The sequence below is a fragment of the Leptosomus discolor genome, unplaced genomic scaffold (genome assembly GCF_034619465.1).
Source record: "Leptosomus discolor isolate bLepDis1 unplaced genomic scaffold, bLepDis1.hap2 HAP2_SCAFFOLD_106, whole genome shotgun sequence".
NCBI classification, from domain to species: Eukaryota; Metazoa; Chordata; class Aves; order Leptosomiformes; family Leptosomidae; genus Leptosomus; species Leptosomus discolor.
The window spans coordinates 34,812-104,621 of record NW_028237947.1 but is presented as its reverse complement, the minus strand read 5'-3'; the positions used below and the strand labels follow the sequence as shown (position 1 = coordinate 104,621).

Below are 69,810 nucleotides of genomic sequence, written 5' to 3'. Positions count from 1 at the left end.
GAGAACAGTTACTAAGCTAAAAGGTATGGGCACCAGAAAAAATGTGTACCGCCTGGCCCTGAGTGAATTTAAGCTGAAAACTACAAGAAGACTCATAATGGTTAGAAGATTTGGGTTCTGCAACGGCCTTCCAATGGGAATAAAGAAAGGAGAAAGCAACCAGCCAACCCCTTCTTGCTTAATACGGAGTTCAGTAAGTCTATGATGAGCCTGGAGGCCTCTTCCAATCTCTCCTTCCTCCGAAAGAACTGCCTCTTCAGGCATTGTCTTTCAAGACACGTGTTCCCTTTTCACTTTTTCATTGCTCGGATGTCCCTTGTTTGAAGGACTGAACTGTTTGCTGATCAAGTATTTTGATGGCAAAAAGTGCTCTGCTGACAGGATCACTTCACTTGTGGATCGTGCTTCGGGACTTGCTGAGCCTTCCCATTTTCTGTCTCTATTTCTTCCATCACTGCTTGTTACTAGATCCTACTCTTCTGACAGTGCCTTGTCTCTTTGTAGACACGTAATACCTTTTGTTCCCTTTTTTATTTAAAAGTAAAAGGTTTAAAAAACCTAAACCAAACCAACAAAAACCTGTACACCTTCTACCTGTTCATCACAGCAGCGGTTTGAAGCCAGATGCTCTTTAGGGTGTGTTCTTAAGAGGATGAGCCGCTCTTCTGTCCTTGAGACAACGGATGAGCTTGGGTTACTTACATGGCCTTCCTCTGCTGCTGTTCACCGCTGCTCTAAGAGGGTATGGAAGAACCTACCCGGTGTCTGTGAGCGTGAGGTGCTGTCTGAGGGAGCCCTTTTGGCAGCATCTCTGGTATTGAATTAAACAGCACCAGCGAGTGCTCCCGTGAACTGGACCTTGATCATCTGCAGTGCTAAATCATTTGGAGGTTAACAGTTACGGGTTTGGCCAATGTCATTTAAAAAGCTCAACAAATTCCCTGGCACCACTGACGAGTGGGAAGGGGCCTGGGGATTTCCCAGGGGGCATTTTCAACGCAGCTACTCTGCACCCAAATTTTGCACAACAAAATGCCACCAAAAGGACAAGAGTAACACCTTCAGGAATGTCAGGCATCACGAGTTGCAGTACTGAAGGGGTACACAAGTTCCTTCTGAGCCCACATTGTCTGGGTGCCTTTTCTAAAGATGAGAAAAAATGTTCTGCCTTCCTCCCAGGAAAAAGAAGCTCAGGAAAAGGCAAATCCTCAAATCGTGAAGAAAAGTGGCCTTTTCCACGAAGTGGACCGAGTGGGAACAAAAACCAGGAAAAGCCATTCGGATTCAGTCGAGTTGCGGATTAACACTGTCCGAAGCTTTAGTTAGGTCAGTGTGGTAACTGAAGCGTGAGCTCTCTTCATTGCAGCTGAGGGAACTGCATCCAACACTCAAATAATCACAGTTAGTCAGAATTCCTGAAAATTACCGACCCCACTGGGCTGAGCCATGTTCTGGGTACCTGCTGCTTGTGTACCAAAGTAGTTCCTTTGAGAACTTTCCTGGGTTACACTACCATAAACAGATTTAAATGACATTATTTACTCCCTTTAAAAAAAGGTGCAATATTTACCCACTCAAGAGGTGGTGAAGAGGGTTACTTATATTTTGAGAGCACTTTGGAAGCAGCATTTAACGTTCTGTGTAGATGTTCAGTCATCCTAAACAGAATTAGACTAGAAAGAATGATCTCTCTGCCTGCTTGGAGAGATTGCATATGGAGGAAGAGTAAACAATTTTCTAATATTGACAAATAATTGTGATAAATATCTAATTTTTCCATTGTAGAGACAAGATGTTTAAACTGTTCATATGCACTGTGAAGAAATTAAATGTATTGGAAGAATAATTAATGATTACAAATGCATTAAAACTTAGCAAGGCTCCACAGAATTACTTTTCCATTATCTAACTTCTCCGGGATGTTGGGTGAATAAAAGCAGAGACATGTTTTTGTTTGTTGGTTTTGGGGTGTTGTTCCCCGCCCTCCCCCCCACTAGGGCTGTATGCTTTAGTGTGATATATTTTGGAGTAAATGGTGCCAGAACAAATACAAAGCTAATTCCCACCCCAAAAGCGTCAGGTTTTAGAATATCCCCAGAAGATTGAATCATTTGACATTTTTCTTCTCGTTTGAATTGTTGTTGTTTTCTTTCTGGTGTAAGGACTTGTGTGTGAGGTTTATTTACTGGGTTTATTGTCCTTTTTTGTTTGTTTCCCTCGCAGAACAGACACATTTCCTGTATGAATCTGTGCAGCGAACAGAGCTGAAGTCACCAGTCTGACATTGATTTTTTTCCCTAATTTTAATATCTGCAGCTGATGTAATCCATGTGTACTGACTGAGGAAGGCAGAGGCTGCAGTGTACGTTCTCATCACAAACCTGGATTAACGTATACTAGTTTGGTGCTTACAGTGTGTTTGCGCTGCTTCTTTCACAGATTCATCCCAGAAGGGTTCGGGCTGGAAGGGGCCTCCAAGGCCACCCAGTGCCACCCGCTGCCCTGGGCAGGGACACCTCCCACCAGCCCAGTCGCTCCCAGCCCCGTCCAGCCTGGCCTGGAGCCCTGCCAGGCAGGGGCAGCCCCAGCCGCTCCGGGCAGCCTGTGCCAGCGCCTCGCCGCCCTCCCGGGAAGAGTTTCCTCCCCGTATCTCACGGGAGGGAAGCGCCCCGCAGCCCCCGGCCCCGCCGCTGTCCCGCAGGGCAAACGCCCCCGCAGCGGCCCCGGCCCCGCGCCCGGCGCCCCGCTCCGGTCGGAGCCGTTTCTGCCCGCGCTGCCGGTGCCGCCGGGAGCGCGGCCGCGCGGTTCCCTCGGCTCGGGGCCGGCGCCGTCGGGCCCCGGGGGGCCGCGGGAAGGGGCTGCCAGGCCGGGCGGCGGTGCCGCCGCGGGGGAACCCCCAGAGCGCCCGGCCCGCCCGTGCCTTGGCCGAGCTGGGCTCTGCCCACGGGGCGGGGGGAGAGAGCCCGGGAAGGGGCAGTGTCCTCCTTCCCTCTCACGCCGCTTTCGCCGCTCCTGCTCCTTCCCCCGGCCCCTCCTTGCCCTCCTCCGGGGGGGCCAGAGCGGCAGGACCCGGGCGACAGGGCCAGAGCCCCTTCCCGGAGGGGCCCGGATAGCGGGCACAGCGGAGCGGAGCGGGGAGGTCGGAGCGAGGGGGCGGGGAGCCGCGGGGCCGCCGGCTGCGGCGCGGGGGAGAGGGAAGAGAGGAGAGGGGGCCGACTGCTCCCCCCTCCCGCGGGGAAACTAGTGCCGGGGACACGAGGGGAGGAGGGGAGCGCCGCTCTCCCGGGCTCCGCGGCGGCAGTGGCCCCCGCGAAAATCAAGTCCCGGAGCTGTCTCGGGATCGGGTGCGCAGCAGCCCACCCACCTCCCGCGGCCCGACCCGGCCCCCGGCCGTTGCCCCTCCAGGCGTTTCTCGAGCCGGCCCGGGATAATCGACGGCGGGGCCGGGAAGAGGGGACGAGCGGGCGGGGAAGCGCCGCTGCCGCTAGAGCTCGTCACAGCGGAGCGCCGGGTCGGCACGACAGCGCCGGCGAAGCGCTGCCAGCGGGAGGGAGAGCTTCGGCCGGCAAGTCGCGGCCGGACGGGATCGGGCCCCTCGCCGGTCCCGGCGAGGCCAGCGGCCGCCCGGCAGCAGTCGCCTCTCGCTCGGGGGCACCCGCGCCCGTCCCCGCCGCGCCCCCTGCAGAGCTCCGCCTTTTACGGCGGCGCCGGGGGGGGCAAAGAAAAGAGGGGGTTTGCGGGGGGTGCAGGGGCGAGAGCCCCCCCGCCCCGGGCACGGCGGGACCGGGGCGCGGCGGGAGCATCCCCGGCACCGGGCAGCCCTGGCGGCGGGTGTCCGTCCGCCCCGCAAACGCCCGGGGAGGGCAGGGTGGGCAGCAGCGGCAGCCCCGAGACCGCCCGCAGCCGTCCCGGGGCGGGCGAGCCCCGCCGGTGCTGCCCCGGGACGGGGAGGCGAGGACGGGCGGGTCCCCCCGCGGGAGCTCGGCCGCCGCCGGACCCGCCGCCCCCCTCCCTCCCCCCGAGCGGCGGGGACAGCCCGGCCGCCCGCCCAGCGCTCGGCTCTCCCGGGGGGCTCCGGGCCGCCCCTGGCAGCGGGGCTGGAGGAGCAGCGGGGCCCCGGGCGGGCTCAGGGAGAGCATCGCTCCGCTCCGCACCCGGCCCCCGGCCCGGCCCCGAGGAGCGGCGCCGAGCGCGGCTTCCCCCGCCTCGGCCGGAGGACTCGGGTCTCACCGCGCCTCGGAAGGGGCGGCGGGATCCGCCGCCGGAGCCCGCGCGCGGTGCCGGCCTTGCCCGGGACAGCGAGCCGGGAACGGCCGTGGGAGCCGGGTCCCGCCACCGGCAGCCAGAGGAGCCGCGGGGGAGAGCGGGAGGCCGGGCCGGGAGGGCGCGGGCTGCGCAGGGGGAGAGAGCGCAGCGGCTGCCGCCCGCCGGGGCTCCTGCCGGCCCGCCGGGAAAGGAGCCCCGGAGCCCGGACAGCGCGCTGGGTGTGCCTGACGTCACCCCGCCGGGCTGTTCGCCCTTTTTTCCCCTCAATCTGGCCAAGCTCAGCAGCAGCTCGTACACAGGAGTTACCCTTTTCCTCCAGCTGTCGAACAGTCGAATAATGCTTTGTTGTTACCTTTGACATTGAACTACGAATTCCCGTAGATCAACGGCCAGAAAGTCAGAAGAATTGGTGATTCGGGACTTCAGTACCCTTGGGGAAAAAGGGAAAAGGCCGGTGGTTCAGCCCGGCTCTTCCCTGTCTGATTCGTTACTATTATTCTATCTGGTGATGTGGATGGACGGAGAGACTCACTCTGAGCCCAGACGAGCCGGTTTATAAACACCACCGCCTGAAGGGCTCCGTTTATACTTTGTCAAAACGACAAAACGGTGGAGACGCGCGGGGACAGCGCGATGGCGGGAGCGCAGGAAAGGTCCTGTAAGAGCATGACCGGCTTGTTAATCGATTAATGTTTATTGAGTGTAAATATTTGGTAAAGTTTTTAGGAAAACAGGCGATTCTAAATGATTAGACCAGTCAGCAGGGCTTTTGAATAACGCATCCCATTAAATACATCTAAATATCTCTGTAGCGATTGCTTTATTCGCAGGGCATCCCCCGCATCTTTCTCTCCCGTTCATTTGTTCTTCCGCCGCCGGCAGCCGGTTTCTTCTTGGCGCGTTCGCCTGAATATCAGGATCCCCAAATACGTGTTTCTCCCTGTACTTATAAACCGAACGTTTACAGAAAATGCTCTTTCAGCCTTGACATCGGGAGCGGTAATCACTTGGAAATTTCGAGTCGGAAGCAAAACTATGAAACTAAGGGGAAACCGAACTGAGCGCGTATACATTTTGCTGGTTGGTGACTTCTGGTTTGTAGACAGCATTTAGTTTAGACAGATTTGATTAGAGACGTATTTTTCCCAATAAAAGCCTTTTCTTTCTGTTTCAAATTACAAACGCTTTTCTCCTCCCTCCCTCCCTCCCCCCCGCCCCCGCGCCCCAGTGCATGATTTTCACGTTTCCTTATTTCCACCGGAAAAAGGCGATTATTTCCCATCGCTTTCCCCCATCCATCCTCAATCTCGCTACAAAAAGAACGGATATTATTATCACTAATGACGCACCCGAAAGGCGCCTGCGGGGCGCGGGGTGCCGGGGAGCCCGCTCCGCTCCGTCCCCGGCCGCGCTCCCGCTCGGGGGGGGCCGAGGGACGGCCGAGCTCAGGGGACACGCCGAGGGGGCAGGGCCGAGGGCTCGCACCCCGAGGCGCGAATCCTTTTAACGGCAACGACTGACGTGAATCAGCGAGAGACCGGGCCTTCTCCTCGCCCGGCTCCGACCTGGCAGCTCGGCATCGCCCGCCGCCCCCAAACCCTCTCCCGGTCCCTGCGCCCGGCGGAGACCAGCCGGGAGCCGGGACCCCCGCAGCGCCCGGGGGACAGAGCCGCGTCCCAGCGCCCGCCCCGGCGGCAGCGCTCAGCCCCGGCCCCGCCGTCACCGCCGCGCCCCTCCCCCGGGACGGTGCGGCTCGGCAGTGACCGACTCCGGCCGGAGCGGCTGCCACCTCCCCCCAAACCGCGCTCGGCCCCTCACAGACACCCCGCTCTCTGCCCGCAAACCGCCCGCGCCAGCGCGCCCCGCGGAGGCGTGCGGAGAGCGGAGCGCTCACGGCAGCCGCTCCCGCCGGCCCCTCCCGCGGACGCGGGGCTCGGGGGGTCCCGCTGCCGTCCCCGCCTCCCGCCCCCGCTCCCCGCCGTTCCCGGGGCCGGTCCGCCCGCGGCAGAGCCGAGCCCGGCCGGCGGCTGAGGGCGCCGGGCGGGACGTGCCGGGCGCCGGGCGAGTCCCCGCCGGCTGCGGCTCCGCTGGGAGCGCGGGGGCGGGCGGGGCAGGGCAGGAGGGAGGAGACCGGCAGGGCGGGGGCTGGGCTGCGGGGGCTGGGCTGCGGGGGCTGGAGCGTTCCACAGCCACGACCCCCTGTCACTCCTCCCACCGTTCGGCACCCGAGGCCCGTGCTCAGCCTCCGGCCCGGCAAGGCTCCCCTCGGCGGAGCGGGGACGGTCCCGCAGCTCCACCGCGGCGGGCGGCAGAAACCAGCACCGGAGCGCCCCGGGGCAGCACAGACAGCTACCGCGGCCCTCGCTCCGCACCCTGGAACGCAACAGCTCCGCTATTTCAGTCAGAACTGCTGACAGTGACGGAGAGTTCAAATCCCTGACAGACAGAGGTGCCTCTCTCAAACGGTCCTTCGCCGGCACAGCCCGGCTCACGCACGGGCAGACCAGGCGCCAGCAGGGGCTCCCCGGGGGCCCGCTCTGTCCCGGGAACCGCGCTGCGCACCCCTCTCGCTCAGACGGACACGACCAGCGGCAGCCCCGCGGGGGCCGGGGCGTCTCTGCGCGTTCGCCGCGGGGAAAGGAGGTTCGTCAGCGCCTGGGCTCTGCCCCAGCCGATGCTGAACCAGACCCGACGGGACCTCCTGGGCTGCAGCATCTCCCCCCGCAGCGAGGAGCAGGCGAGGCGGAGCGGCTCCTGGCCGGGCTCTCACGCAGAGGGTCGCGGCGAGCGGCTGCAGCCTCCCCCTGCCCCGCGGGGAGGAACTTGCCCAACTTTCGCAGTGTCGCAGCCCGGGGCTTCTTCCAAAGCGCCCCCACCCTCCTTCTGCCCTCGCAGTCATAACCCCTTCGTTATCCTTGCCTGCACTTTGAACAGCAAAACCAACAGCCCGCGCCTCTTCCACACCTAATCCCCTGCCGGCTTTTCCTCTGGGCAGGAACAGCAGCCGTCGGCACAGTTGCCGTTTAACCGCCGCCGGGAGCTCAGCCCCACACAGCCGCTGCTCACTTCCCCCCGGTGGGACGGCGGAGAGAATCGGAGGAGTAAAAGTGAGAGAACTCGTGGGTGGAGATAAAGGCCGTTTAAGAGGCAAAGCAAAAGCTGCGCACACAGGCAAAGCGAGACAAGGACTCCAGTCACCCCTTCCCACCGGCAGGCAGGCGTGCAGCCCCCTCCAGGAGAGCCGGGCTCCACCACGCCTTACGGGTACTTGGGCAGACAAACGCCACCGCTCCCAACGTGTCCCCCTTCCTTCTTCTTCCCCCAGCTCTTTACTGCCGAGTATGACGTCACACGGTACGGCACAGTCCTCCGGTCAGCTGGGGCCCGCTGTCCCGGCTCTGTCCCCTCCCAAATTCTTCCGCACGGCCGGCCTGCTCGCTGCTGGGGCAGTGGGAGAAGCAGAAAAGACCCGGACGCTGTGCGAGCACTGCTCAGCGGGAATGAAAACTTCCCGGGATTATCGGCTCTGATGCCAGCACAAAGCCATGGTCCTTTGGTCATCAAAGAAAAAAAAAAAAAAAGAAGAAAAAGAAAAAAGCGCGGGACAAGCTGTTTTTTCCCCCACAAGGCTCCCAGGCGGGGAGAGCAGGACGGGCTGACCCAAGCTCCAGCCCGGCCATGTCGGAGCCGCCTCACTCCTCGCCACGGCCCGTCCCGACCCTGACGCGAAGCCACCGGAGCCCCAGGGCGCACCCCTGGGGGCCCTGGCTCGGGAGGGAGCGGGGCCGAGCCGGAACGGCTCCCAGACCGCCTGGCCCGCACGGACGGGGCAGCCCCGCGGAAACCTCTTCCGCGCCCTTCGCTCCACACCCGCAGCGAAACCGCTCGCCACCCGGGGGGCCCCTCCCCGCGCCCGGGCCGGGCCGGGCGGCTCCCGCACGGTCGCTGCCGCCGCCTGCTGCCCCCCCCGCCGCTACCCGAGGCCCAAAGACGCCCCTGCCCCGGTCCCGCCGCGGGCACCGCGGCCCCGCCTGCCCCGGTCCCCGGCGCTCCCGCTCGGCCGACGGCTCCTCCTGCCCCGCGGGCACCGGCACCCGCGGCCCGGCCGGCCCCGCGCGGGTCCGCGCTGCGCCTGCGCCGCCCCGCGCCCCGGGCAGCGGAGTCCGGCACCGCCCGCCCGCCGGGAGCCCCGCGACGCCGCCGGGGCCGGGGCCGCCGCTCCCCAGCAGCCCCCAGAGAGCAGCCGGTGGCTCCGCCGCTCTCCGCCGCCCAGCCCGGCCGCCAGCCCAGGCCCGGGCCGGCCCCGCTCTCCCCAGCGGCGGCCCCCGCCGCGGCAGCGCCGCCCCGCCCCCGCCGGCCCTCCTCCAGAGCCATCAGCACCGCTGGCACCGCCCGTGACGTCAGCTGTAAATTCCAGACCCGACTGCCGAGCTGCAGGCATTCCAGTCACAGCCTTGTCAGGCTCATAAGCCTTCACGGGCTGTTTCACCGCCGTCCTCGGCTCCAAGATCCCTCCCAGCACTCCCGCCAGCACACCCTTTCTTCTTGAAGGCTGCCACAAAGGGAACCAAGGAAAAAATCACGTTCAAAAGTCCAACCTAAAGAGTGAGCAGTAAAAGCAAACCCCAGAACTGTTAAGATAATCGCTGTTCAGAGGACAAATTAATGTGCAAGGTGCCTCAGGCACCAACGGTTTGGCTCTTCCCACAACTACCACGAGCAACCCCGAATGCAGGCAAAGCTCTCAAGGGCAGGGTGAACAGCTTGTTGTTCTTTGTTCTCCTCAGCCCCACTCACCCACTGGTTAGATACCCTTGTTAACTGAAACGGGACTTCAAGACTTACCTGTTCATTCTCAAAATGTTAAATGCTAAAGGAACACTGTTTAAAAATCTTGCAAATATTCTTTACTTGAAGTTTCTGGTTTACATTAAATAGGTGTATGCTGGTGACTGGCTAATTATTTGAAAGAGCTCCAGGCCATATTTATTACTTCCTTACCAAGCAGCCAGCAGACACCTCATATAAAACGAGAACAACAGAAAGCAGGTCAGGGAGTTTCATCTCCCGAACCAGGACTCTTTGTCTAGGAAAACATTCTGCTCTACAGGCAGAGGAAGAATGACGTGTTACACACAGATAATTACTGTTTGATCCCCAAACTGCACAAGTAAAACACAGTTGAATTATTGATGAAATGAGCCTTCAGTGTACATGAAAGCATAAAGTGTAAATATTTCCTGAACTGCCAGAAGTTCAGCCATCTGACAAATACCAAAAAACATGGGGAAATGGGAGACTGAACCTCCCCCCCTTCTGTCTGCTCGTAATGCAGCAAAAGAGAAACCACAAGATCAAGTTGAAGTTCAGCTGCTCGGCCAATAGGAAGGGAAAGTGCCTGTCACAGAGCCCTGATAGCGTCACCTTGACAAAAGCTCCTCCACTGGGTGACACTGCGGTATCATCTCTAATCTGGTAAAGTCAGTCAGGAAGTGCTCTGAGAGATGCACGGCCAGATTGGAATGCATCCTGTCTGATAGAGAGGAAAATGAAATATGAAGACAATTCTTTCATTTACAGCCCGAGCAAGGAAACCCACCAACTCACATTAAATGCTGGTAACACTACCAAGGATACAGTCACAATTATAATCTCAGCCATAAACAAACATACTCTCATTCAAAATTTCTTAGCAACGTACAATTACAAATAACACGTTATAATGACCCATGAGATTTCCAATCAACAGAATCGCTGTTAAGCTCCATCAGAGAGGCCACACAGAGTAACTCATTGTATCTTTCCATTTTGCATAGTTAAGACCAGAATGAACTACAACTGTTAAAAGAGAACAACAATCATTTATTAACATACAGTCGAATAATACCAGTCCAGTTTGGAAAACAGGGAGTACATTGATGTGACATTCTAACTTATTCTGAAGCAACAGGAAAAACCGGCCTCACCACAAGAATGGGACAGCTGTACACACATGGACATACAGAGCTGATTTTTTTTTTAAACAGAACAGAGTCTAATTCTATTTTTAATTAAAAATACCTATTGATGTGCATAGGTATATGTGTGTGCATGCACACACCCACAGGGTAGATTTTTATCATCTCTATTGTGTAGCAGAAAATGGTGCTATTCACACCTGCCCCTGGTTTCCAATGACACCCAAGGGTTCTCAGTACCTCTGAAAAGATGCTAAAGTCTCCAGGGAATTCAAGTTTGTGAGAAAAGATGAACCACTCACTTCCCTAAGCTTTCACCCTGTCCCAGGCAGGCTGAAAACCAGTAGCTGTGCGCTATCCCACCGGAGGGCTCTAACGGCTGGAAGGCTCACACGAGAACAGCACTGCCGCAGGAGCGGGATTCTGGCTCCGGTACTGAGGGAGCACGTTGCAGGGCTTTCCCTTGAGCTCGCTGCTGGATGCTGGGTGTCCCAGGAACACAATTCGTTGGCTTTGCAATACGCAGCACCACGGACTCCACACGATACTGCACAACAGGTTGGATATAGTCACTGTAATTTCAGAAATGCAGAGTAAACACGGCTGTATCCAACTGTGCGAGTACACACTCACATTTCCTGAATTTAAAGCACGGACAACCAGTTTTCCAAAATAAACAGCCACGCTCTCGCTTTTAAGGTACATTTTCTATCACATACAGTGGATCTTTTCCATGTGTTTCCTCATCATTTAGCCCTAATAACTGAAAATCAAGTACTTCTAATTTTTACCTATGGAAAAATAAACACCCAACAGGCTGCAACAACATGTGCGGATGGCCATGCTGCAGTCAGGGAACAAGCGTTTACTAAACTGTAGTTTTGTTGGACTTGCAGAACACTGAAGAAAACACAGTATAACATGCAGCTGGTGAGCATTTTCCCAGTCATCATTCCAGGAAAGAGGCACTGCACTATTATTTCAACATCTGGGAAAACAGAGAAATGACACGGGAGCTGTGTCAGCTGGTAATTGTGCCTCCAAGCTTTTAACCGTGAGGAGTAACTAGAACGTGCTTTGCAGCAAGAGAACTAAGGGAAGAATCCAAGTTAGCCCAGTTCAAAAGTCTGCTGCTTTGCTCTGGGTATCGGGCTTTCTGCCTGAGGATGCCACAAGTAGTACAGGAAGCATAAAACCCCAAAAGTTTAAGAACTGTCACCTTGTTCGAGACATCACAAAATGTTGCATGTGGAGGTAGCAACATGAGAAAAAGCCCTATTTATTTATTACTCAATGCTTTAGTAAGGCTTTAAAAGCACTGATAGCCAGGTATTCACTGTGTCCATTCACAATAAAAAAGAAAATAGCTGAAAATTACACACATGGGTGGCAAAGGACTGAAAATCCCAAAATATCCAAGAACAGCCCCATGTAATCCTGATTCTGTTCTTTGTAAGCAACTCAATCACGGCTCAAAAGCCCTCTGCCTGACGCACTACACATTCAAGTATTGTACTGAATGGCTTCGGTCTAATTTCTTTAACTCTGACGTTATCAATGAACTCAGAGAACCAGCAGCTTTAACCAGACCCTGCTACCTCACAAACAGGTTGGGGTTTGAAAGTGTAGCTCTGCAGCAGCATGAGCTGCTGCTGCTGCCTTGCACTAAGCTGTGTCCAGTGCTGAGCTCAGGTGTGTGATGAGGTGCTCAGGGACTGGATCTGGCAAGAGCGAGGGGTTTGGGTTGGTTTTGTTTTCTTTTTTCTAGTGTTCAGCAAGTTCTTCAGTCATCTGACTAATAATCCCTAGGTCTATGACCATCTCCCTCTTAGATTTGTTTAGTCTACTATGGAATATTCAAGATAGCTTAATAAAATAAAAGAAAAAACACCTTTAAAAAAGGTCTTGTAAAACTTTCGACACTGAGGAAGAGCTGAAAACTTGTTTTTAGTTTTGATTCCATTAATTTCTACTACGTGGAAATGACTCAGGTATTCCTTCTTGTCATTGAAGACAACAGAATGAGTTAAAAAATTTCAACAAAACAAGGAACAAAATCTGAAATACAAACTAGTTGGATAAACCTCTTTTAATGCAGGTTTATTAAATGCAATTCTTCTGTCACAGAACAGATTGACAGAACAGTCGAGGTTGGAAGGAGCTTCTGGAGACCATCCAGTCCAACCTCCCTGCTCAAAGCCTATGACCTCGTCTAGTCTTTCAGTTGGCTTTGGATTTTTTTAATTTGACTCCAGTTTCTACACAAAGGTATGTTTCACAAATTCATTTTCACAAACGTATGATTTTTGTGTATAGGAACTGACGTGTTTTGCTAACCCGTTGGAGCACGGGTGGAAGGATTCTGTAATACAGAATCCCTGCTTAATAACACTGAGTTGTCAGTGAGTTTTCTTTGAGTTCGTTACAGCACTGCTTCAGCAAATGCTTCCCAGGCTCTGGAGGTGAAGTGGCCTCACGAAAAACTCAGTTTGGGTAAACATCAAGATTTTAACTATGCAGAGGCCAATTAAGCCTCAAAACACACATTTAAAGAGATATACAGACGCACAAGTCAGCAGAGCGTGTGATTCTGTGATTTTTCTGAACACAAATGGCACTAAACACATGACTAAACTTTCTTAAAACATATACTTAAACCAAAAAATGGCCCAAGTTTCAGATGCTCAAATGCCTACAACTTCTACAGCCTAAACTTAAGAACATAATAGGTGTAGAACAAGGCTTGAATTTTCCAAATTTGCCAGAAGTAGGGAGGTACTGAGAAGCTACTATAAGCTGTCTTAAAACAAGAATTTTCACCATAGTGAAAAAAAACCCACTGAAACGCAAAATCCAAACCAGTTTGGGTTTTTGTATGGGGTTTTTTTGGTTGGTTGGTTGGTTTTGGTTGTGGTTTTTGGGTTTGGTTCATTTGTTGGCTGCATTTTTAAATGACAATCAAGTTGAGGACATCAATACCAAGTACAAAAACATCCCCGCAAACCACTCCCTCTCCCCACTCCCTCTCCCGTAAGTAGGATGAGTTGCCTCCTCTTGTTGTCCCACAAATCTAACTCTTCTGCAATCCTTTCCTCCCTATATCTAAAGTATAAAACGAGCTCGATCTTGTTTAAAAAGCAGTGACCATCAAGACAGAACACAAAGGCTTACAGCACCGTCAAGACTCAATGGTTGAAACCGTTTCCTCAGTTGCAAGTCGTGCCATCCCCTTACCACTATGTACCTCACAGAAACAGTACTTTCCCCTTCTCTCACAGAGGAAAATAAATTCTAGATTGGAAGGTAAAAAAGAACGGGGGGGCGGGGGGGGGGGTGTTTGAAGCGGGTAAGCAGAAGCTTCAGCTCTGACCACGGAGGCGAACATGAGGTTTATCACTCACGACGCTGCTCCTGGATCCCACGCTGCCACCGGGAAGGCGAACTCAGCCGGGAAAGTCGAGTTTCAGATTGATTTCTGCCCGAGGGAAGGAACCGCAGGGAGATCCTGCCTACGTCAGCTCCCCAGCCACATCCCCCACGGCGCCACACGAGCCTCCCCAGCTCGCGCGCTCCGTTTTGAGATGAAAAACAGCTAAAAAGGAGCTACAAGGCGCTGGCCCAAGGGCACCTCCTACCTGCCAGCTCTGCAGCCTCGTCAGAGGGGGGGGTCAGGCCCCAAGCCCCGGCGGTGGCCGATGACCCTGTGCCCGATCGCGGCTTTGTCTCGGAGCCGCGCGTGCCTCCCGCCCGCCGCCCCGCGAGCGCGTTCATCGCCGCAGCGGGGACCGAAGGCGGAAGCAACCGGCGGGACGCTCGCAGCCCCGGGACCGTTGTCCCGCAGGCGCCGGCACGGCGGGAGACGCGGCCCGGACGCGCCCGCCCTCCCCCGGGCAGCGGAGGGGCCGCCCCGGCCCCGACCCCCGACCCTCCCCGCCCCGGGCCGCCCTCCCCGCGCCGCGCCGGCGCCTGCGCTCTTGCGCCGCTCGCACTTGCGGTGAGAGCCCGGGGGAAGAGGCGCTGCCGGGGCCGCCTCGCCGTCCGGCGGCGGGGCCGGCGCTGCGGCTGCCGCGACACCAGCCCCGGCCCGGGCCGAGGGAGCTGCAGCCCCGCGGCCGGGAGGCCTCTCCCGGCGGGAGCGCCGCTGCGGGGCCCCGGAGGGGAGCGAGGTAACGTGGCGTCCGCCCGCGGGGCCTCCGGTCCCGCTCTCTGCGTCCCTGCCGCCGGGCCCGCTCCCCTTCCCTGGCCGCCCCGTGCCTTCGGAGAGCCGCCTGCCGGGGACGGCCGCGGCGGGGTGGAGGTGAGAGGGTTTCATCTCGGCGCTGCCGGGGGGGGAGGCAGGGAGGGAGGGAGGGAGGGAGGGAAGTGCTTGACGGCCCTTGCCGTAACTGCAGACCGTGGGGGCTGGGAGCTGAACTGGGAAGCCGCAGCTTTCGGGACTTGTCACCTTGGCCGTGACGCCGTACTCGAGGTCACCTCGCCGGGAAGCGAGGGAGGGCAGAGCTGAATCGTTGGACTCGGAGATGCGGTTGTGTTTAACTGGAGCAAAATGACAATCAATGCCCCTGGTTGTGCTTTCTTACAGCACACAGTGGGTTTTCCTTAGGAGAACCCTCGCTGTTGAAAGCTGCGGGAACGGAGCCGATGGTTTTGAATTCAGGTGGCCTCTTAAGTGGCAAATAAGTATGTTCCATGGGAAGATAATGTTCTAGCTTTTGGCTTTGTAGGTGAGGTAAAAATTTCAGCTGTTGAGCTGCAGCAGGCACAGTTCTCTGTAGCTTCAGTAATGCCAGTGTCAGTAACCCTTGCTGCTTGTCGGTGTGGGTTTTGAGGGGAGATGGTATTTTACTTGGTATGAAGGACTCGACACTGTTTTACTGTCTGCAGTCACAATTTGATGCTGTGTTGACCATTCGCAGTGTGTTCAGAAGCGTTCTTAGCCTCACCTTCCTTCAGAGAAGTCCTCTCTGATGTCTCTGGTGTACCTACTGTTCTACAGTTTCCCAAACCTCAACCCAAATCAAAAGGCAGTACCTAGGAATCGCTCCCTTTTGGGTGGAGTTTCTAAACAGTTTTGTGTGGGTGCCTCCAGCAAAGAAGATAAAAATAGCCATTTCAGTTTCTAGGTGCTTTGCCTGAAGTTTCTGCAAAGCTTTAAGCTCGCTCACATCAATCAGTGAGGCTTTAGAATTATCTCTTGTTTTATTTTGTTTTGTGGTTTTGTTTGGATTTTTTTAAACACAACTTTTCCTGTGTCCCTTGAAACAACTCTCCTGGTAGAGGTGGAGGGAGAAGGACTGGGAAGAGTCATGGCTCAGGGGTGACGTAGCCAGGCACGCTGCTGGATGCAAACTCTAACGGACTGGGGCCCGTGGACTGCAATTAGACAGCCCAAACTGCTACAGCCCCCAAAGGTGTTCCTGGTGCTTCTGAGTGTGGCTGTGCTCGAGGCAGGAGTGTTCGGCCTTCCTGTGAACCGCCAGTTGAGCCCTGTGTTTGAGGGTGCTGTAACACTGGGTAGTATGATGACTTGGGGAACTTTTCTGCCCAGTTAGAATCCCACAACTTTGCAAAGGCAGTAACTTTTGTAATTACGTCTTTTTCTACGAGGTGCTTGGTGGACGAGGAGAAGCTGAGCCTGGAAAGCTGTGGCTGAGCAACCCCGAGGCGATACTTACGGACTGGTCCCACGTGTGGGATTGGAGAGACGGGAGCAGGTCAGTTAACAAACACCTCCATCTCGGGGGGACATGAAACAAGCTTTTTTGGCAATGAAGGGGGAGGGGAATGGCTAGCTTCATCTAGCTAGAGACAGGCTGATTCCAAGTGTGAAAGTCTCCTCGAAAACAAAGAACCCTGAAGTAGTGGAGAACTTGCTGTGCTTCAGAAGGTTTGGTTAAAATTTAGGCACTCACGAATAAGAACCTCTAAATACCTGTAGCCTGTGCACGTAAATACAACGTAGGCAGAGAAGTTTCTTGGAAAAGCTTTACACCTCTGCCGTGCTTTACCAGTTCAGCAGTGTCAGCAACTGGGGATTTTAAAAGCTCTGATTCTCAGATCAGAGTTCATGGTACAGGTTTCTAGGTGTGCGCTGTGTGTTTTATTCTGGCAGAAGAACAGGCCTGTATGCTGTGACCCCTGGGGTACCTTGTGGGTGTAGCTATCAGTACACCTTCAAGGTGAAGAGTGTGTGTATGTCCAGAGAACCCAGTTATTTCCAGGCCCACCCAGTTTCCTGGAGGATGGTGAGGACTGTGCAAGGACTGAGCTGTGAACGGAAGGAGTTTGCCATCAGCTGAAGTAAAGGTCTGCGGGGTTGTTTTGTGATTAGGAAAGATAATTGGCTGCTGGTCTTCCAGTTCCTCGAGCCCCTTGCTTCTGTCAGGAAAAAGGGCAGCTGTCTGGTACAAGACCAGTTGTGCTGGTGGGTTGCTGGGGAGGTGTTCAAACCAGGGCTCGCTTGCCAAGGGCAACGTCAGGTGGTGAAGAGGGAGACCCCCGGGTCCGAGTTGCCGGGGCCAGGAGCAGCAGTCGGTCTCTGCCCAGACTTCTGGAATGCCGTGGGGACAGGTTTGCTCGTGCCAGGCTGGGGTCTGTTAGATACAGCCTGGGCTCAGCCACGGGGAGTGGAATTTCGGGGTGGGATTACTGTGCAGCACAGGGGGGCACAAATTCCTGTGTTTTCATCTCCCCCTTTAGCGTAAGACTTAAGTTTTTATACGGTGCTGACTCAGCAGCCTATTTCAGCAGCTTAGAATTAGGAAAGGTTGTTTCACAATTAAAGCCACTGAATTTTGTGCTGCTAGTCAGAAGCTGGAGATGTGAAGTAATTCGAATTCAGATGTTTCATGTGGCTGTAAATGGTTCTTGGGTTGTCACCTGGGGGGTCAGTCTGTGGGCGCGGGGGTGGAGGCGGCACAGCAGGAGGTGTGTTCCTGCGGGGCGGGTGGTGAAAGGGTGAGCGTGCGAGGGGAGACCTCTGGGCGTAGTCACAAGGGAGACTTGTGCAGGACTTGCAAAGTGGGGGTTTTATGGTGGTCCTACGCTAGCGTGGTACAAACTGCCTACAACGGCGGGCACTGGTGCTGCGCTGCAGAAGGGAACGTCCTAACCCCTGGCCCGTGTTGCCCCCGAGACTTCCTCATGTCACATCCCACTTCTTCGTTGCCCCTTCTCCATGGGCTCAGGGTTACAGTCTTCCCGTGTCTCAAGTGTGTTTCTGACCGTCAGAACAAATTTCTAACGGGTTTAATATTTAGGAAAATGAATGTAATACTTATTGTAGTTTACTCATGCATTAATTACCGAGTTGGAAAAAAAGCCGTGTTCTTTGAGGTGTGAGCCATGTTCAGTGTCCTTGTTGTGATCCATTTTATACTCACGTTGTGTAATGCTGACCTTGGGGATGAAGGTATGTCTGCGTGTTTTATTGACTTACATCTTGAAAGTGAGGTGTTGATATGTACATTAGGTGTTAGGCAAGACAAAAACATAATAAAAAAGCACAGTAATGGTATCTTTCCTCTCACCCAGTTATTATGGTAGAGCAAGTTTTTTTTTGTTGGGGCTTTTGTTGTTGGTGGTGGTGGGTTGGGTTTTTTTTGTATTTAGAATGGTCTGTCTGTTCCTGTTTAGACACAGAGGCATGTGAGGTGTTAAAGCTGTTGTGACCTGATGCATCTACAGCTCCAAATTAAGTGGATGAGTGGGTTAATTGATACAATATTGAAACAGAGGAGCCTATTTTATTGTAGTTCTGATTTTGCATACATACAAGATATGATGTAATAATATTTATGCAATGCATGAGTAACTATTCATTATTAAAAACTGTAGAGCCTGAGGTGGTCTGGCAGGTATCAGGCTTTCTGTGTGTGAGGTTAACTCCTTCAGGCTCATTTTCTTTTAAGAAAATGTTTAGGCTCTGCCATATCACGAATGCGGCATCACAAAGTAAAGAGTGAAGTAGTTTAGTTGTCCAGCTGTTAGAAACACAGTAGGAAATCCCTGGCTTCTCAAGCCATAAACTGTGATATGAGTTTGCATAATACAGGCGTTTCTAATTTGTCTTGGTTAGAGAAGACCCTTCACTATAGTCTGCAAAGGAAGTGTGATTTGGCCATTTTCTATCTGTTTCCATGTGAAACTTTTTAATGGCTTTTTTTGCTTTCTATACCTTTAGTGATGATTGCTAATAAGCTTCAAGAACTTCTTATTACATCTGTGGTTTGGTTTTTTTTTTAAAAAAAGGAGATAAATGTAATTCTGTCTCTTTTCAGGGGTGTTGGACCCACACGGTTGTTGTCAGAAGTCCTGTAGGTGACTTCAGAGGCACCTATCCAATTATTTGCTTGAGAGTTGAAATACAGAAGGAAATCAAGTGTAATCGCCTCTGTCTACACTGACATTTTCCTTGAGGAGAAAGAAATAGCAGAAACAACTTCTAACCTGCTGTACAAGAGAGCGGAGTGTCCTTCCTGTTTGGCTCGCAGGCAGCGCGATGCTTGTCTTCCCTGGAGTTGGTAGGGATCAGAACGCCCCTTTCTCACGGGGTCTGACGTGCGTGTCTTGCCTGCAGGAAGGCGCTCAGCTGCCGGGCTGCCTGCCTGCCAGCCACCCACCCTGCCTGTACAGGCTGCTGCTCCTGTGGCGTGGGGAGCTCTGCACCAGCCTCCGTCTGTGTCAGGCTGGGTGTCCAGGCTGGGCAGCTCCTGGGGAGTCAGGGTCAGCCCAGGCTCCTCGTTCCACCTGCGCAGTGAAGGGGCGGATGGGCAGGTGGAAGCGGCTGATGCGGATGTTCAGAAGCCGAACGTCCAGCAGCGCTGCAGCTCGTGGCTAGTGCCAGCTGTGGGCGCTGGCTCTGAAGCTGCCTACCGAGTCTTTCTGCCTCTTCTTCTGGAGGGGTTGTGCTCAGCGAGGTGTATGAACAAGGCCTGCCAGTGTTCTTCTCTCTGAGGGCTTTTGTGTGCTCCTGTGCTCAGCCATCGGTTTGTAAAGGTTTGCTGGTACAATCTAGGAAGTTAAAGTGGTTTGTGCTGTGGTGGTTGGGGGAAGTGAAACCCTGACTTTTAATTGAAAATGGTGAAAGGATCAGCTCCTCGAATGGACTGTGCTGGCACTAAGGTTTGACAACTTCTGTAGGTCTTCTGAAGGAGAAATCTCATTGCATTTGGCAAGACTATGGGCGTCCTCTCTTGATGTCCTGCATCTTTACGTAGTAAGAGCTTGAAAGGCAAGGCATCAAACTTTTGTTTGAACCCAAAAATCCGCCTACGATTTTCTGTTGCTCTGTAAAATACAGAGAGTAAAATTTTGACTACAGCAGCAAAGTGAAGTGAAGCACCACTAGAATTCATGTTTGAATGCATCTTAGCTGATTGAGCCGTTTTATTCCATTTTAGCCCTTCGGTGCTTGGAGCAGACTGGCTTGTCTGTTGACACAGTGTCTTGGACAAAAGTGTAATTTCAGAAATGCTGTAACGCTGCCGTGGTGGTAATACAATGAAAGCAGAGTTAAATTCATGCTTTGAGGTGTAAGGTTGTACGTATTATTTGATGCGGTAGTCTTTGTATCTCTAAAGGAGTCTCACAATGTTGCTGCTTATATATAGAAACAATAGCTTGTAATTCACTAGGCAATGCTGAAGTATGAAACAAAATTTCATTACTTTCTAAGGCAGTATTTCCTTTCAACACACAAAAAAACCTTTGAGAAATTGCAAGGCCTGTTTATTAGAGTAAAATCATAATGAAAATGGGGTTTTCTGTTTACATACGGCGTTTTGTTTAGTTGGTGATTCTTGAATTGTTCTTGTTGCTAACTTGTGGTGTATGGAGGTATCAAAGTTTTGATTTATTTCCTACCAGCTCTTGGCCATTTCAAGCTCTTGAGTCTTTCCTCAAGATTTCCGTGACTGCTTCAAAATGAGTATGTGACTGTTCAGTTGGGCGTTTCTGTCAGGTGCTTATTCAATTGCAGGAAGACAGAACCAAGTTGTAAATCCAGCCGTAAAGAAATCAGGGGGAGACTAGATGTCATGTTAGGGGAGACATTAACAAACGAGCCGACGTTGCTAAATTACTGCTTTGCTTAACAAGCCTGAGTGCAAAGCAGCTGAGGACACTGAGAGTAAACAGCATACAAGATACCTGTTGGTGTGTGGTGAGTGTTGTAAAACAGATAGGTGAAGTGTTTTTAAAAATCAGAATTCTGATTTGAGGCTGCTACGTGACAAATTTTACAGAAATAGGTACACGTTTTAAAATTGCATTTGAAGGGTGTTAGCCTGAGAAATGTGTGTTCAGTTGACAGGAGGGCCTTTGCAGAAGGCAGATTAGGAATTTACCTAAGAGAAAGCAACGTGTAATTTGAGGAATATTATAACTGCTGTCCTTAACTGCCACCTTATGTATTTGTCTCTTTTTGAAGGGTTTTGTATTTTACATTATGAAATCACTGATCCAAGAATGAATCTTACTTCAAGGCAGCACAAACACTCAGCCAAAGAGGAGGATGTTCTGAAGTCACTCTTGCGTGCTTTTGATGGCGAGTTTTTCTGAGGCTAGGTGTGATTCAGAGTAGGGGTTTGCAGTCAGCAAAATCTGAATGCATTTCAGGTAGGGGTCTAAGTTTGGTGGCTTCTCCTTGTTTTTCTGAGAGGGGAAAAAAGCAGAGGCAAGTGCTCCAGCTCTAATCCGGCTTCCTTCTAGCAGCAGTAGCTCTGGTCTGGCTCAGTGAGGGGGCCTGCTTCTCTTCTTTCCTCTGTTCTTCCCTTCCCTCCCCTGGGCTGTGTATCTGATGCCATCCAAGTGTCTGTCTCTCCTCCACTGCTGCTCACTTGAGAAGGAACGAGCTCATGGCAGGAACTCGCTGCTTTCTACACTCAGCTCGGGATTAACTTTTCGTTTCCCACAGTGCTCCTGCCCCGTAGCCTCCTTGGTTCACTGTCCCAGTGCTCACGGCCCAGCATCGTTCCAGTTGCCGTCACTTCCCGTGTTCTGTTTTTCAGAAGTGGGCACTTCTTGTCCACAGCCTTCCAGTCCCTTCTGCGGTTTCATAGGGAGGGGCTGAGGCTGCAAAGCGGATACAGGCATTGTGGTGCGGCTTATGCCTCTGCCTTCCTTTCTCACACCCTCTCCCAAACTACCCCAGCGTCCAGCTCCGGACAGGGGGTTATTCTGCGGGCTGCAGCGTGGCCTCGCAGATTGTCGGCATCGTACAGTGTAGCTCCGCTTCCAGCACACCATTTCTGCGCCTCGCACGGGCAGGCTTCTCGTGCTTCTGAAGAGCTCTTTGGAAAATAGCCTCCTGTCCTTTTGTTTCTCTTTTTTCTCCAGAGGTTTATAGCTTCTGTGAGCTGTGAATAGGGCTGGAGTAGGACTGAGGAATTGGAGACCGTGTAGTTATTCTGAGATTGTTTTCAGTGTTGGAATTTTGTCAGTGATGAGATGGGAGGTCATTAGCCTCTACCTTCCCTGGTTCTTAAAAGGATGTGTTGTCTGGTGTGTCGTGGGGGTGTTTTTTGGAGAACCTTCTCCTTTTTTGAGGCGTTTGTTCCATACTTTGTATAGATTGCCTGCTGAGTTGTTTGAGCAATGAGAGGCTGCCTGAATAGACTGCGAGATTCAGCTCTGCTGGCATGAAACTCGTTCAGTAGCAAATTTAGTACCCATCTGTGGTACCGTATATACAGCTTGCTTTAGTTCTGTTTCTTGAATAAACCTTAAAATACTGTGAGAAAATCGATGTTCTAGAATGCAGATATTGCTTTCATAACCGTTCTTCGGTTTGCTACTGTGGGTCACCTCTTGATCAAGTCACTGAATATAGTTGTGCTTTTGTAATTGAACCAAAAAACCACATGTATAACTGACACTGCATGCTTAGAACTCCATCAGCTGCAGACTTCAAAGCGTTTCACAAAGTAGCTGCATCTATACTGGGTCTAACATATAACTTGGGACTGATGTTTATGATCAGTGCCCCTGGAAGCAGGCTAACAGCTTATCTCTCTCAGCTACAACTTCCAGTTCTGTCACATACTTCTTAAGGGTGCTCTTTGGCTGCTTGTTGAAACATCTTCTTTTTCAGGGTGTAAAGTGAACCTCCTCAAAATAACATGCTGGCCTGAAAACAGTTGTCTGTCTTATGTTGTCTCTCTCTGTACAGCCTGTTTGTGTGTCCGGGTGAACACAGTTGCATCCAAATGGTGTGGAAAGGTTGCCAAGTAGCTGTCTTGAAGTTGATGACCCTGCAGCTGTAAAAGTTACTGGCAGGTTTTGGCGCTGTTAGTGAAAACTGATTTAGATTTGAAAAGCAGAAGAAAAGAAAGAGATTAACTCCAGAGCCCATGTCAGCTTGGGTTTGTTCCTCAGTGACAGGTTCTTTTCCTGAAACTTGCAGAGAAAGTAGGAGCAGACCCTGCTTATTTCCATCCCAGTTGTGCCTCTGTGCTGTTTGCTGCCTAAACCAGTGTGTGCTACAGCAAGGCTGTATGTCCTGTTTCAGGTGCAATATCAGTACGCGGTACCCAGTGGGAATGTTGAAAGGGCTGTGGGATGTTGCAGCTAATCCATAATGCTTGGCATTGCTCCTCAGGGGAGGTTTGCAATACGAGTTTTCTGAGTTGTGTATGATGAGATGTACAATGAGTCTTTCCTTTTGTGTTTGAAACTGCCGAGGTGGGTTTCTGTGTAGCACAGTTCTGGTTAAGCAGTGGGAACTGGAAACTGATTCGGGCCTCACTTCTGCGGGTCCTGCCTTCAGATCAGTAATGAACACGTTTTTATTGCTGCCACCCCTATTATATTTGTCATCCAGTGGAGGAGGTTGTTTTCTGGAGTTCTCGATACAGCAGCTTTTGTATTTCCTTTTAAAAAGCTGTATATTTAACCTAGCTAAAATGTTACAAAAGACTTTCATCACAGGTGAATCTTCCTTCATGTTCTTGTGTGGTTTTATCCATCGACCGTTAAGCAAACAGTTTTGTGGCATTCACATTTGTAAGCAGTGAAACCTGGTGTGCTGTCTGTAGGAAACTGAGAGAGATTACAGGCAGTTTCTTACATTGAGGTAAAATGAAGCTGGTTTTATAAATACTTGGTATCAAATATTTGGATTTTTGAGCTGTTTGAATTAGCTTTGTAGTACTGAGGCTTAATCATCTTTACTGTTAGGTGTAAACAGCAGCAGGAAAACTAACCCAGTTCTGCTGCGAGTATTATCTGTTCCTCTGTTTCCTACCACAGAAGTGGGTTTTTTACCCTCAGATTAATGTTCAGGTTGGAAGGGACCTCTAGAGATCATTTAGTTGGTCCAGGCGCCCTGCTCCCATCAGGGTCACCTAGACCAGCTCCAGGGATGGAAACGCCACAACCTGTCTGGGTAAGTTCCAGTGTTTGACCACCCTCACAGAAAAACAAAACAAACAGCAAGGAGCAGGGGGGAAGAAAGAAACCAAACCCACCCCAAACTTCCTTTTTAAGTTTCTTGTGTTTCCAGTTGTGCCTGTTGCCTCTTGTCCGTTCACTGGGCACCACTTGGGTGAGTCAGACCCACTCTTTTTTACTGCTTCCCATCGGGTTTTTATACGCATCGATAAGATTCTTTCCCGCCACCCCCCGTCCTTCTTGGGGCTACAAAATCCTGGCTCACACAGCCTTCCCTTGTATGTCCGATGCTCCAAGCCCTTAATCGGGCTCCAGTATGTCCGTGTTTGCCTTGTACTGGGGAGCCTAGACCTGGGCCCAGCACTCCAGATGTGTCTCACCAGTGCTGAGCAGAGGGAAAGGGTCACGTCCCCCGACCTGCTGGTGCTTTTCCTAATGCAGCCCGGGACACTGTTGGCCGCCTTTGTGGCCGAGGCGCGTTGCTGGCTGCTTCACCCAGGACCCCGGGTCCTGTTCTGCAGAGCTGCTTTCCAGACAGTCTGCCTCCAGCCCGCAGTGAGGGACGGGGTTATTCCTCCCCGGGTGAGGACTTTGCATTTCCCCTTGTAGGGCTTCAGGAGATTCCTCTCTGCCCGTTTCTCCGGCCTGCCGAGGTCCTGCTGAATGTCAGCACAACCCTCTGGTGTGTAAGGCACTCCTCCAAATGTTATCATCTGCAGACCTGCTGAGGGTACACCTGTTCGCTGTCCAGGCCGTTAATGAAGGTGTTCAGCAATACTGGCCTCAGTGTTGACCTCTGGAGCACCACTAGTGACTGGCCTCTGTGTTGCATTACCGCAAGGCTGCTTCTCCTCACTTCAGTTTCATTTCTCTCTCCGCTGCATAACAGCCAAATCTGGTTTAGAGCTCTCCAGGGTGTGTTTTGTTGTTACCTCTTCCTTTTTTTAACATGTCGTCCTCTGGGGTGAACGTGTACGCGCTGCATTTCATTTCTGATTACAGCAAGGCTTGTTTTGTAGCTTTTAGAAAACTTTTATGTAGATATCTTGGGTATGGTATGACTAAAGTAAAAGTGATAAATCCCGGGGCTGTATTTTCTGATTTTTGATGGTATGTGTTACCTGAACAGAAAACACAGGAATGATCTAAAATAACTGAATATAAGTCATCATTTGACTAAGAAGGTGTTCTGTACCAGAAATACAGTTTTAAATTGTCCCATGTTTTCTTTACTTCAGAAGAGTGGCATATGTTGTGCATAAAGTAATTTAACTTGCCATGGTAATTCAGGTCATTCTTTATTATGTTCTTTTTTAATGGATGGTTCTTAAGGAATTTGTGCATTCACATGTATGTTTGTGAACCTGCAATGCCCATGCAGAGATGGATTTAGTACCTTTACAGTCTAGATTTCTGGTTTGAGTCTGATGCCTGAAACACCCCCAAAACCCACCAACAAAACCGCCCACCATAGGATAGATGGGAAGAACAGACTAAAGCTCTGCTAAGCATTTAGAGGTTGTGCCAGCATGTCAGGTTTTGGTGAGCTTGTGTTCTTATGCCAGCAGTTGGAAACCTAATCAAGGAAATACATAGTCGTTTTTAACCACGGCTATATTAAAGATGAAAGACTTAAGAACAGAAACCAGTTGTTTTAGACAGTGTAATGGTGGATAGTCCTCACTCCAAAAGAATTCTGTTCCCTATAAAAGGAGGAGTTAAAAGGTGTAGGAAGAGTGATATGTTACGAAGACAGATGGCGTGGCAATATTGTTAGTCGTCATTTTGAAGTGGGATTTTGTAGGAGGGATTGCCCGAGTGGACAAACAGGAGGAGGGGAGGATGTGTTGAAAGGAAGGCTGGGAGCGGAAAAGGAGATGCAGAGCATGTGAGGTGAGGTGGGGAGGAGGGTGGGGGTGGCTGGAGGAAGAGAGTGCTGAGAGCCAGGGCTGCAGAAAATGCTGACGTGGGAGTTGCAACAACAGGGACCAGTGATCCAAGGCTGCTCCCTTTTGGTTTCGCTTGCTTTGGTTCACGGGGCTGACTCATCCCCTGGAATTTCTTATCTCCAGACTTGTGGCTGGAAGTAGGTGAAGTGTTAGGTGAGGTTGATTGCTCTGTGCAGTGGGAGAGAAGGAGAACAAAGTCCCCCTGGCTGAGAAGTGTCCAAGAGGTGTTGAACATAGTGAGCACTGTGCAGTTTGTGAGCATGTTTTGTGTTGCCTGCTTTCGTGAAAATTTGGGTGGTTATATTTAGGTTAAGGGATGTGAAAATGTAAATAAAATGGATTCCAAATATCTAGTGTTCATCTTCCCCGTGTATCAGCAGAAATAAACTAAACCCAGCCAGACTTCAAGCCTGACTGCAGGGTGATGCGTGCACAAGAAAATACTTTTGCTGGCGGAGAAAGCTTGGTGGAGCTGCCTAATCTAGGTGCCTATGTGGCAGACTTAAAAACCAGAACAAAACACAAACACAGTGAGAAACAGGTCACTTCTTCAACTGATCATCTCTTCTTTCGGCTCAGGGGGCTTTCTGTAGCCTGTTTGTTTGTCATGTTCTTCAGTTGCTTCCATAAATACCTTACTTGTTTTGTGGGAGCTTGAGTTGTTGAAAGAAAACCTTAGCAACATCTGATTCTTTCCAAGATAGTCTTTGGCTTTTTCAGAATGTCATTCTCTTGTGGAAACCACTAGCAATGCGATATTTTAATTTTATTAATAATCTGGTTTCTGTCAATAGTCATCTGTCTCATAGTAAACCATTTAATTTCACTGAATGTTTGAATTCTGTAGTTTCTAAAGGTTGAGCGGTTCGATTTTTTTACTTGTAGTACCCTCATGACCAGGGACTTGGTATTTTGATAGCAGAACATTGACGGCGAGAGGCCGAAGCTTATACATTTGACAATAAAATTGTGGAGATAAAATGGTGATGGAAAAGTAACAGTAGATCAGAGTGGCGTTGGCCAAAGACCCTTTAGTAAGAAGTTGGTTTAGGAGAAACCTTGGCGACTAAGATTGCAGCGTAATGCTTTTATTATCTGAAGATAGATAATTTGGTGTAGAAGGGTCAGGAGAAGCACAAGTAATGCTTCAAACTGAGTAGTACAAAACTTTGGCCGTTTTTACAGCTGCTTTGCAGCAGCCATCAGTTGAAACTGGAAGCTTGGTCATACAGTTGAATCTGCACCTTCCTCGAAGGTGGATGGCTGAGTTTTCAAATCCAGTAGCTTGCATTATTTTTCTTTTATGTTTCGTTAATAATCCTAGATGTTTCGTGGTGTGCAATAGTGAACAGGAGTTTCCTAGTGCGAGGGTTTGCAGCAGCCGTCACACGGCGTAAATGTTGCTTTCTGAAGCCGTCTGATTTCATTGGGCTTGTTTGGACAAAGGCACGGTGTGGCTATTTGTGAGTGCCTTTAGACTAGAAAGTCACTTAGAATTGTGGGGCAGGGGGAAGCAGAGGGGAAAGCCTGATGCGATTTATTTGCTGAGCTGAGGAGGGCTGGGGGGTGTTTTGGTTCGGGTTTTTTCTTCGGGAGGTCGACTCAGTCTGTTGTCCTCAAATGACTGAGTTCTTTGTTAGCACTAATGGAGGTTTGAGCTGTTCTGGAGCTGAAAGTAGTTTACTGTTTCAGAGTATTTTGTGAGCTGCCTGTGGATGCTGCGATGAGTAACTAAAGAAGGGCAGGGGATTTTCTACCAGTTATGTGTCCTGAAATGCTGCACACACTGAAGCTCTGCAGAGGAATTCTGCTGTTTCAGCTCCTCAAACCAGGGTACTGCTAGCACTAGAGGTAGTGTATTCATGTGAGGATTATGTTCTGGAGTTGTCTGTGTTAACAGAGACCTTGATCCCTGGCTATTGACCAGTAGCAGCCACAATAACAGGATGAATGTGTCCAAAATGTCACCTTTAAATATTTTTGTTAGCTTGCCGTTGTTGTAGGAAATCATGTATTAGATCTATCTTTTTGTTTTAAGACAGTTTCTTAATAGTTGAGACATGATTAAAATTTCAAGGGGCAATCCTTCCGTTGGGTGCAAGGAAGTTTGTCAGGAGATGATCTGCCTGGTCTGGCTCCATAACATCGAGAACGTGGTTTTTCAAAAGTATAGAATGATCACAATTCCTATAAAATCAGTGTATGTCTGGCTGCCTCCAGGAGTTCCACCCTTAATCCTTTTTTCCTAGAAATACGCTACAAATGTTTTTAGTTAGAAACAATAATTGGAGCCCTGCATTTTTCTAATGCATAATTGTCAAGGAGAGTTACTTATTTGTAGGAGAGAAGCAGCAGAACCCACGGTCTCATTTGTGAGTCGTGTATGGGCTTAAGTTTTTAGTTCTTCAGGATGGTAACTTTGAAGTGATTGCTGTTGTTCATGCAGTCATAACTTCAGGGTTTTGTCTCCCCCACAACTCCCCAGTTCATGTCCTGAACAGAGTTTTGTACCTCAAGACCTGAAAACCTCCTAATAGCAAGAGTAATCAAAAGGCTTGCCATGTCAAACCCCTGCCCTTTTAAGCAATATCTCTGTTGTTGGGTGCTTTTACTGGAGTTATTTGAAATTGGATTAAACTCTCGCCAGAGGATGATTCCTTCACGTTGGCCTTTCCAGACTGCGTTCAGATTGAAAGCTGAGAATTGTGTGCAGAACCTTTGCAAAGGCTCTTGATTTTTTTCTTGCTTTTAATTCTACTCCTGCAAAGAAATTGTTTTCAGTGTTTATCGCACATACAGACTGCCTGACTGCATTTGTGTCTGAGTGCCACGTATGCAGTTAGCAAATGATTTTAAAAAATTTAAAATATTTGAGCAATTCTTAATTTGGTATTTTAGATGTGGAATATAGAGCGAGGGATTGGATGACCTGTACAGGGTCGCGAGGGATTTGAAGGGGGGTTCGTCCTCCTTTTCTTGCCTTTAGGTGCCTTAATCACAAGACCATCATTTAAGATAACAGTGTGCAGCAGTGCTTCTAAGAAACCCTCACCAGATCTGTGCCTTTGTGCTGTAACGCTGTGTGCAGATTTGTACAGCTAAACTGATGGGCAATAGACTGGAAACAGGCGCTGTAGAATTGCATTGAAAAGTCGTCAAACCAAAGGTGTTATTAAAAGGTTGTATTTTGAGGGGAGCCAAAGATGTCTGTGTTCATCAATTTCAGCTTGATTTCGTTAAAGTTTATGCTTTTTTCATCAAGTGTTAAGAACAACTTTGAGTATTCTGTACTGGTAAATGATTTCCAAGACTCACAGCATAGCATTTTGGTTTTTGAAGACTAAAGTTTTGACTGTGCTGTGTCTTGTAATGGTTTTGAACCGTATTCAGATACAAGTCTGCATACGTGCTGGTGCACTTCCACTTTCTGCAAGAACTGTTGGAAGGAGAGTCCCTGACACAGCTTAGCTCACACAGTTCCTTTCTTTTTTTTAAAAAAAAAAAGCGCCAAACAAAGCCAAGCCAAACCCTGGACAGGGAAACTTGGCAGACAGTCATACTGGAAAATAATAAACAGGCCTCTGCCAGGAGTGTTTGAAGTTGTTACGTTTGTCTGGTCGGGACTCGTAGCTGCTTAGAAATCTCTGAATAGCAACAGAGGAGGCAGAGGAACAATTTTTCTACAGGCACAGGGTTGAAATGATTCTTATTTGGAAGTCTGCCTTTGTCATCAAAGAGCTAGAAATATAGTGGGTTTTTCTCTTAAAGGTTGGTTTTTGTTTTGTTTTGGGTTTTTTTTCTGAAGAAATGAATATGAAGTTTGCTGGAGCATTCATTTTAGAACAGGACAGTGCAGAAACACCCCGGTGACACTGATGAATGAGTTTCTGACCAAAGCCACGACAAAATAAATAGCCTGACCTGTGGTTTTAGATCTCAAGGTCTTCTGGTGGTTTCGATGGCAATTCTTTTCTGCTTTTCCTAGAAATAAAGGAATTCTTTGTCTCTTAAAGGGCTAGAGCCCCAGGGATTTGAATGGCCAGCTTCTCTGTAGAGTTGCACAAGCCTTAGTCTTACTTTCTGTCAATAGGAGGTTTTCAGGTGGTTGTCCCAGCCCCAGCCATCGCTATTAATACTATGCTGTGGCGGTCACCTGTGTGAGAAGTTCCCGTTGGTTTGTGCTTTGCTCTCAATGCACTTTGTGTTTATTTTACTTTTGATATACTCAAGTTAATTGGCCAGGACTTGCAATAATCAGTCAAGTGTTGGCCTTAACTATGCAAAATACTTTTAAAGCACAGATTTTTATTCCTGGTTACAGTCTGTTTATTTCAGTTGTCCCAAGTGTTGGAATGACCACTGGAAGAGTAAGTGTTGACTGAAGAGCAGTCTGATGGTTAGGGTGTGAGAGTTCAGATTTTGGTTTTTCCATCAATTTCTACTGAGGCTTTGGAAAATGCTTCTAATATCGATAAAAATGTCAAATGAAGTAAACTCCTAATTTATAATTTGGCACAGTGCTGCACTGGTAATCTGATCTAAATGATTTGAATCTACTTTATAGCATTTTCCCTTCTTGGTCTAATTACAAATGAAAAATAGATCCTTTTCTTCATCGTCCTGAACTTTGCTCTCAACACTTCCAGGTTCTTTTGTTCTGGATGCCTGAACAAGTTTGTGTGTGTCAGTTCTTTCTTAAACTCATTGTTAGTAACCTCATCGTTATTGTTCAAAGGATTGAATGAAACCTTTCTCTCAAAAGGACCGGGAGCCAGGACAGCAAAATAATAAAACTGGCTAGAACAAAAGTGATGCCATTAGTACTGGAAATAAAATGCAAATACTTCCAAATCTGAAACACGAGAACGGGAATAGTTGTGTTCTGTGATACTGGTGTTCAGAGAGTTTTCCAGTCTCAAACTAGAGCCTCTAGTTAAGTAGTACTCTGACTGCTTTACAAAACTGAGTGCGTCCTGACAACCTTTTTATTTTGAGTGAGAGACAGTTGCAACTTTATAGTTCAACAGCCCCCAAACATTTTACTAGTTAGTGATCTTTGTGGACTGTGAGTTCACTGCAGCGATAACTCTCCAACCGACCTTGGGGACAAAAAACTTGGATTTGTCAGTGTACTTCTGAACTTGTACAACTTCTTGATCTGTCTCCTGACACTGGATGATTAGCATGAAGTTGTTGCACGGCTTCAGAAAGACAGCCTGTCTTTTCAGTTCTTGGAAATGTCAGTGATAGTTTCTGAGGAAGACTTAAGTGCTCTTTTGAGGTGTGTCTTCACTAAGCAATGAGCAGTAGGGCTGTTGCAAAGTGTATCACACTGTTGACGTTAACACCCTGCGTGCTTTCGGATCTGGTCACGTCCAGTGACTTTAGGAAAAGTCATAGCTTGGCGTTCAAGTGCATTCCTTACTCAAGCTTGTCATGACAGGGCACGTAAGCTGACATAATGTGCCGGTAAAAGCTCTTAGAGCATCTCACTACAAAAAGTAGAATATACCACTAGAGGCACATGGCTGAACAAAACCAGTGTGGAAGGTGCAGAATCACTGAATGGTGTTTTACAAGGTTCACCTGGGTCTTCAGATTTGGTTGTTAATCTTTGGAGTTCTCCATAGGGTAACCAGCTGCAAGGGTATCTAAACACACGGGTATAAAGCAAAGTCTGTTTTGAAAGAGATCGAGACAATCACTTCTCTGACAATGAACAGGAAAATATATTCAGTAGCTTCTAGTCCTCTCTTTTTTTCTTTTAGGGCTAGCTTCTACTATGCCAGTAGCTGTAGCATGGGAAAACAATGGTTTGGGCAGATTACCATGTGTGTATTCTGCCATCAGCGGAAAAAAAAAGACCTAATTAATGCTTATTTCCGTAAGCCCTTGGGTAAAAAGCAATAAAACCACTACAGAAAACCAACTAGTAGGGAATAAACTGGCTTCAAATGTTTACTTTGTAATAGCTTCATCAAAAGTTATATTCATATGCATAAAATGCATAAAACTACCTCTCATGGCTAATCTATAGTGTTATCCCCAAGTTTTACCTGTTACTGTGATAAGGAGACTTTGTCCTGTTCACTTACAAAGTGTACAGTGTCCTGGGAGTTAAACGGATTGTATTTTGTTTAGTTTTATCCCCTCTCCATTGCACCTTCCTTTGGCGACTATTTAGTCCAAAAAGTCTCCAGTGTGCTTTATGGGTTTTGTTTTTTTCCAGATCTGTACTACCCCGGCTTTTGTACAGAAACCCTTAGTCCCCATGGACCTTTGAGTAACGCAGTGAGATGTCTGTGTTTTGTTTGGATGTTGTTATTTCAGGTGTCAGGTTGTACTGAGGAGCTTAAGGAAGTCCTCTGGGTATCTTAAATGTGGGAAGTCCTCTGTTCTTTATTAAAGCTCTGTTATTAAATATGGAGCCTTTAAACAGATAACAGATAAAAAGCGAGGACTTACTTTGATCTGACTAAATGATGATGATGGTGGTTATTATTTTTTTTCTCAGTGCATTGGAAATGCAAGTTCTCTTCCATTCTTTAAGCAGTCCTGTTGCTTTTGATGATCCATTCCACTCAAAGGCTTAATACAGTAAGATTTGAAATATTTGTAGTGAACTTGTGTAGCTATTTGATTCCTTTTTCTGAACATGGTGATCAGTAGCCATAAATTTTCACAACCTGAATCAATGAAGTTCTGTTGGTGGAACTTTGTGTGCAGATTTGTGTAATACATGCTGTTCCTTGCCATCTTCAATTTAAGCAGGATTTTGTGTAAAGCCAAACTTCTTAGAATAATAGCAGCAATCCCAGGGGACATAAAAGAAAGTATCTTGGGAACAGAGGTAGACCTGTGTTTTTGATTTTGTTTTCAAATGAGAACCAGTTCTGTAGTTGTAGTTGCCAGGAAACATTCAACACCAAAACCAAGTCAATCCAGTAACACACTGTCTGCTTGAGCTGTCAGAGAGCTTAAAACAATAGCTCTGAGGTATGAACTGACCCATTCTTAAAACTGTGCCAGTAGTGATCATAGAATGATGGAATCATTAGGCTGGAGTAGACCTCTAAGATCATCAAGTCCAACCGTTGACCTAACACCACCATGCGCACTAAACCGTGTCTAGAAGCACTACATCAACACGTTTTTTGAACACCTCCAAGGCTGGTGACTCCACCACTTCCCTCGGCAGCCTGTCCCAATGCTGGATAACCCTTTCGGTAAAGAAATTTATCCTGTTGTCCAGTCTAAACCTCCCTGGTGCAACATAGAAGAATCATTTTGGTTGGAAAAGACCTTTAAGATCATCAGGTCCAACCGTTATCCTAACACTACCAAGCCCACCACTAAACCAGGACCCTGAGCACCACATGGGTGCGTCTTTGAACACCTCCAGGGATGGTGACTCCACCACCTCCCTGGGCAGCCTGTTCCAATGTCTGACCACTCTTTCAGTAAAGAAAATTTTCCTCATGTCCAATCTAAACCTCCCCTGGCACAACTTGAGGACATTTCCTCTTGTCCTATGGCTTGTCACTTGGGACAAGAGACCGACCCCACCTCACTCCAGCCTCCTTTCAGGCAGTTGCAGAGAGCAGTAAGGTCTCCCCTCAGCCTCCTCTTCTCCAGACTAAACCACCCCAGCTCCCTCAGCTGCTCCCCATCAGACCTGTTCTCCAGAGCCCTCACCAGCTTCGCTGCCCTTCTCTGGACAAGCTCCAGTACCTCCGTGTCTGTCTTGTCCTGAGGGGCCCAAAACTGCACCCAGCATTCGAGGGGCGGCCTCACCAGTGCCCAGTACAGGGGCACGATCACCTCCCTGCTCCTGCTGGCCACCCCATGGCTGACACAGGCCAGGATGCTGTTGGCCGCCTTGCCCACCTGGGCACACTGCCGGCTCACGTTCAGCCGCCTGTCGACCAGCACCCCCAGGTCCCTCTCTGCCGGGCAGCTTCCCAGCCACTCCTCCCCAGCCTGTAGCGCTGCTGGGGGTTGTTGTGGCCGAAGTGCAGGACCCGGCACTTGACCTTGTTGCAACTCGTGGAACTGGCCTTGGCCCAGCGATCCAGCCTGTCCAGATCCCTCTGTAGAGCTTCCCTGCCCTCCAGCAGATCGACACTCCCACCCAACGTGGTGTCATCTGCAAGCTCCCTGCGGGAGCACTCGATCCCCTCATCCAGCTCATCCATCAAGATGTGACACCAGAGCGGTCCCAGTGCTGAGCCCTGGGGGACACCCCTTGTGACCGGCCGCCAGCTGGATTGAACTCCCTTCACCACCACTCTCTGTGCTTGGCCATCCAGCCAGTTTTTAGCCCAGCTTGGAGTGATGATCGGAAATGTCCGAGTACTTTACTGTGTCACTGTTCATTGAGATAGAAAGTAGGACCATATCTATATACATCTTGCATTCTGAAAAATGTAGAGCCCAGACAGGCTGATAGAGTCAATAAAATGAGTAAAAGAACAGGTGTAGGTGGATATTAAACTAAACAGCTGCAAAGTCTTAGATTTGGAATTGTTTTTTCTGAAGTAAGTATTGTAAAACTTTAGACTTACTGCTATAATTATTGTCAATTCAGGATGCTTCAGTTGCAGGGCGTACACATGTTAATTGGTGATGTTTAATAGTATTTATTGCCTTGAAGAAAAACTACCTTCACTTACCTTTTCTTTTGCTTCTTTGTTGTTGGGCTTAAGGTTAACTGTGATTGGATGGCTTGAACACTTGTCAGAATACCTTTGTGTAGAAACTGGAGTCAAATAAAAAAATCCAAAGCCAACTGAAAGACTAGACGAGGTCATAGGCTTTGAGCAGGGAGGTTGGACTAGATGGTCTCCAGAAGTTCCTTCCAACCTCGACTGTTCTGTCAATCTGTTCTGTGACAGAATAACTGCATTTAATAAACCTGCCTTAACATAGGTTTATCCCAGTAATTTGTATTTCAGACTTTGTTCCTTGTTTTGTTGAAATTTTTTAACTCATTCTGTTTGTGATAAGTAGAGACACGGACAATTTAAAGTGTCAAAATCCAATGCGAATTTTATTATATTAGCAAGCGAACAAGAGCAAAGGCAGCGCTGGGCGGCCGGGGAGTCTGCGCTCCGCCAACGGCTCGCGCCTTCCCGCCTCGTGTAAGCACATTATATACAGTCTCATTTCCTGCATTCGCGATGTCACAATCAGGGCGATACTCTGCGCATGTTCCTTCTGTTGCTGGGGGGTCTTTCTCTGCCTCCTGGTGATCCTAAGGATGAAGGCTGAAGGTCTTCCTCGTTGCCCTGTGGGTGAACTTATGCAAGAATGTGACTACTCAACCCCCTCAGCTGCGGGTCCTGTTGACTTTGCCGGATGTCCTTCGGTTGGGCTATCAAGCCTTGCGGGCACATAAATCTTCCATCCATACCTTCCCATACAGGTTTAATGAACAAAGCACAATATGTTACTTATTACACCGACCATCCACCTTCATGTCTCTGCTGATAACAGCAAAGGAAGAGGTAGATACTGGGGCAATTTGAGAGAGGACCCCCTCCCCAAAAGGAAGGCAATCCTAAATACACCCCAAGCTTTAGGGAGCCAGCCCAGAACAGCAGAAAATAAAGTTAAAATGAACTCTTTCGCATTCCGCCAGCCCCCAGCCGGCAGCACACCGAGCGCCTCGGGGCTCCGGTGGGAAGGGAAGACAAAGAGCGGGATAAAAGAAAATGGATGCGTCCCCGGGGTGCTGGGCAGCGTCCCGGGTGCCTCGTCCCCGCAGCTCCCCCCGCCCGGACTCCAGCCCTCGGCGCCGTTACCTGCTGCCCCGCACCGGGGCTGGCGCCGCCAGGGCGGCCGGGACGCCGCGGGCCCCCCCCCGGGCCCGGCGGGCTGAGGTAGTGCGGGCCGAGCGCCCCCCCCACAGCCCCCCCCCCATCTCCACGAGCCGAGGTGGTGCGGCCCGCGTTCCCCCCCCCTCCACGGGCTGAGGTGGTGCGGCCCGGCGCGCTCACGTGACCGGGTGTTGCTGCGTCGCCTGGCAACGGGAACACGGGAACATGGCGCAGACGGCGGCGGGTGAGTGCGGGGCTGGGCCGCGGCCGGGCCTTGAACCGCCCGGCCCTCGGCCGCCCGGCCTCCCCGGCCCCGCGGGTGCCCGTGCCCAGCCCCGCGGCGGCCTGCAGCTGGCGGGCCCCGGGGAGCTGGGCTGGTTCTCACTCTTCCCTCCGCTCTGGTTGCAGGCACAGGCCATCCCCAGCCCAGCAATATGGAGGAGGCCGCCGGTGGCGCAGCAGAGGGCTCTGGGGTGGAATCCGGCTCCGCTGCGCGGAATATCGTCCGAGTTCCGTTGCCTCTTGCTATGGAGGTGATTTCCTTCAGAACGTTCGCGGGGCAGCATGATGTTCCTACGCTCTCCTTGCAGAGTGATGGCTTCGTGGAAGCAGTTTCAATAGGGAGAAGTAAAACAAGGGAGCGGTTGTTGAAGTCTTGCCCTGCCTATTAAAAAAACCAAGTTAAATGTAGTTGTAGTTCTGTGTGTCAGCAGCGTCCTGAAGCATGTGCTTCTCACTCAGCTCCCAGATGGCTGTAGGCATGTTAAACGGGAGGTTGCCCCCATCTCACAGACACACGTACGGGGGCTGTGTTCGAGGTTGGTGGTGCTAAGTTTTTTTTGTCTGTTGGTACTGCACGATACTTGAATTTGGCAAATGATGGTACGGGATAAAATGGTGTCTCTTTAAAAAGAAGATAATAGTTTGGCTACATGTAGCACCAGCTGGAGGACTAAAATCCCTAAGGGCATTTTTTTAAAAAATAGACGTGAGCCAGAGACACATCTGAAATTAAAAGTGGTGTGTAGAATTTTTGTCAGGATCTTTACCGTCTTCATGCTGCCTGGGTGACTGTTCTTGTGAACGAGATTAAACTTCAAAATTAAACTCCCATGACAAAAAGCAGTTGTTACAGCACCGTAGCATGAGCATTAAACCAAATGCACAACCTGCTGTAACGCTGCTGTTCTGCTTTTTGCCTGTGTGTGTGCTAGGCAGTAGAGGCGGAGAATGGGAGCGACAGTGAAGAAGAAGGGTCCGTTCCTCTGCAGGACCAAAAAGAGACATTTCCACCAGCAGAAAGAGGAGCTACAGAGCTGTTTGTTAGTTCTGCAGAGGTGAGACACTAACAACACACACAATCTTATTCACAGAAGGCATGGCCGGTATTTGTAACTTCAAATTCTCCTGGGGCGGTTTTGTTGCTGCCAACACAAACCCGACCAGAACTGAACAGAGAGAAGCTAACTGGTCAGGCACAAAGTCTACAAAAGCTGTGACAGAGCTGGAGAGGTTCCTCTGTCGTGCTGCATGTGGGTAAAGGTGGTTTTTGAATCGGCAGAGGCACAGCTTTGCCAGTGTATCTGTGGGCTGAGTTTAGAACAAGGCCCTCTTGCCGATTCTGTGTCTGCATCGTTCTTGTCTCGTGGTGACAGAAACAAGCAGATTGTCAGGGCAGACTGAAAAGCTGTTTCAGGTGGTGGATTTTACGTTTCAGAAAAAATCCCCTGAGACTTTCTTGGACAAAGTCGAATTAGACAGTTGTCCTCCTGCGTTGGGTGACATGGAGCAGCCAGTAACCGAGAGAGAAAACCCTCCCCTTCCTTCAGGAGCTCCTCAGCAGGTGTCTGCGTGGTCAGCGGAGCGGAACAGCTGCACAGAGTCAGGTATCCTTCAGTCCCTTGCTAACAGTACAACACTCCATACCACCCGTCAAGCACAGTTTCTAGTTTTCTCCCTTTCTCGTCATTGTTAGTCCAACTGGAGGCACAACACTTTGAAATCTAAGCATTTTCTTTGTCTTTTTCTTCTCTTTTTTTTTTTTTTTTTCCTTGGGGGGTGGGGTCCAGGTGACATTGGAGAACCCATTTCTCTCTGCTCAGAGACTGCCTTTGAGCAGTTGGATCAGCTCACCAGTGAGCATGGTGACCAAAGGCGGGAACAGACATGCCAGCAGCGTGGAGCTGAGGGGCACGAAATGAGTGGAAGAAGTGAAGAAACCGTAGAAGAAACAGAGCTGGTTGTCTTGGATCTAGAACATGTGAGAAGTCCTCCAATCTTGTCGTTCTTCTTCGCAGACCTGCTGTTTTTATTTGTATGAAATACACAAGGTAGATTGTCAGCAGCGGCTCAGCCATAGGCTGAAACCACGTGTTTAAAACAGGCTTTTGCAGAAGTACTGACTTCTGAGCGTGTCTGCTCCCTCAGGGTTAACCCCAAACGGGAGGCTCAGGAGGGAGCCGTGTAGTGGGTAAATCTGATACTCCTCAGTGCTCCTGAAAGAGAAGTACTGTCAGCAAGAGCGAGGGGATGGGCTCTCAGAGGCAGCTCTTCTGATGTGTTTCTGACTTTCAGATATCCTCAGTAGTGGCTTTCTGCTGTCAACAAATACCCACTATGTAACTCCTCTCACTCGTTACAGTGAGCGTAGCTAAAGGAAGAATGCAAGGGTCTGTGGCAGAAAATACGCTGTGTTATTTAACAGCGGGGGCAGCAGTAAGGTTTCTTCATAATTTCTTTACACAAGTACGTTGACTTGTATCAATGTCATACTTCTTGACAGCCTCTGATGAGAAGATTCCAGGCTGCCCTGAAGAGTCACCTCACTAAGCAGATGGAAAAAGTGAGCCTAGAGCTTCAGGAACTGGTACGTGGCATTCTTACTTTGCCTTCCCGCAGCAGCCCACCCCTGCCCGAGCTGAAGCCAGGTAACTGGTTTCCTCTTGTGTTTGCAGAGGGCAGCAGCGAAGAAGGGGCAAGCAGAGAGGGAAGAGCTTGGGCTGGTTCTTTACGGAGCGCAGCAGCAGCTGGCCCGCCTGCAGCTGGAACTGGAGAAGAGCCACGACCGCCGTTCTCAGGTGGCCGCAGCACGTCAGCAGCTGGAGGAGGAGCTGGAGGGCCTCAGGCTTACTTACAAGCAAATGTGTCAGAACACACACGATGAACGCCAGAAAGGTGACCGAGGCAGCCCTTGCCAGGTTTCCTGGCTCTAGTACTGTGTGGAGAAAGGGATTTATTTGAATCCAAGTCAAGCATTGGATTGAAAAATACAGTAACATTGATCAGGAATCAGGCACTCGCTGAAACCTTTCACAGGTATTCCTGGTTGTTTCTAAGACCGTGTGGCTACCTTGTACTTCTGAGAAGGTCTTTAGGACTAAAACTGTTCCGGGCAGATGGGCTGCTCTGTGACTTAGAAGGAGGAAGATCCTGTCGCTCTGTTACGTTTGCCTGTGTCTCTGTAAGGGTGTGACGAGATCGCAAAGGTCGTGGGTCGTGAGGGGCACGCGGGAGCCTGAGAGTGCCATCCGTGTGGGAACCCGTCCCAGCCAAAGAAATGGACTTGACTCATGCTGGTTGTGCTGCAGGCCTGTGGGTAGGGGACAGGAAAACAACTGTGATGGCGAGGGTAGCTCAGCGTAGGATAAACTGCCTAGAAAGGTTTGGCAGGTTGCTGAAAAAAATAGAGAAGCGTTCAACAGACTGAGAAAGAGACAGTTCTGTTTTGGGGCAGAGGAGTGGAGTCACAGCCTCCTGAGGCCGCCCCTTCTTTGATCTCCTGGGCTTCTGAGTGCTGGGAAGCAATGAATTGCTTACCAAGATATTAGCTGTGCTTGTGGAGCTGTACTCCAAAGCCGATGCAAATTCACATTTCAGGGGGGCTGATTTGGCTGGTCAGTGTGCGAATTTGGCTTTGGGTGTTTCTGTGTTTCTTTCCCTTTTACCTCTGTTTAAAGTGTGTCTTACAAACATACTTTTCTGTAAATATTTTTCCCCCTGCCTCCCCAGTCTCTGCAATGCAGACCCAGGTTGAAAACTTGGCCTTGCACCTCTTCTACGTGCAGAACACGGCCCATATGCACCATAATATTTTACTAACGAAACGGTCGACAAAGAGGGCTGAGCTGGAGAAGGCCCAAGCTGACGTGGAAAAGAAAAAACAGGTATCAAGTAAAACTCTCTTCTTTCAAATAAATAAATGAATTCAGGTGACAGCTAGCGGCGAGTCTCGGAGGACGTGCTGCCTTGGCAGAAGGAAGGCTGTAGTGAATATACAGACACCATGGAAGGTGCGTGGGGATATTTTCCCCAAATAATTGAAAATGAGAAGAATCCCCACCACCAAGATAGTGGCATGTACTGAACAGAATTTTTTTATGAGCCTTATAATAGGAAGTAGTAATCAGTAGTGATCACTCTTCACGCAGGCAACGGGGGTGTGGGGGCAGAAAGATATTTAGCAAAGAAGTATCATATGTTGAAGTCTGGAGAATTGCTCTGAGTCCCAAGGAAGAGCGAACTTGGAAGGTGAACTGAGCGGTCGGTGTGCTGGAGCTCCCTCTGCTGCCTCCTGCTTGCAGCAGGACACCAACTAATTACTGTTGATGCAGAATTGCGGGCAAACGGTTGAGATGGAATGGATTTAGATGGTTTTTAACAAAGGATTTTAAACCATAAATTATCAAGATTCCCAGCTGCTGGAGAGGTGGCGCAATGTAACCCATGCTGGCAGGGATGAATGCTGCTTCAGATCTGAAGGACCAATTTCCTACTGTGGGTGGAACGATAAAAACCAGCAAAGAAGGTTTTGTTCTCTTGAAAATTGTCACTGCTGCATTCAGGAGTCGTTTGGATAGGAATGGAAGAGTTTCAGTAGGAATCAAAGCTAACTGAATTCATTTTCAGCCCAAGTTATTGCTGTAGAATTTAGTTGGTTAAGCCTGAGATTATGTTACTCATCCTGAGCTGTTTGGCTCTGCCTCTCTAGGATCTTCTGGTAGACCGCTTGACCCGGAAAGCCTACGAGCTGCAGGAACAGATTGCTCTGTTCGAAGCTCAATTTGTGGCTCAGGCAGAGGACACAAAAGTAACTCGGCAAGCAGCAAATGAGGTAGGAGAATGCTTTTTTTTTGCTTCTGGTTAATATTTCCCTCTGGAAGGACCGACCCCGTTGGCTCATGCTCACGTGGTAGCTACAGTGTAGGACAGAGTTGTATGATCAGTTCCTGTTTGGAGGAATGAAGACTTTTTTGTTTTGGTTTGTTTTGTCTTTCCCTTTGTCCTCAAGAATTGCCTATAAATCACTTCCTCCCCCACCCTCTCTGCATTTTTTTCCTTGCAGACCTATGCTCTGTGGTCGGGGGTGACCATAAACCAGAGGCACGTTAGCTGAAGCTGTTCCTGCCCAGCGTATTATGAACACACACCAAAAAAAAGGCATTGTAACGTGAATTTGGTTTCCCAGCCTAGTATAGATTTCTCCTGTCTACAAATCCTCTCTCCCCCAGGCTTGTATGGAGGTTCAGGCTATTAACATGGAGAAAAAGCGACTGATGAACCACTGGAATAGCAGCTTGGCGGGAATGAAGCAGAGAGATGAGGTCTATATCGCCACCCAAGCGCTGCTGAGGTACGGTATCTGAGAACAGTCCCAGGAGAGACCTCACACGGGTTGGACGGGAGGGATGCTGAAAGGGGCAGTGCGTCTCCAGTTTATTGCTGCGCGTGTAGGATATGTCAAGCAGAACAAGTTTGCTGCTCTGAAGCACGTAGTAAGGTTAAAGGATAGGAAGCACAGTTCTTCGTCACTATTCTGTATCCAAAACACAACTCTCCCCCCAAATGTGTGGGGTTTTTAAAGCTGTTTAGAGTTTTTCTGTTCATATTTTAGTCCTTTAGAAGAGTTCCTTCACCTTTGCAACATCTCTCAATCCAAAGAGCTAGACTTCAAGAGGGATTTTACCTGTCGCTCTCAGTTAGGGTTTTGTGATGCCTTCAGAAATCATCAGGAAAACCGTCCTGTTGTTGCCAAAGGAAGCGCTTATTTGCTTTGGAGTCAGCCTGGCTGATTGCCTGCAATGTGCTTTGATGGTGGCATCCTGGTAAGAGTGGGGGGTGGGGACAGGACTGAAAGCGGGAATTAATTTTCCTACGTACGTTTGCTTTTCAGTCTTCTGTCTCCATCCATCTTCTGATGACTCTGCACTGTCACAGCAGGGTGGCCTTTGTAAAGATCTTCCTCCTTGGTCTGTTGTCGCTGCAGTAGCGTGTTTGAAAAGAGGAATTTGTAGATGACTGTTCAGCGCGTGAGTCTACCCCTGTGGTGATTTTCCATCCTCTTTGCCTCTCCAGCAAGTACAGACATGACCTCAAGTCCCTAGAAACGGACATCCATGGCTGTAGGAAGTCAATCAGGAAGGAGGAGGAGAAGAATGAGTTGCTTGTCGCCATCCTGAGCCGTTCACAGAACGATGCCAACATGACAAAGAAGCTGATTGCCCGGTGCCTTTCCAGGCAGGAGGCCTTGAAGGTGGAATCTGGCACCTACGCTCGCGTTCTCCACGAGACAGAGCAGGCCCTCAACAGGACCAGGATGGTGAGGAGAGTTACTTGGAAGAAGAACCTTTCAAATCAGACACAGATGTTTAATCCCCTTCCCCAAACAGTTGTAGTGACCCTGTCTCCTGTCTTTCCTGCGTTTAGGATCAAGCTGCTTGTCTGAATCAGTTGCTGTCCATCAGTAAGGACATAGAGAAAGGAACTGATGCCAAAGTGCAGATGGAGAACGAAATCATGGCAAAGCTTCAGGACCAGATGGTGTCCAGCAAAGCCACAAAGCACTTCTCGCAGCTGGCTGCAAAGCTCCGTAGGAGAAAAACAGACCTGGTGTGTTATCTCTTCCGTTTGGGAGGGCGGGGGAAGGAAACCGCCCTGAGCGGTGTTTCTCAAGTGTGTTTCGTCCGCGCCTTCGTTCTGCTTTTCAGATCTGCAGTTGAAGGTCTGCTGAGTTTGTGACTTCAGTTTGGTTCTTCCAGTGCTCTTATTGCGGGATTCTGGTGTACGCGAGAGGGTTTGGCCAAAAAGGCCTTGACACATAATGTACTGTTCTTTCTTTACTTAAAAAACGGGACAGAACGATGAATTCTGGGAGTTTTTACCATAAAGTAGTACCAGTTCTTATGTATTGGAGGAAGACAGTGGATATGTAGTACTGCTGTACTCCACATTGAACTAACCTGTATCTCTGTCCGGCATCATGGAATGCGATACAGGCCTGCTCTCGTTCCTGAGTGAGGATTACAGCCCAAGGAGCAATCGAACCAGACCCACAGTTCTTTGTGGCACGATCAGTTGCTCTCTTTGGGAGTGTGTAACTGGAACAGATAGAAAAACTAGAAGATTCAGCGTAGTGTTTGTGGTGTTGAGTTGTGTGGGCTGGCACTAACAAGGCACCCACACCTCTGTATTTCTGCGGGTTACTTCAGCCTGGCCCTGGGATTTTTAAATCGGGGGCATTATCTTGAGCAAGAGGAAGAGTTCCAGGGCTGGCTTCCGTTGTGAGAGAGGGGCCCCCCGCCCCCTTCCCACAGGCACACCAACAAGCGGACACTCGCGTTGTCTCCCATCAGCACCTGCGGTGCACGGCTGGATGTAGCCAGAGAGTCGTGGCTGCTGGCGGCGCGGGGGCAGCAGAAGTCACCCGGCTGCATTCGCGCTGCGCTCAACAGGCACCCGCCTTTCTGGCTGCTGCGGTGGTGGTTCGGTGAGGGACGTGTTTGTCGGGTGTGGTGGAGAATGTCCTGCTCCGGTGAGCCGGGCAGCTGGAGACACCCAGGCAGGGCAGGTAACTGCAGAGGTGATGAGCGCGGCCTCTTAAAGGCTTTGGGATGTTTGGGCTCCTTCATGCTCTTCAGCAGCCTTATGGCAGAGGTAAATGTTGGTATCTCCGTCAGGAGATGGAGAAACAAAGGTACAGAGCGGGTAAGTGGCTGGCTCGCAGCTTGTGGCACAGACCTGGGAGGAGAATCTAAATCCCCTGACTCCTGTGCCTCGGGAAGCGGGCGTTCCAAATCAGTGGGCTGCTGCTGGTGACAGTAATTTGTTTTCTGTCTGTTGGCGTTCCTAGGAGCTGCATTTTTCCAAGGTTGAGAATGATGTGGCCCAGGTTATTCTGAATGCAACTCATACCAGCTGCAGGCTGACAGTTCTCCAAAACACACTTTGTCAGCTGGACAAGGAAGTAAAAAATACCTGTGACCTGATCAGCTGCAGGGAAAGCGAGATTGCAAGGTGCAGTCTCCTGACCGAGAACAGGCAAGCGGTGCTCAGCCAGTACAACAAGAGGTTGGAGAAGATTCTTGCGCGGCAGGGGGTATGTACATTCCCATTTCAGTCCCAGGCTTGATTTTATTCTTTGTGGTGACCAGAGGTGCCCCTGATAAATGTAACTGTGTAAGTGCTGAGTAGTTAAAACTTTCAGGCATCAGTATAGAGGTTTAAAAGCTGCACTAGTTAATGTAAATGTTTACGTCTGTCAAACAGCTCTTAGTGCACGGGGGGGAGGAGCTGGCATGAGGGAATTGTGAAATGAGGGTGTGCCCAGCACAGATTTCTGCAGGGAGTTGTCTGCGCCCGATGAAAACGTTGAATGACATCAATACTCTGGGAGTAACTAGGGTCTCATCAGAAAACCTGCAAATCCTGACAAGGGGCGAATGGAGCAGGCGGGGTGATGTAGATCACTTGGTGCTTGGCCCCATTCAGCTGATAGATACCCAGGTCTGCCCCTGGCACCGTGAGCTGCAAGACCTTTATAGAGCCCAATGCAAGAATGAGTGCTGTGGCAGACTCTTGGACACCCAGGTGTGCCTGTTGTAGGAGCTTAGGAGGCCCCTCTCGCCCCAGAGCCTGAGAGCTGTTCGGGCTTCCCTTGCATTTGTTCCCGTGAGGTCAGGAATGATTGGTCCCATCCAGCTCCTGGGAAATAGAGGCACAAAGGAAGTAACAGTATAGCGGAAGTATTCGGTAGGCATCTCAGCAGCTGGACCGGCCTTCTGCAAAAAGTGCTTCAGCAGCTTCTGCCTGATTAATCCCCAACCTTGCCCTCATCCAGGGTCAAGAACTGGGGCCACTGGGAATGGAGATCAACAAGCTGTCCAAGCAGATAGAAGAATATCACTCTGAGGTGATGACGCTACAAAAGCACTGGCTCAATCAGCAGCAAGAGCTGGTCAAGTTAACACACCAACGGGAGGAACAAGTAGCCTCCCTGGATACGTTAAAGAAACGGATCACAGTAATGCAGCAGAAGAAAGTGCGCAGGGAAAGTAGGTCATTCCCCAACTCTTTTTAAAACGTTCAGCTGTGAATGGAGGAAAAAGGGAGCGAGGGCTTACGGACGGGTGAGCCAGACCTTCACCAGAGAATGCGCCGTGCTCCTACGTCCATGTGAGCAGTAACGCAGGCGGCCCCAGTGCTGCTCTGGGGCTACGAGCCAGGCACCTCTGCTGCTCTGCCTGGCGTTATTCCCTGTCCCGACTGATCCCGCTGCCTTAACGGGCACAACCGAACCGAAGTGGCCGTGTCACGTGCTACACTTCTTAAATAACGTTTGCAAGTAGTTGGTGGGTAAATGTCCCCACCACGATGGCGCTTCCCTTGGCTCAAACCAGCTCTTTTCCACAGCAGTCTCCTTCAAAACCGTATTTGGGTTTTGGGCTTGTGGAAAAACGGTTTGGCTGGGTACGTGGGACGCAGGTGGCTCTGCAGGCAGCGTTGTCTGGTCTGATGGCAGTCTGTCACGCCTTGCCTGTGTTCCACCTGCTGCTTGTGGGAATTTTAAGACTTTTTTTTTTTTTTTTTTTCTGTTCACCTGTAGATGAAATTCAGCAGGAAACAAAAGAGCAGAAAGACATCGAACGTCACATGAGGAACATGTCCAATGACTTGATAAAGCTGAATGTGTTGATCCACAAGAACAGCAGCAGCTTCGAGGAGCTGCAATATGGCAACACGATCACCGAGAACGAGTTTGTGCGCTCTCTCAAGGTACAGACATCTCATTTCCAGGTCTCAGCCTCCCGTGCAGATCGGAGGCAGACAGTGACCGTGTAAATCTTTCTTAGTCTGACCACGTTGTGTTGTCTGACAATGTTATGCTTCCCAAACCTAGGCAGCAGAAAAAGAGTCGGTTGAGATGCAGGAGAAGCACAGTCAGCTGACTGAGGAGAAGGAAAGACTCCTAAACAGCCTGGTGGAAGCAGAGTAGGTACCAGAGAGGTTCTTGCTTTGTGCCACCCTCTTTGAATGTAGGTGTCCATGTCACCTTTCCTCTCTGCTCGTCGAACTGAACCAGCAACAGCAAATGTGCTTCTGTCCTTCTCGGAGAAGATGAAAGGAGTTTCATGGATTTTGGGGCGCAGAAGCTGAAAGGTGCTTTAGCTGTCTCTGCAAGCAGCGAGAGCCGTGAGGATGTCGGCTTTAACAGTTCCAGCAGGCTCGTGCTGGACGTTGCTGAGATCTGTATGGGGTGACTCTGCCTGCGCTCTCCTCCGCCAGTCACTCGGAGCGAGCGTGCTGCGCTGGGCAGCTCACTGGGGTCCACCAGCCCCCGGCAGCCTGGGCACGCTTGTTGTTAGTCACCGTGCCACCACCGTGCCACGTTGTGGATGGCGGAGCTCCCTGTCTGGTTCCACGCTGCTCCTGGCTGCCCTTTTACGTGTCCCACATGCAAACCCTCAGGTTCTGCTGAACCTTCAGCTCCATGTTCAGGACTGAGCTCGGGAGCGTGCTGCCACGCGTGCACAGGGAGCGAGCGTCCTCTCGGGCGCTGACAAAGGTGCCGCTTTCCCTTTCTGTCACTGAAGGCATCAAATCCTGCTGTGGGAGAAGAAGATCCAGCTGACGAGAGAGATGCGTGCGGCGGTGGAGTCTGAGTCAGGGCACGGCGAGCTCCACGCCATGAGAACAGAGATTCACAGGATGCAGGTGAGCCCCGGGGGAGGAGCACTGGGGAGGGGAAGCTGCACACGATGGATTCAGCTTCGGCGTTGCTGAAGGCAGGAGATGAGAAACGGGCTGGGGAAGCAGCATTGCCAGGCCACAGCAATGTTGGAAATCGTACACCCTCCAGCTGGGCTGAATGAAATACATCCAGCGTGCGTGCTCTTCGTGCCTTCCTTGCGCCTGCCGTGTAATGGGCTGCAGCAGAGTCTAGAGACACCTGAGAAATCTATTTAAAACATAATATGTTTGCCACCTTATGCCGTGACCCCAATTTATAAGCAAAGGAATGTTGATGACTAAATATTGCATCATCTTAATCACTGGTTAGGGAAGCCTTCTGTCTTCTGGCAAAGCAACTCTTCCCTTTTGTTCCCAGGTTACTTTACTCTTCTGCTTTTCCTATTGCTAAGGAGTTCCAGTGAAACCTTTTGAAGATTACTTTAGACGAGTTGATAATCCAGCCCTTTGCTTTCTAGATCCACACAGGGCAAACCGGGTTTGGGTTTAGAGCAAATTTGGCTTGCCAACGCTCACGTGTCACGTATGTCTGGTTTATGTGGAGGGGATGTGCCGCACAGAATCGGTTCGGTGCCGTTTGTGAACATTGGTTACTTTCAGCCTATTTCATATCTTGACACACGGCAGGTCCGCTACGGCCAGCTGATGAAGCAGCAGGAGAAGATGATTCGTGATATGGAGGCATCTGTTTCTCGCAGAGAGGTGATAGCGCTTCGTGGAGAGGGTCAGAACAAAAGAGACAAGAAGCTTGTCCCCAAGAGCGTCTTCCACTGCAAGAAACAGGAGCTGAGAAAGAAGATCAGCAAAGCCCAGAAGGTGAGCGAGCAGAGCAGGGCTGCAGGAGTTCACCGGGGCTGTAAGGAGCACCAGGGTGGGCTGAGCGCAGACACGCGGGGTGTCGGGACACAGACGGGACAGGCTTTGGAGGCTCCTTAAAAAACCCCACAGGAGAGTTCTGGGGAGATGGCTGGGAGTGCAGCTGGACGAAGAACCACACTCTGCCCTTTCCTTCTCTTCCGTTTGCCAGAACATTCAGGACTGCAACGCAACCCTCCTGGAGCTGGAGAGCGCCCAGGCGTCCCTCGGTGCCGCCTTCTTGGAAAAGCAGCGAGAACTGCGCAGGCTGGAGCCTGAGTGCGACGGCCTCGATGCAGACGCAGAAGCTCGTCGGAACAGGAAGCGACGGGTGAGCGGCTCCGCTCCCTGGAGCTCGCGAGCCCGACGGGACCGGCTGCTTTCTCCTGGTGCCGGCTCCCCATCTCCCTGTCTCGCCACCATCCTGAACTGAGTGTGCTTGGCATTTTAGCGGCACTTTAAGTTAACTGAGCACACCTTGAGGGCTCATGGGGGTCCTGAATTTGGGCTGCAGTTGTACTCTTAGCGAGGCAGCATTCACCTGGAGACATCAGCCTGAAGGACATGGTTTGTGTCTTGAAAATACCCGGTCACAGCTCTCCTCTGTGAGTGCTTTCTGGCTGCTCATATGTCACAGATTTGAGAGCCAGCTGAAGGTCTTGAATGCCCTCCTGCAAAGGTTGTAAGTTGGTCAAACTCTGTCCTGGCGAGGGTTGCCCTGTGCATGCAGGTATTTCTCTGGTTTATGGAATTCTGTGATGAACATTTAATTTTTTTTTTTTTTTTCTATTAGCTGACGTGTAGATGTGGTGCTTAGGGACACGGTTTAATGGTGGACTTGGCAGCGTTAGGTTCATGGTTGGACTCAATGATCTTAAAGGTCTCTTCCAACCTAACCACTTCTCTGGCTGTACCCGTTAGCAGCTGTTCTGCCGCTACAAGGGGGACTTCATAGCCCTGTCCCTCTTCAGAAGCCCTTCCCTTTCAGAATGTGATGGTTCCAGTACCGGTGACAAAAGTCACCTGCCTTTCTTAGTGCTTTTCTCTCTGCGGCCTGCTGTCAAAGCAATTTCTGTTGTTGCTTTCCTCAGAACCTTTTGGAGATCGTGTCCTACCAGACTCGCCGGAAGCACCTGCAGGCGCTGAAGGAAGGGACGTACACTCCCCTGTGCCGCACGGAGCAAGCCTGGAGAAATGAGCACCAGAAACTGCGCCACCGGCTCCAGACCATCGATGCCATCGTCCAGCAGATCCAGCAGGACCATCCCCAGCACTACCGGACTCTCCAGTGGCTCAGACAGTGCTTGGGCTCCAGGCTGGGCTCGCAGGAAGCCTGACTGCCACCAACCCCGTCCATGTAACCCTCAGCTCTTGTTCTGCTGGAGCCTGCAGGCTTTGTAAATAAACAAATATCTAAAAACTAAGTCTGTGTAGCAGGTAGTGGTCACCAAAGCTGTAGCAGTGCAACTGATTTTTGTTTCCTTGGCTGCACAAGGGTGGCTTCATCCCTCCCCCTGGCCTGGGGCGCTGGGGGCAGCCGCCCCCTTCCCCTCCGGGCCCCCCCTCTCTCACCGCCTTTCCCTGCAGCTCCGGGAGGCGGAAGGCCCCGGCCCCGGCGGGAGAAGGCGCCCGCCCGCTCCCGGGGCCGGTCCCGCCCCGCAGACGCCTCCGTGCCGTGGGGCCGGTCCCGCCGCGCCTGCTGGGAGGCCGGGCCGGGCCGGCGGGGCCATGGCGGGGCCGGGGCTCCCGGCCGCGCTGCTGCTGCTGGCGCTGCTGGGCTCCGCCGCGGCGGGCAGCCCCGGGGCCGCCGGCTGCCAGGTGCCCCCGGGCGAACGCTTCGACTGCGGCCCCGAGCGGCTGCTGTCGCGGGCGGACTGCGAGGAGCGGGGCTGCTGCTACGCACCCGCCGGCTCCGGCTCCAGCCCCGGCTCCAGCCCCGGCCCGCCCTGGTGCTTCTTCCCCAGCGGCTACCGGAGCTACCGGGCGGAGAACCTGACGGCCACCGCCACCGGCTCCGCCACCCGGCTCCGCCGCGTCGCCGCCAGCTTCCTGCCGGGGGCCGTGGGCAGCTTGCGGCTGGACGTGGCGCTGGAGACCCCCACCCGCCTCCGCTTCACGGTGCGAGCCGGCCCCGGGCCCGGTGCCCCGGTGCTCCGGACCCCCCCGCTGACACCCCCCCCCTCCCTTCTGTCCCCGCAGCTGCGGGACCCGGCCCGGCAGCGGTACGAGGTGCCCCTGGCCACGCCGCGGGCGAGCGGCCGAGCCGCCTCCCCGCTCTACGGGCTGCAGATCAACCAGGATCCCTTCGGCCTCGTCGTCTGCCGGCAGCGCGACGGGCAGGTCCTGTAAGTGCCCGTCCTGCCCCGAGCCTTCCCGAAGGGATTCGGTCTGGAAGCGGGTCCTGGCCCCAACCCCAGCGGTGCGTGGGACGGAGCAGGGATGCGGCAGGGGATGGCGGTGACAGCAGTGGGGTGGCGGTCAGCGGCTGCGGGGGCTTTGCTTTGAGCCCCTCTGCGGTTCGGTGCCTGGGAAGGGAAGCAGGAGTCCCAGAGATCAGTCGAAACCGGGCTGCTGGGCACCGCTGGGGCTGTTTGCCGGAGTCTCCCTTTCTCTCCAACAGGCCGAACACCACCGTCGCGCCCCTCTTCTTCGCAGACCAGTTCCTGCAGATCTCCACCTCTTTGCCCTCCCATTTCATTTCTGGGCTGGGGGAGCACCAGACGCCGCTGGTCCTCGACACGGCGTGGACCAGGGTCACCCTCTGGAATCGGGATATGGCGCCTGTGGTACGGAGCGGGGCTGAGGGAGAGGGAGGTGGCTCATCTGCGCCTGTGGGGGTGGCCCTGCAACCTCTGACATCTTGTTTGGGGCTGGGGAAAGGCATCGGTGGCTGTGGAGCTCTGGGACCTGGCCTCAGCCCTGGGCAAGCCCGTGGGACCGTTGTCCCCAAGTCAGGCTTTGTCCCCCCTGGGGCTCTTGTTTGGCTCAGAAGCCGCTTTCCCTGACACGGTCCAGGGCTCTTGTTTGGGGCAGAGCTCTGCTGACTCAGGCAGTGTCTGGGGCTGCAAGCCCTGGCTTTGCACCCCGAGCCGTGACGGTGCTTCTGGCCAGTGGCAGGCAGGTGGTGGGGTGGGTGCTGTGCTGGGGCCTCCAACGGAGCCTCACCCGCACTGCGCTGTGCTCTACTCCAGCCCCAGGTCAACCTCTACGGCTCCCACCCTTTCTACCTGGTGATGGAGGACAGCGGTTCGGCTCACGGCGTCTTTCTGCTGAACAGCAACGCGATGGGTGAGTCCCATGGAGGTGCTGGGCATGGGCTTGGCCCACGTCCCCATCCTCAGCTTGTTCCTCCGGCGCTCGTGCTTCGCCAGATGTGCTCCTGCAGCCCAGCCCGGCCCTGACCTGGCGCACGACGGGCGGGATCCTGGACTTCTACGTCTTCCTGGGCCCTGACCCCAAGAGCGTGGTGCGGCAGTACCTGGACGTCATCGGTAGGGCCGAGCCACGGGCGGGGGGCACGGGTGCTCCTGGGATGGCTCTGCCGGGATGCTGCGTGGCCCGTCTGAGGTGAGGGCTGGGGCTGCCCCTGAGGTGAGCGAGGCCCTTGGGTGGGTGACGGGGTGTCTTCTGCCTGCTGGCTGCCCGGGGGTGGTGGGTGGGAGCTCCAAGCCGGAGCCGGGCCGGCTGGGGCATCCCCGGGGGTGACCTGAGGGCTGGGCAGGGGAAGGAGAAGGAGACAGACCTCCCATCACAGGCACTGGGCACCCCGACTTCCAGAGCCCCCCTGATCCCCCCCAGCCCCGCTCCCCCCCTGCAGCTGCCCCGTCCCCAGCCCCTCCCCTGAGGCCTGTCCCGCAGCCCCAGGCTGCCCCACGGCCTGTCCTGGCAGCGGCGAGCGGGGCCTCGGGCAGGCCCAGGGCTCTGTTAACCCAGGGGCCTTCAGCAGCAGTGCGGGGAAGGAGCGGGGTCTGCAGGAGCGGCTGCAGCAGGAGGGGCTCCGGCCTGGGGCTGGCTGTGACAGTCACGGTTCTTTCCCTCTGCCAGAGGCCGTGCCAGGGGCTCGGTGGTCTGTTCCTGCCCTGGGGATGTCGTCAGCTGCATCCAGCTCAGGCTGAAGCTGAGGAGATGGGCAAAAGGAAAAGCAGCTGGAGAAGGACACGAAGGGGATCCGGCTGCGAGCTGCCCCCAGCTGCAGACAAGAGACAGCCGGCCTCTCCGCGTGAGGAAGGGTCCCTGTGAGTAGTCCTCAGCAGAGCTGGTCACCAACATGCACCGCGGGGCCTGTGTGCGTAACCAAAGCACGGTACAGCCATGTAGTGTGTGTGTGTGTGTGCGCACGTGAGGCTGTGTATGTAGGAAGCCTCAGATTGTAAGAGCTGAGAGAGGCAGAGACAGAAGTGTCTCAACAATAAAATGCTCCCAGCAGCACCAAGAGCGGGAGCGGCAGTGAGTCCTGGGCCCTTGTGTTATAATCAGATCTGAATTTTGAATTTCATTGATAATTAATTGTTTTGAATAAACAACTAATTTCTTATAGTTAATTATTTCCTGATTCAATTAATTTACATTATGGTAAGGAGTAGACAAAACCTCACTTATGCTAAGAGACAGCAGATGCAGGCCTTAGGAAGATGGCCAAAGCTGAAGCTGCTGTGGATTGGGAAACTGTACAGAACACAGAACGAGGAGGGAGGGAGGCAGGTACAAGGGGTGAAATTGTACGTTCTCAGCTAGTTCTCTTATGTGATGAATCCATCGAAACAAAGGAATGTTGCTGTGAAGACTCTCCCGTCCTCCCCATCCTAATTTGTATATCAGAGATTTTGATCAGTAAAATAACCAATTATTAGATTAGGATAGGACTATTAAGAAAGTTATAGAATAGGGTGGACCAATCATTGTAACTGTCAAAATTAATAGCGGGCATAAGATGCATGCTTATGTTAAAATCTGTTAAAGATCCTGACTTTGCAGAAAAAGGGTATAAGATGTTGAATTTTTGATGTAACTTTGAAGCCCATCGGGTGGAGCTGTCCCTGTGCTTCCCAGCGCTGCAATAAAGACGTGCCGGCTTATCTGCAAGTGTGTAGATAAATTTGTCGTGATTGCGACCCTCTGTCCACACTTGGGGCCGTGTCACCCCTCTTGTGCTCCGGGTGCCTCCCTGTGCCTGTGCCCTCCCACCTTCCATCACTGGCGTCACTCTTTTGCTTCCCTGTCCCTTTCTTCTGTCTGTTCTCATACCCTGCTCCCTCTTCGTCCCTCTCTGGTTTCCAAGCCCCTCTCTTGTTCTGCTATTCTACCTGCCCCTTTGGTTTTCCTTGCTCTCCCTCTGTCCTGCTCCCTGCCCCTCTTTTTTCCTTCCTCTGTCTCTGTCCTGCAGCGCATGGCTGGTTTTTCGTTCACTGCCTCTTTGTCCCAATCTGCATTCCTCCTTGATGTTCCCAATCTCTCTGGCTTCTTGCCTGAGATGCTTTTTCTCTCTTGTTTGTAACAGGAGACGCTGTTCTCTAAAAACATAACGGCATTCTTTTGGCAAGCCGCTGAAACATTGAGAAGATCCCCTCCTGGGAACACTGTGCAATATTCTTCCTGTCTGCAAGTGGCACCTGTTCATCAGAATGGATTCCAGAACCCAAGGGGCAGTTAACCTCCAGAAGTCTTAAACCTTCTGGGGAATCGCACGGACTATTTCTTGCTAAGAAGATGAAGGCTCTGTTGTTCCAGCTGTCCTTAGTGTTTCGAGACAACAAGCACTTGCACTGGTACTTGTTCTTTTCTGATCTGCGGCTCCTGTGAATGTTTCTCCAAGTTCTTGGTTTCCTGTCCGGGTGACTCTCCAGAGGACTGTAAAAATCAGTCTTCGTGGAGACTCTCTGTGCTGCGGAGCTGCCTGTATCGTTGTTGTCACCCAGCTGCCTACAAACGGCTCCCAACCCCAGACAGTGGGGCGGCATTTCTGATCTGCTGGAAGGGGGTGTCTCCATTTTTAATGTTGTTTCTTTCAGGGAGCACTGTGAGCGTGGCAGATCCTAAGCAGAAATACACTCGATTTGAACAAGTCGGGCAAGGGTAAGTCCAGTCACAGCTACTTACACAAAATCACGGGCCAGGTATTTTGCTGGTGTGATATCAAGCGTGAAGTCGGGCAAGCTCCAAACGTGTTCAGACCCTGGGCTTAGATTCTGCTGTCTCTCAGTACTGATCAGAATTGGTGCCTGTGGTCAGAAGGCATCGTCAAAGAGCACTTGATGCTGGCAACGTCTTGTCTGCAGCGAGGGGCAGGACCTGGAAGATCTACTGTCCCTCAAGTTTGTGGCACCCGTTTGCTTGTTTTCTTAGGGGAAATCATTTTTGTGTGTCTCAAAATAATACGGCCACGCTAAAGAAAGGAGAAAAATCTTTATTGCCTGAAAGAGCAACTTAGAACCTGATAGCTGTCAGATAAATAACACTTCTCAAGAACACTTCTTTCCACTCTTTTGCTTTAAAAAAGTATTTAGTGATCAGGATTATAATGGTATAGTTTAGAAACTGCAACCAGAGGTTAAATATTCAGCTCTCTTTTCTGGCAGAGGTAGTGAAAACCAACCATTCAGTAATACATGCAGTGTCAATGCACTGTCCTTTCCTCAGTTGTCTGGCACGTGTGTTCAGGGCTCTCAGAATGACTGCATGGTGTTGCCGGAGTTTTGCAGATAGATCCAAAGAAGAGGTCTAAGAAGGCACAGCTAGACTGTGCGTGTGTTACATTCTCTGGAAAAAAATCCACACACACCCCCTGCAAGGAAAAAAAAAAAAAAAAAAAAAAAAGGAAAAAACTAAACCCCAACAGAGCAAAACTGGAGAAAAGGGGAAAAGAATGATATCTATTATTTTCCAGTCTCTGTAGGCACCCTGCCCTTCAGTTTTGGACTGAAAGAATTTAGTATGAACTCTGGAGATTTGCACCAGCCCTTTTTCTTCCTCTTGGACCTAAGTTTTCACTTGGATAGCCTGCATGGCAGGGGGCTTCTGGGCTGCTGCGCTGTGCGCTGCTGGCTGAAGGAGTGGAGGAACCAAGGTGTTTTAGAAACACTACAGGCAGCAGAGAGCTCCTGTCAGGGCTTTCACTTCCAGGGTCTAAACCACTTCTCATGTCTTTGCTGCTCTTTTGTTTCTAGGGCATCTGGAACTGTCTATACAGCACTCGACATCAGCACGGGACAAGAGGTGGGTGTCAGCAGCCCCAGCAGATTTGGCAGGGGTTCAGCGCTTTCCCCCATGGTGCGAACAGCGGATGGGCTTTCGGATCGCCAGGAGATCTTTACTGCAAAGACTTCCACATGGCTGGGGGCTTGTGGCTGGGGGTGGGGGCAGTGTCCGAACACTGGGCTCCCCCCTGGGCTGCACATTCACTGACGGACACCCACCCCTCATCCTGCCCAGCCGCACGCCCGACGTGCAGCCCCCCAGCGATGTCTCCCCACCCACGCACCATTCCGTGCCCCCCCAGCCGTATGCCCCCCAAGACCCCAACTACGCACCCCTCCATTCCCATTTACCCCCTCAGCCGTGCCCCCCCCATGCCCTTCAGCCACTTTGGGCCGAGCTCTCCTGTGCTCCCCAGCCATGTCCCCCCACCCAGCCATGCCCCCCCCCATTTTGGGCGATGCCCCCTGAGCCCCTCCAGCCATGCCCCTGCACCCCTGCTGGCCCCTCCCCCCGTGCTTTGCCCGCACCCCCGGGCTCCGCTCCCCTGCCCGCGCGCCCCCGACCCGGCCGTGGCCCCGCCCCCCGCCCCTCCCCATTGGCTCCCGCCGCGCCGCTCCCCTGTTAGTTTTCGAATATAAATAGGGGCGGCCGCGGGCGCGCGCCCCCCCCCCTCGCGCACCGGACGGCGGAGCATCGGCGCGGCCCCGCTCCGCTCCGCCGGGGCCGGGAACGGTCGCTCCAACGGGTGTAATTAACGCCTCCCTTCCTTTCCTGCACTCGCCATGGCGGCGCAGGGCGGCCCCGGTGGCCGTGGGCTAGCCGGAGTGGCCAGGAGGCGAGCGGGCATGTCGCCGGTCACCCCGCTGACGCTGGATATGGACAAGCTGGTGGGACTGGGAAGGTGAGTGGAGACGGGGGGGCTGCCCCGCACCGCACCCCCCTCCCCCCCACGCGTGAATGCTGCCGGCTCAGGGCAGTGCTGAGCGCGGAGGGGGGGACACCACCCACCGCCCCACCCGAGGGGGGCACCCCGAGGGGTACCGGTGGGTCCCCACGGGCTGATCGCCGCCCCCGCCCTGCCCGCAGCCACTGGGACACCCCGAAGCGGCGGGTGGCGGGGCTGTCCTTGCAGAGGCGCCGGGCCAGCCCGTGCCGGGGGTCGGCAGCCTTGGGCTCCCCCCGCAGCTCCGTCTCCTCCGAGTCCTCGGACGCGGGTGAGCGATGGGTGCTGTTGCCACACCCGCCCCTGCCCCGATTCCCCTCCTCCCCTGGGCTGGGGGTGTGCAGGGGGAGCTGTGCCGAGGGGGTGGGCGTTGGGCAGGGGGTTACTGCATGCGGGGGGGGGGGGGGTCTGGGAAGGCAGGGGAGGGGTTTGAGGGTGGGGAAGGGTCTTTCTGGGGGTGCACGTGGGAGCCGGGGCCCTCGCTCTGTCTCAGCTCCTGGTCATGCTCTGAGTCAGACTGGGATTTTAAACTGGGATTTCCTCCCCAGCGCTTCCTTCCCTGTGCTGGATGATGGGGGTGGGAGCCCCCCCACCCGCCCAGGCCTGCACCCCGGGGGGGGCTCGGCTGTGGACCACCCCAGTGGGGGTCCCTGTGCAGGGTGATGTGGGACATGTTGGCCAGGATGGGTGGTCCCAGGGTCGTCCCTTTACCATGCTGGAGGACAGGGGGAGCTTGGGGTGAGGGTCCCGCCTGAGCACACAGCAGATCCCACCCTGTGGCCCCCTCCCCAGCGCTAGAAGGGAACATAGCTGGGGGGGGGGCTCCCCTGCACCCTGCCAGCGCCCCACAGGAGCAGGGGGGGGACCTGTGCTGGAGCAGGGTCCCGGGGGCACGACGTGCCTCCCACCCGCCCCCCCCGGTGCTACCCCTGCCCCTTGTTCCCGCAGGAGTGGGGCTGGACTCCCCCACGCTGGAGGACCCCGCTGCACTGGAGGAAGTGTGAGTGTCCCTCGCCCCGCGTCCCCCCACTCCAGGAGGTCTCCACCCTTGCCCACTGTGTCCCCCCTGCTCACCCTCCCCAGGCTGCCTGCAGTGCCCACGCTCAGCCTGTCCCAGCCTTGCTGGGGGGCTGTGCTTCCAGCTGTGCCCTCCACTCCAAAATTGATTTTTGGTGGGGGGTGGTGTGAGAAACCACCTCTAGTGGGGGTGTCAGTGCTGGTGCTCGGCCCAGCCCTGCTGCAGGCAGGGGTCTGGCAGCGGGTGCAGGCAAGAAGCCTCTGCGGTGCTGCTGTGCCAAGTCCTCCTCTGGCAGGGACGGCCGGCAGACGGCTCGCTGCCTCACCACGCAGCGGGGTGAGGGTGCTGAGCACCTCCCTGGGCTCCCAGCACCCCCGCCTCAGCCTCCTTGGGGTGCTGCTGCCCAGGCCTGGCAGATTTGGGGTGTAGGGATCAACTGAGAGCCGAGCTCTGCAGGGCTGAGGGGCTCTGGGTGCCACGCCAGTGGCTTCGCCCACTCCCGGGGCCGTTGGCAGAGCCCCTCTCTGGCAGATGTCGGGTGACTGAGTAACTGGGGGCAGATGGTGATGCTGGGGCAGCCTTGGGGCTGGGTGGGCTGGGCTGCAGGGGACACGCCAGTGCCCCCTTCGTCCTGTCGCAGTGTGCAGCTGCATGGCCATATGGCCGACGGCCAGCATCCCCAGCATCCCCGCTGCCGGATTTACATACAGGTGGAGAGCGGGCGCCACTGCCACCAGCTACATCTGGGCCCCGAGCGGGGTCAGCGGGGTGCCCTGGACCACCTCAGCGTGCTGCTTAACCCCCCAGCCCAGATTGGGGTCCCCCGTCTGAAACCAGTGATTTCCAGATGGGGTTTTAACCCTTTGTGGGGCTGAAAGCCGCTCAGCTGCTCTCCCCTTGGGGGGGCTGATGACCCCTGCGTGGGGTGGGGTCCCTGTAAGGGCTGCGGCTGCCCATCCCCGGGGCTCCTGGGCTGCTCAGGCTGGGGCACGGGGTGCCATCCCCCCTAACCCTGGCTCCTCTCTTCCCGCAGCTTTGAGACAGCAATCCCAGAATCCAGGAGAGCTCTCAAAGAGTAAGTGAAGGGGCTCTGTCCCTGTGCCCAGACACGAAAGCCAGGCTGTCCGTCTGCCCTTCCCTGGGGTTTGGATCAAGCTGTCGGTGTTGCTCAGTGGCTGGAGGAATTGCTGCCCTGGGGTCCTCTCCGGGGAGGTCTCACCCCACTGTGGGGACCCAGGGGACAAGGGGGTCCATGCCAGCTTCGGGGCGGGGGGGGTGGGACGCTGCTGGTCCAGGGCATCTTCTCTCCTCATTCAATCCTTTTCTTTTTGCAGCAATAAGCTCCTTATCCGGAGGATCCACTCACTGCCGGTAAGTCCCAGGGGCTCTGCAGGGCTGAGCTGAGCTGGATCCTGCTGTGCCCCTGGCTGAGCTGGGAGGAGGAGTAGGAGAAGGAGGAGGATGGAGCTGGGGAGCGCAGGGGCTGTGCAGCACCTCTCACCCCTCCCAACCCGCCCCGCAGCCACAGCTCCTGGGGGCCAGCCCGGTCCTGAAGAACATCTCCCACTGCCGGGAGTTCAACAGCCACGGGGCCAGGGAGCAGAGGGGCCCAAGGAAGCCTGAGGACAAGGTGAGGGGGGACAGCAAGGCTGGGGAGAGGGAGGCAGGACCGGGGAAGGGGCAGGGGGATGCCGTGCCCACCCCCCCCTCCCCCACTGCTGCAGGAGGGGTTTGTCTTCAAGAAGCTGCAGAGGCCAAGTCAGCGCAGCCGGCTGCCCGCCGACGATGGGGCTGCGGGGAGGGACCCCCTCAGCCAGAGACTCGGCTCTGCACCCGGCCTGCTGGTGAGAGGGGCTGGGGGCGCTGAGAGGGGGGCACCGGGGGTGGGTGGTCCTGCTGCAGGGGCTGCTGAGCCGGGACCTGCTGCTCCAGCCTCCCTGTTTGCACTGGAGACCTGTGGGTGTGGGAGCTGGGGGGATTGGGGTCACTGCGTCTGCAAACAGGGCTGGTGTGGGGCTGGCCCCACTCCTGAGCCATGGGCTGTGTCATGTCCCCTCCCCAGTTTGATGCCCCCGAGAAGGAAAACGTCGCCCAGGGCGAGAGCTCCATCATCCTGCGCCGGTGCTCCTTGACCTCCTCCATGTCTGAAGAGGAAGATGATGGCTTCGTGGAGATCCTGGATGAGGAGGAGATGAAGGTAGGGAGGGCTTCTCCATCTGCGCAGCTGGATGGACCCTGGGCAGGGGCTCTGTCCCTGCCCAGGGGGGTGCGAAGCAGCAGTGGGTCTCGTTCCCTTCATGCTCTCCTCTGTCTCTCCCCTGTGGCCCCCCCAGGTGCCCCCCCAGAAGAGCGATACCGACGGGCCACAGGGGATGGAGAACCTACTGACTGCGCCCCTGGTGAGGAAGGAGGAGGCTGAGCCGGTACGTTGGGTGTCTCGGGGGGTGGATGGGGCCCCAGGCTCCCCCTTCCTTGGGTCTCCAAGGTGGGGTCTGGGGGTGAGGGTCACTGGTTGGCCAGCAGCACTCACCCCCCAGGGCTTTGGGCTTGTCCTGGGTGGTGTGCAGCCACTAGAGAGGGACCCTTTTGCCTTTGTTCTCGTGGTGCTGGGGGGAGGGGGGTATGTGGGGGGAATGCTGGACCCTTGGGCAGCGACACAGGCTCTCTCCCCACACAGTGTCCGGTGAAGCGCGGCAGGTGCCGGCAGCTCTTCCGCTCGCCCTCGATGCCCAGCAGCGTCACCAGGCCCATCCTGAAGCGGATAGACCGACCCCAGGACCGGGACAACCCCGTCAAGACCAAGCGACAGAGGAGCGTGGCCGGTAGCCCTGGCGAGGAGGCGGCAGCGGCGGAGCCGGTGGGTGATGGGGAATCCTCGGGGTGAGGCGTCCTTGCCCATCCCGGGTGGGACTGCCCGGTGCCACGGCTCTGCCGGCGCCCTCGCTAACGCCGAGGGGGGTGTCTCTGGTTCATGTCCCCGCAGAAAGCACGGCTGCTGTGCTCCAGGTCCTTCTGCCACGAGGAGATGGAGAACCTGCTGGCCAACGACCATCAGGAGCTCATCGGGGACTTCTCCAAGGTAGGGCTGCTGGGGGTGCTGCAGGCTTGGGGGTGCCGCCTGCCCCCCTCTCCTGAAACAAAGGGGGACCATCAGTGGAGCCCTGCGCTGGTGCCAGAGCCCCAATACAGCTGGTGGCCCTTGTTTGGGACCAAGGGGACTTGGGGCTGAGACTTTCCAGCCTGAAGAGCCTGACCCACTGCTCTTCCAGTGCCGCAGCCCTGTCCCTCTTGGGAGGGAGCAAACGTCGCAGGCGGGGGGTCTTCTGGACTGGGGGGAGCGGGTGGCAGCCAGGACGTCTCCCCAGGGACAGATCCTGACCCAGCACCCGCCTCTCCTCCAGCCTTACCTTCTGCAGGCGGTAGAGGGGAAGCACCCGGACCTGAAGTACATTTCTCCTGAAATGGTAAGGGAGCAGTGACCTCTTCCCCAAAAAAACACCCCCACAGGGCTGCCTCCCTGCCCCGCCCCCCCCTCGGTGACGGGCTCCCCCCACAGATGGTGGCAGTGCTGACGGGGCAGTTCAGCAGCCTCATCGAGAGCTGCGTGATCGTGGACTGCAGGTACCCCTACGAGTACGAGGGAGGCCACATCAAGGTCAGAACCGCTGCTGCGCCCCTCGGGGCTGGGGACAGGGTGGTCATGGGTGGGGGAGACACAAACCTGTCAAACCTCAGAGGGGCTGATGCCCCCCCCCCAAAGGTGCTGAGCCCCAGCTGGAAGGAGGAGGGGGGTGATGACATTCCCAACAGATGGGGCAGAAGGGGGGCAGGGTATGGAGGCCCCCCCCCCCTCCCCGAGATGAAATGGGAGGAGGGGGGGGCTGAAAGGGGCCCCTCTCCCTCGCCAGGGCGCCGTCAACCTGCCGCTGGAGCAGGACGTGGAGGAGTTCCTGCTGAAGAAGCCCATCGTGCCCTTCGACGCCAGCAAGAGGGTGATCGTCATCTTCCACTGCGAGTTCTCCTCCGAGAGGGGGCCCAGGATGTGAGTTTGGGGGGGTTGGGGGAGGTGGGGTGGACGCTGGGTTCTGCCGGACCCCCTGGGCATGGCAGGATCCTATCTGGGTGCCAATCCTGTCCCCTGTTCCGCAGGTGCCGGTTCATCAGGGAGAAGGACCGAGCCTGTAACGAGTACCCCCACCTCCACTACCCCGAGCTCTATGTCCTGAAGGGGGGGTACCGGGAGTTCTTCCCCCAGTACCAGGTAAGCCCCCCTAACTTTCACCCCCTGTGTGGGAGGGGGGGAGGTCCCTGGCAGGAGGGTGAGAGTGCTGGGTGGGGGGAAATCCCCCTCTCCGCTCCCCAAAACCCTGCCCTGTGAGGGGAAAGGGTCTGGCTCTGAGCATCCTCCATGAGGGTGGTACCTCCAGGGGAAGGGGGTTGTGCTGGGGGTCCTGGGGGGTGCTGGGTTTGCCCCAGGGGTTGGGGAGGGGGGCCTGCAGGTGCTGACAGAGCTGTGGGTGCCCAGATGCACTGCGAGCCCCAGGACTACCGGCCGATGGACCACGAGGACTTCAAGGAGGACCTGCGCAAGTTCCGCCAGAAGAGCCGCAGCGGGGCGGGCGAGCGCAGCAAGCGGGAGCTCTACAGCCGCCTCAAGAACTTCTGAGGGACCCCCGCAGCCCCCTGCCCACCCCCTACCCAGGGCTGCCGGTGCTCACGGTTGCCCAGCCCAAAACCTGGTTGCCCCCCTCCCCCCACCCCCCCCAGCCTTCCCAGCTCTGTGCTGGGTGCCCTGCCCAGCATCGCCCCCCTCAGCAGCGTGAGAACCGGGGGGTATGGTTGTGAGTTTTTACCCCTTTTTTAACCTAAACAGGGTTTAGGTTTTACCCCAAATGGTGGCTGGGGGCTGTAGCATGTGGGTGGGGAATGCCTAGGGGGGCTCAATCCCTGCCAGGTTCAAACTTCCTCTGGGAGTGGGGGTCAGGCTACCTCCCCTCCCCAGCATCAGGGATGGTGCTCGGGGGCTGTGGGGCAGCCCCCCAAGCCAGTGCCCCCCTTCCCCTTGCACCCTGGGCTGGGTGGGGGGTGGCTTTGCCAGCTTTGGGCAAGCCACGGGGCTGCAGCACATCACCCCCCCCCCCCCCCCCCCCCCCCCCCCCAGGGTGATCCTGTGTCCCCAGGCCCTGTCACACACACCACCACCACCACCCCGTCCATGAGGGCTGCGACCCCCCGTCAGCCAAGCTTTATTGGCAGAACTCTTATAGAAAAGCACTTAAACCTCCTTTGCAGCCAGGGGGTGCTGCAGGGGGTCGGGCTGGGGGGTGCCCCTTGTACTGGTCACTGACTATTTGGGGAGTTCCTTGTTGTTGTGGTGTTTTGCCACCCTGTTGGTTAACTTTGGGGGGGCGGGAGGGGCTTCACCCCCACCCCAGAGTGGCTGCTGCCAGAGCACCACATGCTGGGGAGGGGGGAATGGCCCCTGTGCCCCCATGTCTTGTTTGTTTTTATTGTTTTTTTTTAACATTTCTGTTTAATAACTTTGTGAGGAGGGAAAGCCTTGGCTCTGGTCTGTGACTGCGCTGCGAATCTGAGGGGGCTCAGGGGTCCCCCCCTGCTTTGAGGGTGGGGTTGGGGCGCTTGAAGAAACGGGAGAGCTTTTTAAAGGGGTGATGGCTGCCCTGTGGGGCTGGGGTCACAGCTAGACCAACCCCCTCAGGGCTGTGTGTGGGGCAGGAGGAGGGGTGGGGATGGTGGGGTGACCGTGGGGTCCCACAACTGGGACAGTGGTGTGTGGTGGGGGGGCACCCCCAGCTCGGTTGTTGTGCCCCTCATGCTCACCCTGCCACCTGCTGCGCGCCCCCCCCCCCCCCCCCCCCAGGGTGATCCTGTGTCCCCAGGCCCTGTCACACACACCACCACCACCCCCCCGCCCCCGGGGTGATCCTGTGTCCCCCAGGCCTGTGACACCCTGACGTGCGGAAAAGACTTTACAACCCGAAAGGTTACACAGTAGGTGTGTTTATTGCGCGCAGATGCACGGGGGATCGCTCCACCACAAACGTCCATCCCCACCGTGGCCACTTCTCCAGTATTTATCCAGTTAAAACATCACCTATTTCGAAACGCCTAGACATATTCATGACCTGTCCCCAAAAAGGCCATTCCTTCCTGTCACTTGTCATTTCCATAATCTCCGCCTCGGGCTCCTCCTCGGGGCGCTTGCGCAGTTCCTCCTGGTGGTCCTGGGCAGGGGTCTTCAGGGATGAAGGCCGTAGGTCTTCCTCGCTCTGGTCTCCTCCCCTCTCCCCTGGAATCTCTAATTTGGCTGAGCTTGCAGTACCAGACTGGTTTCAGCCTGGTCTGTCCCTGTGTGCACATCTGGCTGTCTCCTTTTTGTTCTTGGTTAGAGATGGATGTTAGCGAGCCCTCCTTAGCCCTTAGCTCCTCCTGCCTTTGACGCCTTTGAGCCATGAATTAGGTCCTTGTTTCTGTCTTTTCTGTTTCCCTTATCAGCTTCTTTCTCAAGCAATTTGCAGGGGGTAGTGACTAATTGCCTACTTGCATGCATGTTAGTTCTGGGAAGCAAGTTTTAATAGGTTTAGCTTTTTTCTATGTAGCTCCCTATTAATATTTTCGATATATCTTGGGTTATAAAATATATTTTCTATATGTCCCCCTACCAATTCCCCCCTTTTCTATTGAGTTAAGTGAATTCTTTTACTTGGCTATTCTGGTTGGTATAATGCTTCGTACATTGAAGTTATTCTTCTAACTATACGCCAAACCCACATATATAGGGTCCCTACTAGAAATAATAAAATAGCGGTAGCTATCAACAACGCTACTATTGGATGCATTAGGACGTTAAAAAAGTCCGGTGTCTGAAGGTGACCACCCAAAAAGTGTATCCCACCATTTGTGTTCTCCGTCCTTTTTGACCCTTTTCAAGACCCTACTTATCTCATTTGCCTCATGATGAACAGTTATTAGAGTTTCCTGTCCGTTATTCTTGGCTTCCTCTAATATCCGTATTAAGTCTGGGTGTTTCAACAACCTTTTTGTCACTGCTAAATCCATCCCTGTAGGTGTGGGTTCTAGTTCAGAAATCAGTGTATAGTTTGATCTCAGGATTTGATGAGAAACCACAGGAGCAAAGTAGCTAAAGTCACATCCTGTGATGGTGGTAAAATTACAAATACAGAAGTTCGAGTGATTCCTGGTGTCTGTTTCTACTCCTTCTACAGACACAAAGCGACATGTTGTTCTTAAACAAGCACAACCTTTTCCTGCATAGACAACAAGATTTCAATGGTAATCCTATTTCACCAGGTGCCCAGACCCAGGTTACAAAGACAGGTTGTGTTAGAGTAAAATTATGCCAACAATCCAAGATACTGCAAGGCTTTCTATTTGTTGTGTTTGTTATTATATTGGATACCCCTATCTGGTATGCCCTTTTGTAGGAAGTTCTGTTAATTCCTCGGCATCCTACGCTTATGTTTTGACCCAGCATTCCCTGCAGTTGAGGCATCATTCTCTGAAGGTCTGTGCTCCAATAATTTTTGGGGTACACTTCATTTTTATGCATAACCACGGTGGTAAGGCTTAAGCTTTTTCTATCAGAGAGCGATCCCATATCCCCAGTATATTCAATATGAGCTTGGGTCCATGGCCATTCTAGGGTGTTACTGTTCGACCCTTGGGTTACGATAACTACAAATACAACAATTTTCCTGACTAAATCTTGGCAGGCCGAGTTACTAAACACTTCTGGGTGCAATATACTCATTTCGCTCGGGAAAGCTTTAGTTTCAGTTCATCCTCACCCTGTGTTACTTTCCAAGGAGTTTTAGGAGCTTTCTTCACTCAGGAGTGGTGAATCCAGGCGCTTTGTTCCCTGATCTTGATTGCCGTGAAAGAGGTAAGAAGCACTTGGTATGGTCCTTCCCACTGTGGCTCCACAGTTTTCTCTGTAAGAGACTTAACATACACCTAGTCTCCAGGTTGTATGTTATGCACTGGCCCATCCAAACCCCTGCATCGGGTTCCAAACACCTGTTTTTCAATTTTACGAAGCTGTTTCCCTAATGCCACCATATAGGAAGTCATCAGTTCTTCACCAATTTGTGAAGAGGTTCCCTTTTGTACCCCATAGGGTCGCCCATATAGGATTTCAAATGGGCTTAGCCCTTCCTTAGCTCGGGGTCTAGTTCGGTATCCATAGCTTTGCTAGGGGTAGAGATTGTGGCCAGGCCCAATTGGTTTCTTGTCCTAATGTAACAATCTGTTGTTTAATCAGGTGATTCATTTTCTCCACCTGGCCACTGGATTGTGGCCGGTATGGAGTGTGTAGTTGCCAATCTGTCCCTAGATGGTGGTTTATTTTTGGCACAACTTTGGAGATGAAGTGCGGCCCTCTATCTGAGGACATCACCGCTGGGACTCCAAACCTGGGTATGATTTCTTGTAGCAACACCTTGGTCACCTCTCGAGCTTTAGCTGTTCTGCATGGGAAGGCTTCTGGCCAGCCTGAAAAGGTATCAGTTGGTACAAGCAAGTATTTATACCCCCCTTTTCTAGGAAGTTCTGAGAAATCAATTTGCCAGTGTTGTCCCGGACAATTCCCTTTCCCAATTTGGCCCATTTCTGGTTTGGGGACAATTTTTGGATTAGTCTGGAGGCAAAGGTCACCTTGCTGAGTCACTTGTCTGAGAGTGATGTATAAATATCGAGCTGTCCCGTGTCTGATAAGGTATTTGTGTAATGCCTCCGCCCCCCAGTGTCCCTTCTTGTGTTCCTCCCGGACCAATGGCCAAACCGTATAAGAGGGGACTATGAGTTTCCCATGTGATGTTACAGCCCACCCGTCCTCATTGTCTGTTCCTTCCAAATCTGTGATTAACTTTTGATCCTCCTTAGTGTATTCTGGCTTACCTTCTAGGGTTATCTGTCCGTCTGGGACTAGTGCTCCCTCTACCTTTACTGTTTCTTTAGCTGCCTGTTCTGCCGCTCTGTCCGCCAGTTCGTTTCCTCTTTCCAATTCAGTGCTCGCTTTCTGGTGTGCCCTGATGTGCATAATTGCCACTTTTTCAGGAAGTTGGATTGCATTCAAAAGTCTTAAAATTTCCTTCACGTGCTTGATAGTCTTTCCTTGGGAGTTCAACAGTCCTTGCTCCTTCCAAATTGCTCCGTGGGCATGTACCACTCCAAAGGCGTATTTAGAATCAGTCCAAATATTCACAGGCTTTCCTTCGGCCCTCTCCAGGGCCCGAGTGAGGGCTATGATCTCAGTCTTTTGTGCTGAAGTGTCAGCCGGTAGTGGTCCAGATTCTATTACCTTTTCAGCAGTGGTGATGGCGTACCCAGAATGTCGTTTTCCGCCCAGGATATAGCTGCTCCCATCTGTGAACCAGTGCTCTGCCCCATCCATGGGGGTATCCTTTAGGTCCATGCGGCTAGAGTACGTGGCCTCAATCGTCTCGAGGCAGTCGTGGTCCACTGGTTCTCCAGTCTTCCCACTAAGAAATGAAGCTGGGTTGACAATGTTAGTGGTCACAATCTCAACATCATCCTGCTCGACCATGATAGCTTGATATTTCAGGAATCTCTGTGGGGAGAGCCAATGTCCCCCTTTCACTTCAAGGACTGTAGGCACTGTGTGAGATAGGAAACCAGTCATTTTCTGACCCAGGGTAGACTTCTGAGGTTCCTGGACATTCAGGATGACTGCTGCTACCGCCCTTAGGCAGCCAGGCCACCCTTTGGCAGCAGCGTCCACTTGTTTGGAGAAGTACGCCACAGCTCGTCTGTATGGTCTCAGGTCTTGTGCCAGTACTCCTAACGCTATTCCCTGCTTTTCATGGGAAAACAGGAGAAATGGTCTACTCACATCAGGGAGTCCCAGTGCAGGTGCTGACATCAGGGCCTTCTTCAGCTGATGGAATGCCCGATCTGACTCAGCATCCCATTGGAGGTGACTTTGACTGGATTTTATCAGGGAATACAGTGGTTTGGCCAGCAGGCCATAGTCATGTATCCAGAGCCGGCGCCACGCCGTCATTCCCAGGAAGGTCCGCAGTTCTTTTACAGTCTGTGGCCGAGGGGTCTGGCATAGGGCTTCTTTCCGGGCTTGCCCCAAGGACCGTTGCCCTGCACTGATCTTATACCCTAAGTATGTAACCTGCTGCAAAGTCACTTGTGCCTTGTTTCGGGACACTCAGTACGCCTGAAGCCCAAGAAAAGTTAATAAACTTACAGTCCAGGTGACACAGGCTTCTCTGGTTTTAGTTGCAATGAGGATGTCCTCCACGTATTGTAGTATTTTTCCTTCTTCCGATGGTGGTTCCCATAATCCCAAATCTTTTGCTAGTTGGTTCCCAAAGATGGTAGGGCTGTTCTTGAAACCTTGTGGCAACACCGTCCTTGTGAGCTGGGTCTTCTGACCGCTCTTAGGGTTTTCCCACTTGAATGCAAAACTTTTCTGACTGGCTTCATGGAGAGGGAGGCAAAAGAAGGCATCTTTTACTTCTAAAACTGTACACCAAATTAAATCAGGAGTTAAGGTGATTAGCAAGGTATATGGATTGGCAACCCCGGGGTATAGAACCTCTGTTATTTTGTTAATGGCCCTCAGATCTTGGACTATTCGATAGGACCCATCTGGTTTTTGGACCGGGAGAATGGGGGTATTGAACTCCAATTCACATTCCCTCAATAAGCCCAATTCTAGGAATCGCTCTATTTTTGGTTGAATCCTTTCCCTGTCTTCTTTCTTTAGTGGGTATTGTTTGATTCTTACCGCTCTCTGTCCATCCTTCAAATTTCTTATTATTGGTTGGGCATTCTTGGCACGTCCTGGGGCATCAGTCACCCAAACCCCGGGGCAGACCTGATTAATGATCTCCTCGTCGATTTGTCCTTCTATGGGAATATTCACCAAAGACAAGCTCATTATTTGTACATATTGATCATCATTTACCTCCAGAGTAATCTCACCCTTTTTGAATTTTATCGTGGCCTCCAGCTGTTCCAATAGGTCTTTTCCCAACAGGGAATTCGGTGAATTTGGCATAGACAAAAATTTATGGATGCCTACCTGCTTGACCAGTTTATATTTTAATGGTTCCAAAAAACAAGCTTTTTCACTCTGGCCAGTTGCTCCCTTTACCATGACATAGTCATTTCCTAAAGGCATTAAAGCTTGATTCAAAACTGAGTATGTTGCCCCCGTATCAACTAGAAACTCCATTTTTTTGTTTTGTTTTGTTTTTCTCCTCATTTCGTTGTAATCAATGGATCTTCTAATCAGTCCATTACATGTGCGATCGTTTTTCTTGGGTTATCCCGCCACCTATTGTTCCCCTGACGCTGTCGCTCCAGACATTCCCTTTTCCAGAGACCCGTTTTTTTACATATAGCACATTGATCCCTGCTCAGGGGCGCCGGTCCACGTCTCATCCTGGATTTAGGTTTCCATTCTCTCTCTTCTCTAACTACTGCCACCAATTTGCCTAGACTCTGCTTATAATTGTCCTCTCTGTTGCTAAACACCCTCCAAGCCTCTTCCAATAACACTTCCAAGTTTCGACTATTTGGTGGATGTAATTTTTGTCATTTACGTCTGATATCATTCTGAGATTGTCCTAGAAATAGGGATACCAGATGTTGTATTCCCACTGCTGACCCGGGGTCCAGTGGTGTATGACAACACATCGTGTCCCTTAGTCTATCCAGAAATTTGGAAGGCGACTCGGAGGGACCTTGTTTCACTGCATATAGCACTGCTCGATTTATAGGTTTTGGAATTGCCTTCTCTATTCCTTTCACTACCCATCCTTGGTCTGCTCGTAATGTATCCACATCAGCTGATCGATTAGGGTCCCAGTTTGGGTCCTGCAAGGGGAAGTATTCTTTAACATCACCCCTTTTTATCTCATAATATTCTTTTGCCAAATCCCCGGCAGTTTTTATAACCAACTGTGTTTCTGTTTCGGTTAAGCAGTCCAATAACAGTTACATGTCATTGCAATCGGGGCTGTACTGTTTTATTATAAACTGGGGATTTTGAGTAACGCCTACTGGGTCACTGCGATATTTTTGGGCAGCATCTTTCCATTCCTTCAGCTCGTTACCAGAGAATGGTATTTTGACTTTTCCTGTTTCTCCATCCGGTCCACCTGCGTCCTGGAGAGGAGCTTGGAGAACTGTTTCTGTTATCTGCCTTCCCCGGGTTCGGGAAGATATCGGGCCATCTGGTGGGGAGGAGGGAGGATGTGGAGGGGTACGGACCCTTTCTAAGTCCTCATCTCGCCCTTGTGGCTGCTGAGGGGGCCTAAATAGATCACTTAGATCTTGTTCTGATCCACGGTTAGTTTGACTTCTCTCTGTACACCTTTGGCCAATGCTACAAGCCGAACAGCACCTTTTAATTTATTTTTGTTGTTGTTTTTGTTTTCTTTTTCTAATGCAAGGACAATGGGTTCTCGTGGGGGTACTAATCCGCAGTCCCTTTGCCACTCAGGATTGTCCCGGAGAACAAAGAACATATCAGCGTATGTTACTTCATCCCATTTCCCTTCTCTCCTCAGAAACAACATTAACTGTAAGAGCGTGTTATAGTCTAACGTGCCGCCTTCCTTAGGCCATTTTGCCCCATCTTCCAGCTTATAAAGCGGCCACCATTGATTGCAATACTTAATTAACTCTTTCTTCTTTTCTGTGCCCCCTTGTCCTGCTCTGTCTTTCCAATGTGTCAGAACACATCCTAAAGGGGATTTTTCATGAGGTTTACTCTTTCCTCCCCCCATCTTTTGTTTTTCAAACCCGAACCCTTCGCTTATCTTTTCCTTCCTTCTCCGCACAACTCTACTTTCAACGGACCAACATTACTACTTATCAATATCCACATGTTACACAGACGTATCAAGGATGGGCACGGCACTCCTTATTCATACTTCAAATTATTACACTCGCTTCACTCTTCTCCGGCCGCCTCAGTCGCCCCAGCTCGGAACCGCGGATAGAGCTCCTCACTCACTTCGTATGTCTCACTCACGCATACACTCAGAATGTCCGGACAGTTTTGATAGTAACGACAGGAATTGTAATTGCAGGAAGCTTCAACTAACATATAAAGCCATTCACAAACGACTCATGTTGATCCCCAGGCAAATCATACAATTACCTCCCCTTTTGTTGCCAGGTGATGGAGTCCACCTACTCATCCAGGGCACGGGCAAACCGACTTCCCTGGACAAGAGTCATAACCAACATCCCCTGGCAAGATTGTGGGGTTTAAGTTTAGTTATTTAGCCTTCCCAGTGAACACCCTTCTAAGCAGCTGCAAATATTGGAAAGATGACATGATCGTGAGAGGCCCGCTTACCCTTCTCCTGCT

General features: G+C 52.4%; 1 protein-coding gene across 1 annotated transcript; it reads left to right on the top strand.

Annotated features, from left to right (window-relative positions):
• The first annotated feature begins 37,553 nt into the window (after positions 1-37,553).
• Positions 37,554-47,337, top strand: LOC147412339 (coiled-coil domain-containing protein 40-like). The gene is made up of 14 exons (XM_086481464.1): positions 37,554-37,639; positions 38,162-38,245; positions 38,334-38,553; positions 39,388-39,542; positions 40,367-40,489; positions 40,887-41,008; positions 41,731-41,974; positions 42,082-42,264; positions 43,505-43,750; positions 44,492-44,705; positions 45,257-45,426; positions 45,551-45,642; positions 46,245-46,365; positions 47,029-47,337. The coding sequence occupies exons 1-14, from the start codon at positions 37,577-37,579 to the stop codon at positions 47,335-47,337; spliced, it is 2,346 nt and encodes a 781-aa protein (XP_086337590.1). The 5' UTR covers positions 37,554-37,576.
• The last annotated feature ends 22,473 nt before the right edge of the window (positions 47,338-69,810 follow it).

What these genes read in the sequence shown, in the direction of transcription:
- LOC147412339 (XM_086481464.1), top strand. Translation starts at nt 37,577, where the DNA reads ATGAGTGGAAGAAGTGAAGAAACCGTAGAAGAAACAGAGCTGGTTGTC. An exon ending in GTAGGAGAAAAACAGACCTG is followed by an intron (nt 42,265 to 43,504) that starts GTGTGTTATCTC and finishes TGGCGTTCCTAG; the next exon opens with GAGCTGCATTTTTCCAAGGT. An exon ending in CAGAGATTCACAGGATGCAG is followed by an intron (nt 46,366 to 47,028) that starts GTGAGCCCCGGG and finishes GACACACGGCAG; the next exon opens with GTCCGCTACGGCCAGCTGAT.